Raw genomic sequence first — 72,089 nt, forward strand, 5'->3', positions numbered from 1 at the left:
AACCCCTGGTGCCAGGGCTTTTAGTTTTTGAACTCCTTCACTTTGGAACTCACTTCCAAATTATTCAGAGTGCTGAGCCTGTCAGTATTTTTAAATTTAAGCTCAAAGCGTATCTCTTTGATTTGGCCTGGTATGATGTGGTATGGTATGGTCAGTATTAATAACTCAGCAGCCGCTAGGAGGAGATACATTACACTTCGTATAATGTGCCTCTCGTAAAATGCGCTAATGTCTTAAAACATGCTCCCCTACACTATATTATCAATGAATTATAAACTGCACTCAGTGTACTGCACACCTTGAGCCTGATTTTCCAAAGTTGATATATTACTCAGAGTAAGGGTTAGTAGCCTATGTTGAAAGTTCTGTATGTTCTTTACGTTGCAATTTTCCATTGATAGTAGTGGCACTTTACTGTTGAGTATGTGTCTTCTAATTTAAAGTAAAATCTCCTGCCCCATCCCATAATGAATAATAATTTATGGGTGTGCAAAACAGTTCTGTTATATTTTTAGTACAATGGTCACTGAATTATGGGATTGATGTTTTCAAATACACAAATGCTATACGCGAATGAAAAAGATGGGCATTTCAATTGAATTAATTTGAGAAATGTTTTATGTAAGGCACCAATGCTGGTTAATTGGCAAAACACTGACCTATTGTAATTTAAAGAAACATGAGCAGTAAATGAAAAATGCTTTGTTTGTGTGAGTGTTTGTTTTGTTTGTGCACATCTGATGACAAGTGCTTTTTATGAAAATACATTCTCTATTATTCTCTGATTTGTGTGGCTTGCATGGGTGGATGATCTGTTAGGCTGAACATCTGGGTCCTCCAAAGCTGGTATTTGTTTTCTGTTCCTCTGTTGTGGGACAGTTCTAATTATTACTATGTTGTGCAACATAGCACACACCAGAATTATTTTCCAACATTTTGGCTTCTATTCTCTTTTTTTAGGAAATCAAAGTAGTTCTTAAGCTTACCAAAGGTATGTTATATTTTGCTTTGTATTTTTCTATGTGCCTCGTTGTATCTTTCCTCAGCTCTTGTTGTAGGTGCAGTCACTGCAGTCAGAAGCTACTTCTTTAAAGGACAGCCTGTCACCTGCAACAGAAAACATACAACATGTTGCAGAATTGTTAAGTTAGATACATAGTTATAAGTAATTAAATACAATAATCCACCACATATTCGCCCGAGCCGTTTATCCACCATGATCAATCTCTTCAGCAACGTTAGTTTATTATTGAACAGAGAAGATTAGTTCAGATATTGTAGATCCTACCAAAGTTTTCATACACTGTGTTGTATGTGCTCTGTGTGCTGCCAGTGCTGGTAGTGTCACGTGAACTGTTCAGTGTGTTGATATGTAAATAAATCCTGTTCGCCTGTGGGGCAAATCAACTTCAGTCCCCGTCTTGATTTCCTGCCAATCACTCAGAAGCAAATGCACTCACCAATACGGCAGAAGGCTACTCTGTCTAATACAAGGTATTTAGGGGAGCTCTCTAATAAAAGCTGAATCTCAGAACAATAATTATGTGATTATAGTAATTGTTACAGCTGTGTATAATGGTATTTTAAATGGGATTCATTCACCTGACTTTTTACTTACCCGCCTTTGCTGTTCCCACTGCAGTGGGATATGGATGGGTCACTGTATAACAATAATGCTAATAATGTCACTTACCAAGTAAATGCAAGCCATGATTTCTCCACTCTCAAACACTCTCCAAGTTTCACTCTGTTGTAAAATTAAATAATCATGACACGATCCAGGGAAATTAGCAAATACCTTTGTGATTCAGCAATGCTTATCACAGATGAACTGGACATTTAGGAGTGGAATTTTTTTTCTAAAAACAGCATCAGACTCTGCAGGAGGTTTTATTGCTACATATGTACAATAAATTCGTCCATTTATCTGAGGCATTACTGCATCTTGATAAAAATCACATTTAATTTGCTGTTGCTCAGCCACTCATAGTGGGAATCTAATAAAAGCTTTTTTTTTTTTTTATCATCAAGGCTTCAGTTAATGATCTTGCATACTGTACACTGGGATACTCCCTGCCTTGCAGCATTACACATCTGTGCTAGTCAATACCCATAGAAATGTAGGACTGATGGTGGAAGCTGCCTTAAGTAATTCACAACGATCATAAATTGTTTGCTTACAAACAGATAATGCCTCAAAACTTGTTAATTGGTGGCATCCATAAAGGTTACACTGGAACGAAACTTTGTTCAGTAGGGTACGGTCTTGTCCTCTGTTGTTCTCTCCTTCTCTGCAAAAAAAGGAACAAAGCTACCTTACCTTTCTCTGATCAAAAATCCCAGTTTCAGCATGGGTTTATATAATACACATACATTTACACCACTAATTTAGTAATCTTGAAAAAATCACTTTGTAAGTTTAGTCCAATGTAAATTTACTCAAAAACTTAAAGGATCCAAGTGATTCTGCCTCAGCAACATAAGTAGTCCATTCTATACCTTTACAACTCTCTATAAGAACAAAATAAAAACTTAATTCCATCAATGCCACATCTCCCCTTTTTTATGTTGATGCCAGCATGACTCGTGGTAGTCAACCCATAACTATAGCCAATCAAATCTAAGAAACAGGATGATTCATAAATAAAGCATCATTGAAAAAAAAAGGTATACATTATTACAGAACCTATTTTTTATTTTAAGTTGAAAAATATAGTCATCAATCACACATTAAAAGAAAGGCTACTACAGAGGCTGCTAAACAGAACGTAAAACGAATAAGAGCTTTCAGAAAACAAACAGGTATAATCTAGCACAGCCACCTCGCTTCAAACAACCTAGTGCTGCTTACTTTTTAAATGCAGTTAGAATTGTAGACCTGAAGAGGCACAATAAATTCCTGGACGGGACAAACAACATGACAATGAACATGCTGCATATATATATCCTTTATATATGTATGCCAGATGCCTTTGGGTAACTGAGTTTTGGGACTGTTTCTAATGGATTTCAACATCTGCATAACTTGTCAAAGCTTTGCCTTACACTTCCAATCAATTCAGTGAATGCAGAATGTGCAGTCTGAATGTATGGGCAAGTCTTCACACCACAGAGGCAGAATGCTGGCATTCTGCATGATTGCCTTAACAAATGACAGCACTCTGTTTTAGTAAGGAAGCAAGTACCACCATTTTTACGCTTTTATAGGGCTTTGAAATATTATCTACTTAGGTTTATTTAATGTTTAAACAGGTCTCCGAAATGCCCAAGAAATCCAAATTTTATTCCATAAGCTACCCGGGAAAAATATGTAAATTCACCGCAATTTAAGTAGACCCCAATTATAATGCTGTTTTTTCATGTGGTCCATTGTTTATGAATGACTGTTTAGTATTATAATGTGTCAAATGTTTTGCCAAGAATCCCATGGCACTGTCTTTTTTGTTATAAGAGTTTCTTAGCATTTTGGCAACTTTGATAAGGAACTTGACTTTCCACAACAGTTTAAAGCGCTTCCATGTGATAAAACTCAAATTTTCAACAACTGCACTTAAGGTCACGTTGTGTGAATGTAACTTGGACTAAACTGACATAGAACTGAAGTACCCGCATATTCCAAAATAAAGTATTAAAAAAGATACTCAATACAAGAAAAATAATACTGGTAATTGCAAATTCAAATAATAAAATGTTTTATTTTAAAATAAAATGTCATCAATGCCTGGCTAAAATGTGACCAGTTGTAAATCTCCAAACTCTTGTCAAATTCAGCATCCTGAACTAGCACCCAGTTCAGGCTGACTGGTAGTGTAACAAGGCTAATAGTTCTGAGAAGCTGTCCTTGAAAAGATAAAGCTCTTTTTGTACAAATGGACCGTGGACCTCATGTTCAATTCCAGAGACAAATCAAGTGGAACAACTCATGAATTCTGGCAAAAGGGGTGTTTTTTGCCCATAGACTCTTTATCTGGCTCTCTGTAGTCCCAAAAAAGCTTTGAAACTGAATTAATTTTGGCTTTAGACCACTCTGCAAAGACAACCTGTCTGGATCCAAGTCTAAATGGCACATACAGATCCTTGGTTTGGTACCATTTCAGAATACTGAAGTCTGGAGTCTGTTTAGTAACACCTGAATATATAATATAAATAAAAATGACCAGACCAGGTTTAGGCAGTGGTAATGCCATTGACTTTCTACTCAATTATATTAGGCATTTCCCTAAAGCAGTGGTTGAGTCACAATCTGTAACCCTGCTTTTACTGTGTTTTTTCAGTTTCAAAGTGTAGTGTAGAGCTCTTTAGGTTAATTAAAAAAATGCAAAAAGAAGTCGGATGAGGAAAGCCTTCTTTTCAGCTGGAATGGACTGATGTGTACGCCTTTGTGGAGAAGTTAGGAGTTCCACTTTGTCTCATACGCAGTAAACGACTGACTTCAAACAAAAAATCGAATTTACAACATCTCATGACAAAGCATCCTGCACTTGCAACGAAAGACCCAGGTGAGGCACAGAAAAAGGCCTACATCAGGATTAGATAATGACTGCAGGTGAAATACAACATACTACAGATTGGGTTGAGTGCAGGATTAAATACAGTAAAATAGGGAGCAGATAAGTGCAAGTTGAAGTGCATTAAAGGCAGAGTGCTGTATCGCATTGCAAACACAACTGTCAGAATGGTAGACACAATACCAAATAAAAGAGCATAACATAGAGAAAGGGGCTTCTTTTTGTGGACTTTGAGATGAGAGTGAGACTGTCTATACTTAATGAAAACCGGAACACTACCTGTGTCTTTTTTTTCCTGTGACCAAGATCGTTAAGGACAACCCGGGCAAACAGGACTGGAGAAACCCGTAGGTGCCAAAGCGAAACTGTCTGCTCCAGATGCAGCCAGCGCCGTAACAGTGGATCGTTTGTTGTTGTTGTTTTATTCTCATCCCGCTCTTTTGTTTGTTTATAGTTTGTAACCCTTGTAAACATTATAAATACAACCCCGTTTGAACTGTACTTGTGGACTTTGTTTATTATTTTATCCCTGCACCGCCTACAGTGTGTACTGATGGTGCACCCAGCATGATGGGGAATCACAAGAGATTTGTTGCTCTTTTGTCAGAACAACAGAAACGTCCCTGTGGCAGAGCAAAGCTCTGCCGTTTAGAAATTGGCAGGGATGGGGTTAATTTCCCCTACCTGTCTGGGTTTATTATGTTCAGGTGGCTGGGGTTGATTAGTTGATTAGATGGTTAGTTTAATTAACGATCAATCAACGCCCAGCCACCTGACATAAAAGGAGGCCTCTGCTTCTCATTTGGGAGGAGGGAGCTGAGGAAGCAGGTTGGTGGTTTTTGGTTTTTGGTTGTTTGTATTTTTGAAATTTTGAATCCAGTGAAGGCAATGCCCAGCCTGGAAACCTTATTTTTTTGTGTAAGTTTTGCTTTTTGGTCTTGCTTTATTTGTGTTTGAACCTTTTGGTTTTGCCCATATGCACTTTATTTTTGTGTTTATTTATAATAAAATTAGTATTTTTTTTTTTAACTGCAGTCTGTCTCTGGGCCTCTATGCACTCGCCAGTCTGCCACAGTCCCATTTTAAGATTTCGCTGTATTACACACCTGGAAGCTTTTATTATCTTGTAGACATTACAGATCATTTGAATCAACTTCATGTTAAACTTCAAGGGCAAGGAAGCACCACCCTGTCTCAAAAGCAGGCAGTTTTTGAATTTGAGTCAAAATTTAATCTATCAGAGATATCAAAACTGGCAAGCTGACTCACTTTGAGATGTTACAAATGTTTCGAGATTCATACATGGTAGAGGATCCTAGCAACAATCTATGTCTGCAGCAGCTTGTGGTGTTTACATCTGATCTGCTAATGTTGTTCAAGTCTTGTTTTGTGGACTTTCGTAGACACAGCACTTTGTTCAAGTTCATGATTTGTCCCTGTGATGGTGCGAGTGCTGTGGCTGTCCAAACAATAATTGTTTTCCCAAAATGTGCGTATTTATTTAAACAATAAATAATAATCCGCCCCCACTACCAACAATGGTATTGGAAGCTAATATGTTGGGTTACAGTTCCAAACAGAAAATAAACAGTTCAACAATTGTAATCCCCACAGTGCATCACATTGTGCTTTTCTGTGCTGTGCAGTGAGGGTACTGCTTAGGAGTTTGTGCTGGCTCTGTGGCTGCAACTCCCGTCTACTACTCCTCTGCAATACACCACAAACAAAACAAAACACAGCACTCCCATATTGGGTAACACTTTATATTAAGATGCTGTGTATTAATGTTTTATAAATGTTTTATAAATATATAATGTATTCTTAATAACTATGTTATAAAGAATTAATAAAGCATTATAGATGATTTATAACCATGCAATAGCCATAGACGGAATTACAGTTTTATAATGGGGGGGGGGGGGGGGGGGGGGGGGGGGGGGGGGGGTAGTTTTTAGCCACCTATTCTACTTTGGGATGTTTAACCATGCAATAGCCATGAACTGAATTACATTTTTATAACAGGGGGTGCAGTTTTTAGCCACCTATTGTACTTTGGAATGTTTAAATGTAATTAAGTCTATGGCTATTGCATGGTTATAAAACACATATAATGCTTTATTGACACTCTGTAACATAGTTATTACGCATGTATTATACATAAATAAAACATTAATAAGCAGCACCTTAACCCTTTGGGGTCCTGTGTCGAACCAGGTCCGACATTATAAGTTTCTCTTTTCAGTTCGAAAAGGTAAAGCCCAGGTCTCTACTCATTTTTTCTCCAGAAAAAGCCAAGAAAACCTTTCAATGGCCGAGTGAGTCCGATAGGAGCCAAATGAAACTGAAAAAAGGGTGTATCTCATAGCCTGATGCACTACAGAGATAACACAGACATAACAAAGGAGGTAGGTAGCTGCTTCTGCATCAAAGAATATCACAGACATTTGCAGAGCTTTCTGAGATGTTATAGAATAAAATAATGACTTGGATCGCATTATTGAGGAGTCTGGTGATAAAAACGAGTGATCAGGAGAGGATTTATCAGTATTCACGTCTATAAAGACGCATGTTAAAAAATACCGCGAATAAGGGGTGGGGTTTGGCTGGAGTTGCAGTAATGATGTCTTTTCTATGCAGTGCCTTTTAAACCTGTTTTACTCTTAAAAAAATATTTTGAACAGCGCATGTAAAATAAATTGGACCTGACGCACCTGACAAGCGCTGAATAAATGGACCGCAAAAAGTTAATATAAAGTGTTACCAAATAGTGTATTGATTTTCACAAATTGCTAATATGATTCATCGTGGAAGCAAGGGTCATGTATCGCTCTACATGAAAGTTGGCTTGGAAAGCCTAGGTGAAATGCCTTCCATGATGTTTACCCTGCCCCAACTGTAAAACCAAAAATTCTCCAAGAGGATAGAAAATGTTTTTCCACAGCAATCTCATTTCTATGATCCCTTCTTATTAGTAGAAGTTGGGTGAAGAGTACTTATTAAAGTTCTTAAATATAATGTATTTGCAACTGCATATACACTTCCCTTTACTGCACAATTCCAATGTAATTCACAATCATGTCATCTGATCAATATCCCTATGCAAATGTTCAGTTGTCAGACGCCCACTTTTCAAAACAAATTCCATTACTGTTACACAACAAAGCAACACTGCTGTCAGTCAACACTGCAATAAACAATAGAATTCCAGATTTCAAGTACACCTTAAATCAGTATTGGCTTTGCTGCAGTGAGAGGACCCTTAACTGGGGTAATATCCATTACAAAAAATAACAGTGTAAGTATGATATGTTGTCCTAAATGATCCATTGTTGAAAACCATCATATGTTTAATAATATACAATAGTATTTATGTTCAGTCCCTGCTGTGGTTAAAAGAGAAATGCAAATCCCTTTATATGTCTAGGTTAGTTCAATGGTCCCAGGACAGTAGGAGGTTATTCCAAAAACAGATCAAGTTTCCAGTGGCGTAGTCCAGGATTGCATTCTTCTAAAAGTTAAACAGATAATCATTTTGCTGTAAACAGTTCTAAAATGCCAAATGTGATTCTGTCTGAAGCAAGGTTCAGAAATTGAATCTCTACAGACCTCTTGTTCTTTTGTTTCCTTTCAGTTTGTTACACAATCCTGTTTACTCTCTGAAAAATAGGCATGTTTAATAAGATATCACGCAGGGCCGTGCTTAGTTGTGTTGCAACTCTTTTATCTGTTCATCAGTGGGGTTTCCTGTAGATTCATCCTCGTTTGGCCCTGCGTGTGTTTTCAATTAGAAAGATCATATTAGCATGCTCATAGTCGTACAGTCCAGGCTGTTCTGTTTTGAATATTTAGCTCAGGATGTCACCCCTAGCTGAACCTTCAAAACATGAGCCCCACCACCAAGCCTGCTCCCAAGTCCCTTACACAATAACTCTGGCACAGCACTATTCCTGTCATTTACCACTGTTTACAGCAGTTCATCTTTTAATCTTACTGGACATTTAGGAAATGGCGTCAAAGTGCATGGGTTTAAGAACACATGTCAGTATGCCATACATGTTATTAGACTTTGAAGTCTTAAGTACTTACAGAACACTCTGATTCAAACGTCTTGAAGAACAACTGAGTAAGCCTTGGGCCTGGTCAGTATGACTACTTTGGACAGAGCAGTTTCACTGGCACCCTTGTAAACAGTACAACCATGATCCAGAGATTCAGAAATTCAGGTGTTCCTTTTAAAGTACATCGATTCAGTACTGGGCAGACAGATGGCAAATGACATTTAATAAAGAAACATGTAAGGTACTGCATTCAGGCAATAAAAATGTGCATTATAAATATTATATGAGAGATAGTAAAATTGAAGAAGGAATCTATGAAAAAGACCTAGGAGTTTATGTTGACTCAGAAATGTCTTCATCTAGACAATGTGGGGAAGCTACAAAAAAAGGCCAACAAGATGCTTGGATATATTGTGAAAAGTGTTGAATTTAAATCAAGGCAAATTATGTTAAAACTGTACAATGCATTAGTAAGACCTCATCTTGAATACTGCGTTCAGTTCTGGTCATCTCTCAACAATGTAATATGTTTGCCCTTTATTTCCTTTAAAACAAGTCAAACCTTTTGAAGCTAGGTGCATTGGCTCACATTTGAGCACCTCTGACTCATTTCAATGTCGATCTTTGTTCCTTCATGCGACCTCATCCAGTCGACTGGTAGTAAGTGTAGCATTGATATATCAGCATGGAGCATTCAATAAGTATTCTTCACTTCACTTCACTTCAAAAATCCCCCTTTACCATAATTTGTGCACTTTTCATATATATATATATATATATATATATATATATATATATATATATATATATATATATATATATATATATATATATATATATGTGTGTGTGTGTGTGTGTGTGTGTGTGTGTGTGTGTGTGTCTGTCCTGGGGGTAAATTTACTGCCATTAATGACGGTAATAAAACCATGATAGGTATAGCATCAATGTGGACACATTTTTAATTATGACATACTTTTGGTACTCAAATCTGAAAATAAAACACATATTATCAGTTTAATGTATTTAGATTATATTATATAAATATTATATTTATATTTTTTCCTGATTGTTGTGGTAGGGATTTTGTTAATGGGCCTGATTTAAATGTTGTTATCAGAACTACAGATAATAAACCCTTTACTTTTTGAGCCAACTTAATCCTGACTGTAAAAATATATTTTGGTATGTTTATAACGGATGTAGAATCCACCTTTTTTTATCCTTGAGCATGAAATGTAATCCTGTTATGTGAAAACATTAGCTTTTCATTGCGTGATTTCATAATTAGATGAATGCCTGAATGCAAGTATCCAAAAATAGCACCAGCAATGTCTGAGATTTGGATTTATGTAATGCATGCTCAATATTTAATTTATAACAAGCTTTTCACAGTAGAATACAATTATTTTATTCTGTGTTAACTGACCCAGCAGCACTTGAAGGTTAGTGTTTAACTGAATAAAGGTATCTAGTTATCCCTGAGGATGGTAATATCATGAAAAGGACCATTTTTCTTCTAACACATTTCAGATTACTTTGATATTTTTATTTCCACATAATGGTAGAGAAAAAGTTTTCTCTTCTAAACATTACAGTGTATCCAGATCATACAACAATGCTAGTCTTCAGATTGAATGGTGTGTTGTAGGCAGGGCCGTTTCTAGCCTTCTGGGGGCCCTAAGCAGGATTTGATCCCCCCCCCCCCCCCCCCTCACTGTAGCCCACTCCACTTGGCAGGATATCAAACCAACATAGGCTTAAGCCTACTGTCTTGAAACGTTTGTAGGAGCACACATGTGTACGAGCAAACATACAATGTGCAAATAAGATTTTTACTGAGGCAAAAAAAAAAAAAAAAAAAAAAAAAAGGTTGAACAAACCTCCTGCAGACCCTGTTCATGTTACAAAGGTAAAAGTTACCATCTAGCCTGGAGACTGTTCATGCAAACTGCAAATCAATATTAAGTCCCTTGGATGATGATGTTAATGTTAAAATTTGATGAGCCATATTATTTCAAAGATTAAAACTAATTGTCTCCCAGCAAAACCACAGCAACCTAAAATGACCACATTCACACTGTCAGAAATATGTGATTTTAAAAGGACAAAAATATAACATCAATATTAATAGGTAGATGGGTTCATACCTTTGTTGACTTGCATTTGGTTCACTGCTACTTAAGTTTCCTTACACTGCTGGGAGTGGTAACTGCTGCTGACTGGTAAGACTGGTGCTGACACTGACTCATGCATTGATCGAGTTTAGCACACAGTTTCTCACTCAATTATAATATTCTTTTGTCAATATAAACTGACGATAGAAAGTAGTACAGTACTTCAGGCGGAGGAAACCGGTCACCGAGGTCCTGGTACTGCCTAGCGCACAGGCCGGTTCGCTATAGATGCAAATACACAGCCACTGCTATAATAAAACGCTATGCTATAGCAGGCAGGGGGATACTTGGATGAGCCGACTGCTAAAGTTGAAGTGACGAGGAAAAAAAAACACAAAAAACACACAGCCAGCTATCTCGGTTTAGCTACACATCAAAATATTCGTCACAGCATTCTACATGAAAAAAAAAAAAAAAAAATTATCAAAACGTAATGCAGCTAAACATCACATTGCGCAAGGCAAAAACTACAATATAAATGATAAATTCACTTAACATTAATTCTTACCAAGATTTGGCTTCTTCAGAAAGAAATGTGTAATTGGTTGGTTTTTTCTCTGTTTCATGTTAGTGCTGCACTGTAAACCAGGGTACAGAGTAACTTGGGAAAATGACTAATGAGAAATGTCTTTGTGACGCGAATTTGACATACCCCAGTGTCTGTACAGCCCGACATCACAGTGATGTGAAGAAATTAAAAATATATCAATTTTACAATCTTAAAAAATAACATGGGTACATTTTATTATTATTTTGCTCTTCACAATTAAGAATTGAGACGATTTTTACCGAGGGCCTCGGCTGCCTCAATCGACGCTACCCGCCTGGGCACAGCCAGTATGCAAGCAAGCTGCAGCAATAAAAACAAAGCAAAATCAAATAGTACAATACCTTTCTCTTGTTGTTTTCCTTCTTCAGGTTTTCTCTTTTTACACTTCTTCGCGTCAGATTGGTACGTTCTTGATCTTTTTTCAGACATAATTTGGTGGCAATCCTCAAAGAAGCGCTTTACCAGAGGCTGAATTTTTCCCCCACATCCAAACGTTAGCAGGCAAACCAAACGCAATGCAGCCACAGGTGTCAGGTGTCTAGCGCATGCATGAATGATGCATGATTCCTTGATGGCCCTGGGCATGACTCACTCACAAACCCAATCTGTAAATTCTTTGAAAACTGATCATTTATGAAAATCAATTTAAAAGAAAATATATTTAATTATTTATTTATTTTGCTAGGGAGCCCCCTAGCGGCCGGGGGTTCTAAGCGGCCGCTTATGTCGCTTATGCCTAGATACGGCACTGGTTATAGGAACTGATGCAGGAGGGACTGTGATCTGGACAAACTGTGATCCTTAGAAAAGATGTAAATGTTGAGGGATGTGTTGCCCATGATGTGTGATTTAAAAAATATTAACATTGTCGGCAATATGTTTAAAAATATAATGCTGTAATACATACAACATGGGGCACAGCAAAGGTAACGCAATGTGTTTCTTGTAAACTGCAGGATGATCTATAACAATATCACTTCTTTTAATGTCATACTCTGCTTATTATAATAACATTGAAAGGGGAGTTAGCAGTACCTGTTTTTAAATTTTATATGCATTATGACTAAAAAGAATAAAGGAAGGTTAATTGAAACTGCTCAGCCATGCACACTATACACAGGGTGTGCATTATATTTTGATAATTACAGGACTTTGCTGGACAGTATTTAAATGTGCTGACATATAAAGTAGCACATTATAACATACAGAACACTGCAATGTGTATGTTCACAGATTTCTTATGCTTTTAATAGAAATTTAACATTTCTACCATGTAAAGACTGAAGACTTCATAGTCTGAAAATACATTTTGTTAATGCACTCTAAACAATGCTTTACATGGTACTACTGTAAACAAACTTATTTTGGCTTTTTAATTTCTTTTTTGCCACAGTATTGATGAACTGTGATATTAAAAAGGTAATTAAAAATAAATATTACACAGATATATGTAAATATATCATGGTAAGGGAGTATTGCTATTGCTTATTACTCCTTTAAAACATGAAATTGTAAAATTGAAACAAAAATTATTATTCACCTGATGGCATTAATGAATGAAGAAAATAATGCCTTGCACAACCTCAGCACTGCACAATTAAAATAAAATAAAATAAAATGTATTACTTATAACCTCTGCTTTAACATGTGGTGTTCTGTTGTAAATATATGTTAACTCATTTAGGGTTATTCAATAGACTTACACTATATGTTTTTAAATGGGTAAATAATATTCATTGCCAGCTAAGAAAGTTTGCCTTACACCTGCTAGAACCAACAGATAAAAGCAGGAACAGAAATACAGTTCCTTATCTGTACAGAAGATGAAGTGCAGGAGCTGATGTCCTCTGGCCCGTATTTACAGATAAGCATGTCTATTCTTAGCTTCTGAAGTATGATATGTCCACAAAAAAATGCAGACACACAAGATGTTTCTAGGGTGATAAATTATATTATTTGTTCATATTTCTCAATAAATTCCACTGCATGATTCTTATGCTTTCCCTTGGTTGCAAAATCAGCTAGATCACCAAAGAACAAAGTGAGATTTTCAATTGTTACTTTAGCCAAATATGAGTCTTGTATCAATATGGATCCCAAGTCTTCATGAGTTAGTTTCCGGATACTGTTTACTTTCACAGTGTCTTGATGGATGTTAATCTATTTAGTCAATAATATTGAATACTTAATCAATGCATCTAATTATATTTCCCTGTTTGCAGCTACAACAGTCATGGTCACTGCTTTCCCTTTGTTTTGGCATTGTTGTTGCAATTCCATGACTCCTGGAGCAGCTCTTGCTATGATGGCACCTACTTGATATTATTTCCAATGCTTTTCGCAGTTTATGGTAGACTGTTTATAATTGTGCTGCTTCCACAGCTTTATGGTGCTGCAGGGTTCATATGTCACATCACATGATCAACCTAATTTGTATCTCTAATTCAGGGTGAAGTCAAATTCAGTCGGTTAGACAGGTCCTATAAAGTGGTCAGGCAGTTTATATAGGGATTGCATGATAAATCAGTCAGTCAAGCAACAGACAGCTCTTTTTTTTTGTGTGCTACTATACATGTCACAGATGTTTAAATTACATCTAAAGGTGACTCTGGGATTGTGATATTATAATCGAGGCACTAGACAGTGCATTTGTGAAGCTGAATCTGCAATAGCTTAGCGTAATGCTGTTCTATGTATTTTACTGCAAACAGTACCTTGTGGTTTCCTCTAGAAATTGCAATGGAATTGTAATGAAAGGCAAAAGTAACTACAGTAGCTCATTATCACTTTTAGGTAATATGTATTTTATGCAAACAGAAAAAGAGAACTCTATTACATTTTTTACATTTTCCCCTACTTACCACAAGTTAACTTTTTTTTAGCACAAATGCTTAACTGAAAACTGAAAACGATATATGTAATATATATATATATATATATATATATATATATATATATATATATATATATATATATATATATATATATATACTATAATTGCTGAAACATGTAAAATTACTCTAAAGTAGAACATAAACTTCACGCACTCTGGTTCTTTTTTTATCTGAATTCTTAAGCAATGTTCTTTATTATCGATTGCAGTTAACTCTGGAAGCAAACCTATTTGAGCTATTCTTGCCATGTCACACTTTGCCAGTGCTATAATAACCTATATTTATCTTTGAAAATGCAATGGTGTAGGAGCTGCCTTTAATGTGGCAGCTAAGTCAGAAGAATGTTTATTTTCCGTTGGATTAGGGTCGTTAAAATGACATGCTCGGTTCAATCAAGGCTTTTGGAAAACACATTTACTAAATGATGGTGGATTCTTTTTTTTGTGCTTTTTAGAATGATAATAAGACTATTGTTTTCTGCTCCCCTTTAATCTTGCCTACCCATGTGTAATTTTTTAAATGTAACCTAATGCAAGCCATATGATTCTCCGGAGTTCAGGAAAGGTCAGCTGTTTGTTTATAATGGGGGGAGATTACACAGGGTGGGACAGAGCAGAAGCCGGTGCTTGTTAACCATTCTCTTTATTTTTGTCTTTCCTGCTGCTCCAATTGTTCCTTTTTACTTCAGTTAACCTTAAATTTCAAAGTCTTTATGAGGCAATATTCTAAATTGAGGAGATGAAATAATGAATTTGATTCGATACTGAACAATTCTGTTGAACAGAATCCAACCTTCAAACAGGAATGCATTTGTTTAAAAAGCTAAAAATAAAGACCTTAATTCAGAATAAGTAGCATTGACCAGGTTTGTGAGCTGCAGACAGTGGATGCTGGGATACACAGCAGAACTGTAATTGTCAGTACAGTAGGATTACACTCTAGCTTTTTAAAAATATTTTCTATATTTATTTATTTATTTATTCATTGTTTTATATATTTACAGGAAAGCTTTTAAAGCAACGTTTTAGTTGGCTAAGTATTATGTCACAATCACATCGCTGGTCATTTCAATATCCTTTTTTTATTTAAAAACTGGCAGAATAACATGCCCAAATTCTTGCTTTTTAGACATGCTTTTAACACTAGAACTACCGGGCGTACATACATACCTAGAACTACCACAGTGGTCTTTTTTACATTCTATTAAAATGTGTATAAAACTATTGCAGCGTCGCTACGAAACTGGAAACTGTTCTGTGTTAAATGTAGTCAAAACAGTGTGTTTATTTTAACATACCAAACATAGTGCTTAACCTTAATTCCGATTTCCTCACTTGTATTTTCCCATAATGTCTTTGTAAATCAGACATTTTGATGTTATTGTTTGTTTTCCTTCAGGATATTGTCTGTGATACGGTTTTTGCAGCCTGCTTGTTACACGTGAGGGAAAAATGTTACAACACAAGCACTGACACGAAACTGTGGTGTTGGAAGGGGACCCATGATTGCAAATGCTGGGCTATAAAACAGAGTGGTTTTAGCAGCTCAGAGATAACTTTTGAAATGCAGCGAGAGCTTACGACACTGTGAAGCAATAGAGAATAGTGTCCAAGATCTGTTTGTTTGACTGTTTTATACAAGTGTTTTCTGTTTACCCGTTTATTTTGTGCCTGAATTCGACTCTGTTAGCTATTCAACAGTAATTTCCATCTCCAGTCTTGCAATAGCTGATTTGGTACACTATTATTCAATAACTTTTTTTTCAATATAATCACGCCTAAGACTTGCTGTGCAGTCCTGCGTTGTATTGGTCTATTAGTTCAGCAGCACTAAGCCAAACCAACTGTTTTTACTATGACAGTCAAAATGACAGCTGCGGTATAACATATTATATCTTCATAAGTTTCCGCAACCCTGGGTCTACTGATGGTTTGAGTTGTTTAAAATATATATATTTGGGAAAAGTCAAAGAAGCAAAGATGCCTAGCTGCCAAATCAGTGGAGAAAAATGCATTTAAAAAATGTGATGCACCAAAAACACCGCTCTGGTAGTTCTAGTGTTAATCAGGTAGCTTTTAGAAATCCCAATTAACAAAAGAAAACCAAAAAAGTCAAATAAAAAAAGCACCTCAAAAATAGCAACATAATATGATGCGTAGACCAAAAAAATATAGTGAAAAAATGAAAAAGGTCCACATTCAATATTTTTGCATTAAAAATAATTCATTTAATTTCTAAAACATATTGTGAAAATTTAACACAAAGAAAAACAGGAATGTTTTGCCCGTAGGCTTCATCAGTGTTTTCAATTGACAAAAGGCAGCAATCTATTTAAGCATCCATTAGCAATCATAATCTATTTGCTCAATTTGGAAAAACTAATCAAAAGATATAATTGACACATGTTAATACATCATACAATTTTCATTATAACAAATGGAGATTTAGCAGAAAAAAGGTTCAATATACTTAACACCCATTGTCACTTAATGATTATAACATTACAAGCAACTCTCTAGAAGAATCCATAACATCTGAAATATCTAAATACAGCATAATTATGCAAGTATTATTACAGCCATTAAAGAGTTCCAATAGAACATCAATTAATCAGCTGATCAAAATAATTACCGTTTGTAACTAAAGAAACGGGGACAACTCAAAGTCTTTATTGAGTCCCTTAGGCATTAAAGTATTTGATTTAAAAATCCAAAAAGTTTCACATTTGAGTAGTTTGACTGCGACATTCCCTCCCCTTCTACCATGGGTAACAGCTTCAATACCTATGCTTTTCAAAGAATTTACATTGTGTGAACAATCTTTAAAATGTCTCTGGCCATCGGGGATGTGGGATCATTATGTCTTATTGCACTTTTATGTTCACCAAGTCTAACTTTTAGAGGTCTAAGTGTTTTACCACATATCTATGGACACAAGGACACAACAGTAAATAAACAACATTTAATGTATTACAAGTAATCCTTTGTTTGATCCGAAAACGTTTACCAGTAAAAGGGTGTACAAAACTGGCTGTTTTACAAAGTATTGCAGTACCATGAACACAACCATGACACGGATAACAACCTGGGAGAGGAGTAAAGAAGGGTTGAGATGGAAAAAAGTGGTCAGATTTAACCAAGAGATCTCTGATATTATGGCCCCTTTTAAAATAAATCCACCATGGCTGACAGTCAAAAAGAAGAAAGAAACAGGTTTTAAAGATATAGCTTCAACGTGGTTATTGGGGTTTACCATTAATGAAAGAACATATGAACAGAGGAACCTGTTCATTTAGAAACAAAGGGACTTGGTTGAGTGATTCTGCCTCAACAAAATGATTAGGTAACTGTGACAGAGAAAGAATGAAATATAAATCTCCCTCCCGACCTGTGAGGGTGCTGTGTAAAGGCAACAGAGTCCCTGGACTGTTGGCCTGTGAGGGTGCTGTGTAAAGGCAACAGAGTGCCCTGGACTGTGTGGCCTGACAATTCATACCCAGGGTTTGGTGGAAGTCAGCCATCTAGAAAGGGGGCAGAGCTATGGTACACCAAGTCATCGACCTGGAAGGGAAGTGATGTGGCAACCGCAGATTGAAGAAATGGTTGCACTAACCAAGGGTGTGTGACTGACGGTATAAAAGGGGATGTAGCGAGGTGATCTGTTCCTTTGTATTTTATTTTTTTGTTGTGTCTAAAAATCTACTTGTTTTTTATTATTCCACGGCTAATACCATCCGGAGCTGTCACTATAAGCCAGCACTAAACCCGAACAACACTGCACCATTGTACGATGGCAATTCCTCCTCCCTCTCTGGTGGGATAAATTGTATTTCACCACAAGCACTATAACACTCACTTTGAACTTGTGAACATGTGTGTTTGTGTGTGCTTTACTGTGATTATTATTTACAAACTCTGTATTATTCTTTCGGGACTGTAACCCGTTGTTTTGGAACAGTGCTATGCACATTGCTGGATATTGCCTGGGACAGGTTGGCTTCATTCTTGTCTGTGGTGACGGCAGCTGCCTCACTCCTGGTCTGGCTTCTCAGGAGCAATTCCTCACCCCTAACTCTTGGGCTCTGGGGAGGACGAAACTCCTCCCAGTAATGTTGTTGAAGCTGGGACACCCTGTGATCCTTCAAGAAGCTGCTTGATGAGATTCTGGGATCAATAAGCTACTAACAACCAAACGAGCAAGATGGGCCGAATGGCCTCCTCTCGTTTGTAAACTTTCTTATGTTCACTTTAAGTCCAGTTTGCACTGGCAACTGGGCAAGATGGCCATGGGATTATACCAAAATAAAACCTGTTTGTTTTTTTTTTTTTTTTTTCTAAAATAAAACCCATTTGTATCGTGAACGTTGTTGTCTGTCTTCTGTTTCATAATCACATCACCACTACACCTGCACACTGCAAACCACTTTGCCACAGTCAAAAAACCCACAAAACAAATCTATTCCATCCCCTTAAATGAGAAGATGACTACTTTTCTTTGTGTGAAGAAGCATCTCCTTCCCTAATACCATCTGGACCAATTTAACATAAGTCTCCCCACAGTGCCTGCAGAGCTAAAAAATATTAATAGTGCTGTCTATTTTATTTTTTTGTTGTGTCTAAAAATCTCTATCTTCCAGTTAACTTCCAACTGTGTCCTCCTGTTCTGGTTTCTCTACTGTGCTTAAAGTATTGCTTAGGGTTAACTATGAAGATTACTGTGCTTAAAGTATTGCTTAGGGTTAACTATGAAACTCATAAAAGGATTTGATAACCATGTCCTCACCTAATTCTTCTTTATTCTAGGCTAAATAGGCTAAGTTCTTTCAGCCTATCTTTATAGTGCACTCCTTTAAGCCCTAGGATTAGTGTGGTAACTCTTTGTTGGAATCTCTTCAGGGCCAGAAGGTCTCTTTGGTACTACAGTGATCAGAATTGCACAGAAAAGGAAGCAAGAGATGTCACCATGTTTCTAAAATAGAACCTGCAAGCTTATCATTGTGTACAATCGCCTGATAAGTGAATTATCAGCCACGATATTTTCAGAAGTTTTCCTTAGAGAGTTTTGGCCACCCACTAATGTAAAACTGCTTTGACTATATTTAAATAGGGCTAAGATAAGGTAATGAAGATAAGGCATTGGAAATAAGATAACATACATTACTTTCAGTGTGTGCTTTTCTAAAGGAACAAGTTTTGCTACAGCTTTCCTGAACACCATTACACAAATATTGGCGAACACAGATGTGAAACTGCGTCTTGTGCAAGCAGGCAGTTTATTCCAAGTGTTTGAGTTGCCATTGCTGGTACTGTTGTGGTTTGCTAATGGCTCTGCTAAGGTTTCCTCAAGTTAATACTCTGCTATTATAATGGTATGTCACAGGCAACTTTATTTTATGCTTATGCATCAATCAACTCGTCAGTGAATATGTATATTTCATGTAAATGAACTCATCCACTGCATGCACCACGAGCCTGCTAAAGAAATAAACTTACTGATTTACCTTTATTTACTCTGACTAGCACACTAGGAAGTTCTTTTTTTTTTAAAGAGAAATGGCTAATATTGTGCTGTGATCTGGAAGAAGTACTGTGCTGGGCTGTCCTGTACCCTTGAGTTAGTCCAGGACTAAAAGCATGTAGATTATTTAATACCTATGGACCAAAACAGATAAGTCATTATCCCAAATTATGCCTGCAGAGCTAAAAAATATTAATAGTGGAGGGAAAATATAAAAAAATCTTAGCTACTGGTTAATGTGCCATTGGTACTGCAATGCAGTCAATGCACAAAAAACTGTTTAATGACAGTATGCGCTTAGTAAATTTTAACATGAATTTTCCATGTCAGGATTTGCAATTAAGTCTAATGAACTGCCTGAGATCTAGATGCCTGTGAAAATAAATTAGATCTGTGAAAATCATAACTGTTTGTAACATCTGTGATGACATAACGCTCCTAAATGTGAACTGTGACAGCTTAATTACCCATCTAAATAAGGCATACATTATTACAATCTGCCTTGAAGCTAATGTGCTTATGGTTCTGTAAACGCCATCCATATCTGTAATCCCTTACATTACCAGACCAAAAGTCAAGGGTTTCTTACCTACAAATGAAGACAGGTAGTGAAGCATATTAGTGTTGCACTGTGCATAGATACCCATAGGTGAAGTATTATACTCTGAAGTCTGTGCAACACTGATATGCTTCCCTGCCTAACAGATCATTATTTACCATGCTTAGTTAGTAGGCATGACAAGTAATGCTCTAACCAGAAATAGGGAATTATACAGAATAAACATTATAGGTAAGAAATTAAATCTTGTCTTTTGAGTCATATGTGGCTCTTTTGAAGTATTCCATTTAAGGCTTTTAATGGGGTTGAAAAGATAACAAGAACAATCTGTAGTTTTATGTAGACCCAGATACAGTAGAAATGCTGTACATTGCTGTGTTTTAAACGTGCAACCTGTTTAATGAGCAGATAATTACTTATTTTCATTAGTGATATTTTGTTTGTATGGCTGTATAAGAATTGCCTAGTAATCGGTATGGCCCATTTAGTCAAAAAGGTTGGTGTCTTGAGCCAGTCAATAGACTCCAGAGCTGCAGTGTTCAGCTTGGATAGACCTCCAGTGAGTTAGCATGGAAAGAGTACCCCTCCAGCATGTGTGCGGCATGCTCCAGCACATCACATTTGATAAAGGACTTTCTCTGAGGCCCCAGATGTAGCTGGTCTTGGCACAACTGACCATTCCACTTCAAACCTGTTAAGCTTGCACCAGAGATGGCGAGGGAGCCCAAGGCCAGGTAACAGCTTGTCTGGTCTGTTTATAATAGAGAAGTTTTTAGCAGTGGCAGACACTTTCTCCCATCTTGTCTGCCATAGTAAGCCCTGAGCAGGATGAAAAAAGTGCAGCATAGTCCAAACATATTTCCTACAACTTATTGGCTGCATTTTGGCACCAGTTATGCAAAGGAGTGATCTTGGCTAGAACTGGTATCCATGTTATTTTTGTCAGCTTCAGGGTGCCTGTAATTATCCTCATAGTTTGATACAGCTGTTTATCAACTTGTCTTGTGTAGGCAGTATTCGCCAGCTGAACAGCAGAAGTCAAGGCCCTCATTTGCTCTACAGGTTGACCCCACCAATTTATCTCTTGAGGCAACGCAGATATCGTCAGCATACATGGACTTCCTGTGTCAAAAGGAAGTTGGTGCCAGCACCAAGCCTTGAGGGAGTCTGTTCTTCTGGAATCTCCAGCTGCTAGTTTTGTGGCTAAGAACCATTTGAAAGCGCCTCCCTTTTATCATGCGCTCAGTAGACATCCCACCTAGGTAAAATTCGTGACATGTTGAACAGCAGGCCAGTACGTCAGATGGTATCATGAGCCGCTTTTAGGTCTATAAAGTTTTCTTCTCTTGAAAACCAGGTTCTTCAGTTTGGGCAAAAACCTGCCTGATAATTGCTCAGAAGCTGTTCAACCGATCTTTGCAAGATCATCCTCTCCAGCAGCTTATAGCTACAACAAGCTAGGATAATAGCTGGCCACCAAAGATGGGCCTTTACCCGGCTTTGTATAACCACTACCCTGGATTTTTACCACATCTTAGGCAGCATCTACTCCTGTATAACACAAGACATGAAGATACCAGTATTGGCTTCCTCTGACACGTTGGTCAAGCCATATGTTTTCCCAGTTAACATCGATGTTAATGTCTTTTCTGTTTTTTTCCCAGGAGAATAGTTAAAAGATTTCATCTTGTTTATGATGCAGAGGTTTATTTTTTATCGACTCCTCAATAGCTTTATCTGTATGCACTTTACCTATGTTGGGAAACTATGTGTCAATGTTATCTGTGGAGACTTTCTGTTGCTGTGTATTTGGAAGATTCTATGCTACACGAGCTTCCTGATGAGAATCTATGCCTTCCTATCAGACCCTGACATGCCCCTACACAAAGCTGCTTCTTCCAAACATGGTCTATAGGAGGCATTCAGACTGTCACTGTTGCCTTGATCATTTTTCATCAGAAGATTGTATATATGTTTTTTGGCAGCCACGTGGAATGGACTTGGAAGCTGCTTTGAAAATTGCTTTGGTAAACTTGGAGGCTTTGTTTATTGGCTTGTTGTGCTGGATGCAAGCTGTATATTTGTGAGTAAACTAGTGTAGGTGTCCCAGTCTGCTTTTCTATAGTTTTAACATAACCTTGAGCTAGTGGTCACTATAGGTAAGATGTTGATTTTCTGAGCAGGATGGAAAAAGTGCAGCATAGTCCAGACATGCTTCCTACAATTTATTGGCTGCATTTTGATGACGGATATGCAGAAGATGGATTTTGGCTAGCACTGGTAACCATGTTAGTTTTGTCAGCTTCAGGGTACCTGTAATTATCCTCATAGTTTGACTCAGCTCTTTATCCACTTGTCTTGTGTGGGCAGTATTATTCTTGGCTACTTTAGTTAGAGGGTGTTGATAATTAAGCATGCAATCTAGGGTAACTCCCAGGTTTTGGATCATGTGCTAGCCTCTGACCACTTAGGAAGCTGGTATCATAACAACTATAGGTACGGTAATCCCTACTTCAATGAGGATGGGACTATGCTGGCTGTGAGGGAAGTTTTCCAGGACCCTGCAAGGCTGCAAGTGGCTGGTAGAGAGTAGTTACCTGCAGAGGTGACCCAGCAGAGGAGTAGCCTCAGTTCCAGCGAGCAGAGTGAAAAGTTACAGGTTGCTTAGGCTCATGGAAGAGATGTAGCTCGTTGAGGGAGGCTCAGTTAACAAAGTCAATCCCACTATGATCAGATTTTCTGTAGGCTCAGATGATATGGTGACTATCAAAGTTTCCAATGTAGGTGGTAGGATGCTGGAGCAATGGAAGAGCTGGAACAGGCCATGGCTGATTGCAGACATTAGCCTACTGATCTATCCTTATGGTGTCACAGTAGCTAGATTTGATGGACGTTTTTCCACATAAGCTAAGCTGGATTTTACATATATTACAGTTACAAATTGTTACGCAGGCCCAGTTTACATTTTACACAGATATTTATCTTTTTGGTTTGGTCAGGATGCAGCTCAAAATAGTCTTTAAAGAATATTTCCAGCAAACTTTCCAGCAAACTAAGCCACTTGTTCACTCCTCTAATGCAATTTTCCAGAAAGATGTATGAAAAAACTTGCATTGTTGAAGCATTTCTGATTTCCACATTAAGCATTAGCTGCTGTCCTTTATAGTAACATGCTACATATAACGTGTTACTGTTAATAAGCCAACAACAAAATACACCACATAATTGTTGGCTTATTAATGTGTTGGGGAGTAAGTAACACATTATATGCAGCATGTTACTGTAAAGGACAGCGGCTAATGCCTAACATGACCAATGGAAGACAAAGGCTGACCCTGCAGATGTCTGCTAGAGCACATCGAGTGCCCGGCCGATAGGGGACCTGCAGCACTGGGAGGTGACGATTCAGCTTCCTGTCTGGCAGGATAACATATGTATCTGTATCTCAGCAGATAACATATTTGTTACATTACATATACCCCCAGAAGCTTTTCAACCATTTAAGTTCAGATATGACCCTTACAAATGTGTGTAGCATTTTGATTAAAGTACAGAAAAACTACCATTGCTACCCAAAAAAATTATAGAGGCATCAATTTGACGGTGGTCTTTGCTTACATTAAGCTTCTGTTTCCCAGGTTTTTAGTTTTATTTTTACAAATAAGGGAGGTCTAGGTCTAAATGGGAGACATTAGAAAAGGAATTACCCCCCCCCCCCCCATCCCTCTCACTTAATATGAGACAGGATCCCCTACAGACTTTACAATGCTATTAACTGCTAGGAAGTGCCAGAAACATAAGTTTACCCTTTTAAAACTGGTAGCAACTCACCCACCACAGTCAGAGGGCTGTCACACACAGATTGATTTGCTACAAAATTCAGCTTGTACTGTATACAATGCTTTAATGTATTTCTATATTAACTAATTTCTACTGCATTGTATTCTATCTTTTAATGATTTCTTTAACCCTTAGCGGTCCATTTATTCAGAGCTCGTCAGGCGCGTTAGGTCTAATTTATTTTCACATGCGCTGTATAAAATATATATTTTTTCAGAGTAAAACAGGTTAAAAGGCACTGAATCGCAAAAGGACACTCAGTACTGTATCTCCAGCCAAGCCCCACTACTTGTTTGCAGTACTTTTCACATACCTCTTTATAGATGTGCATACTGATAAATCCTGTCCTGATCACTCAGTTTTATCACCAAACTCCTCAATAATGCGATACAAGTCATTATTTTATTACTATAACATCTCATAAAGCTCTGCAAATGTCTGTGATATTCTTTAAGCACTGGATGGAGAAGCAGCTATCTTCTTTGTTTATCTCCGTCATGCATGGGGCTACAGATGCTTCCCCTTTTTTTTCAGCTTCATTCATCTCCTATCGGTCTCATTCGGCCATTGAAAGGTTTTCTCTGCTTTTTCCAGAGAAAAAACGAATAAAGACCTATGCTTTACGTCTTTTTTTGATGTCAGACACGACTTGTTTCTGTGTGGGCTATTTTAAAAGTAAATTTTCTCTGATGAGCAAAAACTGGCTTCAGGGAATGAGATGGATTAAAAATCATATATAACAGAATACCACCGCCTAGCTTAATACATTTAAGTAGTTGTTATCTACAGTTGTTTATTTTGTGAGAAAGTGATTTCCTATTCAGTCATTGGTTTTGGCTCATTGGTTGAAATAACTGCCGGCTAACGATGTCATAACCACATTTGACTGACAGGTGACTTTACCAAAGTTGTAAACAATGAGAGATGTGTAGCAAAAGTAAGAATGACCAGGAATTTAGTTACTGTCTTAAAAAGGAAAAAAAAAGTTTAGATAAAATCCATGTGCTTTTATTCAATAAGCTTGGCGGTGGCATTCTGAAATGATTTTTATCCATAGTAGCTCATACTAGTACACAGCCTTGCTTTGTTTACATTAGAAACCCTGCCTGATATGTAAGGAAGCAGCGTAACAGGATAATGACGACAATTAACTTTATGAAACAGTTTACAAAGGTGAATCACTTTGACAGTCATAGTCACTTTAGGTTGTATACAATAAATACATTTACTTTTAGACCTTAAATGATTTAATAATGCCAAGGGGTTAATGTAAACTGAACAGCTGTTTATGTGTAGGAAGACATTTTTTAAATGTGTTTTGGGGTTATATTTTGGACTGAATTGTGTAGGCTGCTTGCAATGTGTTTTGCTGTTAAAGTGAATTCCAAGACTCTAAAGTAATAATAGTTTAAAAGAGCATTTGCCATAGAATAATGACCTCTTGACAAGGAACCTGATCTATGAGACAATCCGTGAGGTTTAGAATTAAGCAATAGGACCTGAAGAAGAGAGCTTTGCGGTGTAGTAAGTCCGGTCTTGTGCAGTTCAATGTCAAGTCAAAGGAAATCCAGGAATAATCCCCACCTGAGAGGAAACCACTTGCCCAGGTCACCGGGTGAATTAGCAATTAGCAACTGGACAGCTCCACCGCAAGCTGTGTGGTGGGGATTTCCCCCTTTTTTGAGACACTTGCCTGTTGAATAGCATTGCATTTGCAGTTCAATGGGTATTTTTGTGAGTTATATTTTAAGATTTAATTGTAGTTGTCTAGAGAAAAAACACAGTTATACTTGTTCAAATGTATTATTGTATCTTAACAAAAGCGATATTGAAGGTTCCCAATTAGATGTAAAAAAAATTGAATTAACCCTTTGTGGTCCATTTAGTAAGCACCTATCAGGTGCGTCAGGTCCGGTTTATTTTACACACAATGTTAAAAGTAATTTTATTCATAGTAAAACAGGTTTAAAAGGCACTGCATATCAACAGGACACTCAGTACTGCATCTCCAGCCCTGCCCCCCTCCTTGTTCACTGTATTTATCACATACCTCTTCATAGTAGTGCATACTGATAAATCATCTCATGATCACTTGTTTTATCACCAAACTCCTCAATAATGCTATCCAAGTCATTATTTTATTACTATAATATCTCAGAAAGCTTGGCAAATGTTTGCAATATTCATTGAGCGCTGGATTTGGAAGCAGCTGTCTTCCAAATCGGCTGTTTATGTCCGTGTTATGTCTGTGGTGATGGGACTATGCGTATTGCTCAGATCCGCCTCCTTTATTTTCGGATTGTCTCAGTCTCATTCAGGACGACATTGAAAGCTTTTCTCTGCTTTGTCCAGAGAAAAAACAATTAGAGAACTGTGCTTGACGTTTTTTTTGATGATGTCAGACAGGGTCCAACATCAGAGCGGAAAGTCAAAAGTTACAAAAATTCAATTAAAATGTTTGACCATTATCAGAACTGGCATTCAAAGTATATGAAAAAATGTTTAATGATTTGTAAAGTACATTATATATATATATATATATATATATATATATATATATATATATATATATATATATAGTCCGTCCCGCTCCAGGAACTGGCTACACTACGTAACCCTTGCTAAACATTACATGGGATCACTATCCCCTAAACGAACCTACTGATGAGCTGGTATTCATACGATGACTCCTGCTGCTTCAAAAGGCCTTGGCTGGGCATTGCCTTCTCAAGCACCATTTGCAGTTTTAGAGTTGCGTAGCTGCCGTTCCTGCAGAGCGGACTCTTTCCACCCAAGTATACACAGCTCCCCTCTGGCATGGTGTTGCAATCGCCTCGAGCCATCTCCCGCAAATGTTTTTAAACTGAAGGACACTCAGTCAAGACCTGCCTACCTGCTGATTGAAGACCAGCAAAGCCAATCACTTGCTGCCCTTCCCCTCAACCAATCCTAGCAGGCAGCAAGTCTCAATTGACCGCCCGTCTGTAGACAATAGTTCAATCACACAAATCAAGTCCAAAACGATACACAATAAACCCATTCCCACATATAAATTATACCAACACTAATTTCCCATTGTGCAGGGTAATTGCCCTGCCACAGCACGGCTTAGCAGTTTTGAAGAATTTAATTCGGAGAGAGTTGGCCGAAGTATGTTGTCTTCAATTGTTGTTTCCAGCAATTAACAGTTTAGTAGTTTAATACCAGGTTACAACTACCAAAACTGTTACCTCAGAACTGCTATTAACCCATTGCAGTCCATTTATTCAGTGCATCAGGTTTATTTTCACACGTGCTGGTTAAAATAGATATTTCTTCAGAGTAAAACAGGTTTAAAAGGCATTGAATCGCAATAGAATACTCAGTGCTGTATCTACAGCCAAGCCCCTCCCCTTGTTATCTGTATTTTTCACATACCTCTTTATAGACGTGCATACTGATAAATCCTCTCCTGATCACTCGTTTTATCACCAAGCTCCTCAATAATGCGATCCAAGTCATTATTGTATTACTATAACATCTCAAAAAGCTCTGCAAATGTCTGTGATATTCTTTGAGTGCTGGATGTAGAAGCAGCTACCTCCTTTGCTATGTCCGTGTTATCGCTCTAATGCATGGGGCTGTAAGATGCACCCTTTTTCAGTTTCATTCGGCTCCTATCAGTCTCACTTGGCCATTGAAAGGTTTTCTCTGCAATTTTTCCAGAGAAAAAATGACTAGAGACCTGTGCTTTATGTCTTTTCGATGATGTCAGACAGGGTCCCATATCAGACTGGAAAGGGAAAATTGAAATGTCGGACCTAGTCTGACATAGGACCGCAAAGGGTTAAACACAACTAGCACAAGTTTCAATAAACCAGGTCATTGGTTTAGTTGTAGGAAAGTTCATTTTTTCTTGGAATGTTTCCATTAAAGTTGCTTTCAATTGTTTTCAAATACAGCGTTTTAGTGATCTTCAGCAATCTTCTAAGCATACAACATGGTGATCCTGAGGAGTCAATTCCGGTCTCTAGAGCATTTTCTTAGAGCAAAAATGCAGAATAGCACCCCTCTCTTGTCAAAACAATAGGTTATATTCAAAGACAAAAAATAGGACATAACTAGTTGATAGCCAATCGCATAAGTAACAATCAATATCCCATAAACAGCCACAGTTTTGTTTAAATGTTACCATGTTATTTTCACTGTATTACAGGGTGTGTTTTCTCAAGTTCTCATGGCTTGCTTATTACCATATTCTTAAATGATTGGTTAGTTTTAAACAAAGGCAAGCCCAGTAACTCAAAGACAGGATGACCTTTTAAAATAAAAATAAAATAAAATAAAAAAAACTTTCAAAAGGAACATAACCCTCGCCAGATATTGTATTATTTATTGAGAATGTTAGTTATGTTTTCCTGAAGAAATGTTTTATCTTCACAAACTAAATATGTGGCAATGCACTCTAGTCTTTAAACAATTGTCTTTAACACTTTTATTGAAGTTACGTTGCTTGACTTGTCGGTGAATATAAAAGAGTAAACATCTCATATTTTAAGTTCTTGAACATTTAAAATGTATGAGTTTACAAGAATATTCTTGATTTTAATACATTTAAAATCTCTGTATTCCTGGTTCAATAGTAACCCTTGTTCACTAACACATGTTCCAACTGGTTTCTTAGAACAAATGAATAACAAGGTTTAGCACTTAAGAACTTAATTAATGTTCTGTCTGGCTCCACGAAGTCTATCCACATACAACCATCTGTATTTATTACAAATCATTATCCCCCTTCTTCCCGGAAAGGTGTTATCTCCAGAATGTCTTTTAGAAGTCTTTGAAGTAGAATCTCTGGTCACCCAGATAGTCTGCAAATAATTAGTTTCATGTCCGGTTAGATAACAGACTTTTCAATCAGTTTGGTTGGAATAAAACATATTCTAACGTTATAGTCCTACTAGGAGGGACCTTTATATTTAAACATATTATAAAAAAAAATAAAATAAAATCTCACACATATTTATCATAAAACATCCATTTGTATATTTTATTAACTCTTTGCGGTCCTATGTTGGACCAGGTCCAGCATTACCATGTTCCCTTTCCATCGAAAAGATGTAAAGCACAGGTCTCTAGTCGTTTGTTCTCCAGAAAAAGCTAAGAAAACCTTTCAATAGCCAAGTGAGACCGATACGACTGTATCTAATAGCCCCATGCACCACAGAGATAACACTGACATAATTAAGGGAGATAGCTGCTTCTTCATCCAGCGCTCAAAGAATATCACAGACATTTGCAGAGATGTTATAATAATTAAACCTGATGATCTCAGAGAAGCACTGAATAAATGGACCGCTAAGGGTTAATCATGTATTTGATTATAATCTTCTATGGTAAAATTTTTACTTCTATGTCAAAATGTTCATATTTGTATGAGTTTTTATATTTTCATATTTTGATACATCTTAGCTAAGCAAGACTCTGCAATGTTCCTGTCTCTCAAAAAAAATAGACATTTTCAGTCTCTCGTATCTTGGCATCTGGGCAGAGAGACAAAGTTAGCAGGTGTCTAATCAAGATGTGTGGCGGAGTGGAGACACATTGTGAAAACAGAACACCACAAACAAAGAAGTAGTTTGACAGATTCGGTTAAGTTTTGGCAGTTTTTGGTTTTAAAATGGAATTTTCTCCAGTCATGTAACACATATGAGGCTGCACTGCGTTCATGTACTTTTCTGTCCATATGTATTAAATATTCTCACAAAGCATGAAATGCAGGAATGCAGAAATAAAGGAGATATATTACATTATACCTAAAAGCCCCGAGAGCAGTCACATTGACGGCCACACAGAAAACAATTGTATTTTGATTATACAGAATGGTATTCTACTTTATTATTTTTATTTCCCAGTCCGCAAAGCGTTTAGCTGTAATCATGTTAGTCTCTACTATCTGCCTGAGTGAATGACTGACTATTGTTTTTAATCAGCCTTTTGAAGGCTGGCGCCTGCTTGGCAGCTGCTCTGCTTTGGTCAGTCAATTAGCATCGGGACTAGTGAAAATAAATGCCAGAGACCATGGAGTTTTACTACGCAACAAAATATGGGGTTGATGTTTTGGATCAGTTGGCACAGAAGTATTCTGTGAAAGCTGGCTCTCGACGGTGGTCTGTTCAGGCATTTTCAATGTATTGGACCTAGCAGCCATCAACTCCTGAGTACTATACAAAGAATGCACAGAGAAGAATTTACAAAGGAGAGAATAGATTTTACAGTTAGCACAAGAACTTCACAAGAAGCATTTGGAAGAGAGGGAGACTGCCAAGCGTGTACCCACAGCTGAAGCTGGCAACCCCATTGAGAGCCACAAAAAACGTTAATGCCAGGTTGGTATGTGTAATAAAACTTCGGACAGCTGTGCCCTGTACAGAAAGGTGGCATGGAGAAGCTCATTATCTGTGTTAATTCTGAACAGCCTTAGACTCAAGATAAAGAATACCCTTTTGTTGCAAAAAAGAAAAATAAACTATTCATTTATTTATTTTTATATAACTGTAGCTGTGCGCTTCTGTAAAATGCTTTTTTTTTATGTTGTCATAGTTCACACATCAACAATAAGCTGGTCCCTACACAAAGCTGGCCTGGATGGACGGGTGGCAAGAAAGAAGCCATTACTCAAAAAACCTCATCTTAAAGCATGTAAGGAGTTTGCGAAAAAGCATGTAGATGATACAGCAGACATGTGGAAAAAGGTTTTGTGGTCAGACGAGACAGATATTTAACTTTTTGGTCTAAATTCCAAGCATTATGTCTGGTGAAGCCCAACACTGCACATCACCCCGTCAGCACCATCCCAGCTGTCAATTATGGTGGTGGCAGCATCATGTTATGGGGATGCTTCTCTTAAGCAGGGACTGGGAAGCTTGTCAGGATAGATTAAGTCTGTAAAATGCTTAACACTAGAAGCCCCGCGGCTGGTTTTAAAAGTACAGGCGAATCCTTAAGGAAAACCTGTTTGAGTTAGCCAAGACTCTGAAACTGGAAAAGAAATTCACATATCAGAGGGACAATGACCCAAAGCATAAAGCCACACTGGAGTAGTTGAACAAAGAGATTTAGTGTTCTTGAGTGGCCCAGTCAAAGTCCTGACTTGAATCCAATTGAGAATTTATGGCAAGACTTGAAAATCCCCAACAAACTTATCAAAACTGGAGAAATTTTCCTATGAAGAATCGACAAAAATTTCGCCATCCTGTAGAAACCTATCCAAAAAGACTTTTAAATGTGCTTCTACCTAGTACTGACTTAACCCTTAGTGGTCCATTTGTTCAGTGCTTGTCAGACACGTCACGTCCAATTTATTTTCATGCGCTCTGTTTAAAATATATATATTTTATATATATATAGTAAAACAGGTTTAAAAGGCATTGAATTGCAAAAGGACACACAGTACTGTATCTCCAGCCAAGCCCCACCCCTTGTTCTCTGTATTTTTCACACACCTCTTTACAGATGTACATATTGATAAATCTTTTCCTGATCACTTGTTTTATCACCAAACTCCTCAATAATGTGATCCAAGTCATTATTTTATCACTACAACATCTCAAAAAGCTCTGCAAATGTTTGTGATATGCTTTGAGCACTGGATGCAGAAGCAGCTATCTTCTTTGTTTATGTCCATGTTATCTCTGTGGTGCATGGGGCTATAAGATACGCCCCTTTTTTCTGCTTAATTTGGCTCCTGTCGGTCTCACTCGGTCATTGAAAGGTTTTCTCTGCTTTTTCCGGAGAAAAAACGACTAGAGACCTGTGCTTTATGTCTTTTTGAAAATGTCTGACAGGATCCGACATCGGACTGGAAAGGGAAAATTGTAATGTTGGACCTGGTCCGACAAAGGACCGCAAAGGGTTAATGCTTAATGGTGTCCAACTTTTTAGGAGCTTGGTCCTAACTTTTTAATCACGACGGACGGACCAGTCCATTTTGGTCCAAGCTTAGCCATGAATTTCTCTATGGCATCAGATTGAGGGTGCGACTTGATATAGACTAAGTTCCCCTCTTGAAGTTGAACATTGGTTCGATGTGAATTTAAATTTGGAAGTGGTAACTTGTAGTGAGCTTCTGTGTCACCCCCCATGACTTACAGATATATTTCAGTAATTGGCTAGTAAACTGGGGTCCTCTGTCAGAAAGACTGTACCATGGCGAACCCCAGCATGTAAATATTTTGTCAGTTAGAATCTGAATGAGTTTTGTTGTTTTGCTGTCACGAAGTGGGAACAATTCGACCCACTTGGTGTAATAATTGACTACAACCAATACAAATTGGTTTCATCTCTCGCACTGTGGAAATGGCCCCATGAAGTCGATTCCCAGCATCTCACCAGGTTCTGATATTTTGGTTGATTGTAGCAACCCAGCAGGCTTGATGTTTGTGGGTTTGTGTTGCTGACACAAAAGACATTGTTTGCAGTGTCTCCATGTGTCTTGGCATACTGTAGACAACCAGATTACCAACAATATCTTGATAAAGATAAAGAATTGTCCTGGCGAGGAAAGAATCAGTTATTTCAGTTGGTACCACCAGTTGTTGGAACTTAGATCCTTTATGTTTGATGGGAATCACCCTGTAAACCAACCCTTGGTGAAAAGAGAAGTTCATACGGTCAAGTTTAACAGGTGCAGAGGGTAAGCTATCATTTATCTCAGCGATATGTGGATCCTTAGACTGAGCAGCTGCTATCTGATCAAGAGTGGTAGGAAGATTTAAATTATACCTTTCAGGCTTTCTGACACACAGAGCAGTGGTGGGACTGATGAATATGGGAGCTCATGACAATGCATCGAATTATATGCCTTCTAAATAATGTCTCAATTTTTCAACAGCCCAGCCAGCAACCAAGCACTCCTTCTCTGAGGTGGAGTGCCTGCAAACCGGGGAACCCTAATCTGAGAAAACGGTGAAGTTCTGTCAGATTTGGGTGTTGGGAAGTCGCAAATGGCCTGAATCTTCTCAGGCTCAGCTTAAACACCCTCTGCTGACATAATAAGGCCAAGGAACTTTAAGCATTCTTTAAAGAACATGCACTTAGGTAAGTTGAAGGTTAAATTGGCCTTTTTGTGTTTGGAAAAAACACTTTGAAGGGCTACCACATGGCATTGTTTATTAGGGGAATAAACAATAATGGGCATGACTCGGAACTGGTTCAGTCCGAATAAGGTGGTAAATTGTAGCCTTATACTCTATGATGGCTGGGTCCATGGCAATCTGTCAATATGCAGACAGAAGGTCTCGAGAAGAGAACATACAGGCTCCATTTAAGGAATTTAAAATGTCATGGATGTGAGACATGGGATATGCGTCAAAGTAGGTTTTAAAATTCAGGAGTCTAAAATCAACACAAACTGTCCATTTTCCTTTTGTCATATTAACCAATACCACAGGAGATGCCCACGGTGAAGTAAATGGTGTAATAATCCAATCTTCCAACATCTGGTGAAGGTGTACTTGAATGATGTTACTTTTGAACAGAGAAGCTCAGTACTCTTTGCTTGTGACAGGTACCTCTTCAAAAGTATGGATGGTATGTTGCACCATGTTGGTTTGTCGTAACTCTTTAGAACATACTTGGGCCATTGTTTAAGAAGAAGGGTCAGTTTGGGTGTTTGATCCAAAGTGGAAACCACCTCAGGTTTCAGCAGGTTGTGAGGTGTGACTAGCCTGACTTACTGGGGCTGAAGGTGGAGTTGGAAATACCTGCTATATGGCATAGTAAAGATGCAATCCAACCTGGGATGTAGTAGCTTTTTTTTACTTGAGACCATGCTAACCTATACGACTTGTTTTTCAGGATGCCATATTTTCTGGAGAGGAGATTGATTCTGATCTGTGTTCTTTCCATAAAATCCAGTCCTAAGACAACAGGAAAGGAAAGGTTTTCATTAGCCATAATAAAAAGAGAACAAGCCCACAGAGTGCCATGGAAGTCAAAAGTCAGTTGAGCTTGTGCGATGAATCTGTCCATCAGCCAAGGAAAATTCAACGTTTGAAACCCTCTTAATGACGGTGACCTCAGCAGTCTTCTTTACTAGTTTCCGAAGGAGCTTCGTATCAGATTCAGTCTGTTTAATTTTATTCCAGTACCCCTTTTGTCCGATTTGATCCTTCTCCACCTGGGTTCCTATCGCCATAAGTTGAGCAACTGTTTTTATTGTTCCTCTCAAACAACCAGCTAGTCGAGGATTAAGGTGATCCGAATCCTCCTTACCATTTCTTTTTCCTCCATGTCAGGTTTCCATCGGACACATATTGCCATAAAAGATCATATTGCCAGTCGTAAACACATTTAGAACAAAAACGCAAATAAGACTGCAGCAATGGCAAAGCTCTGCATTTTTCTATGCTGAAAAACTTAGGTACTGTACTGTGCTCAGTCAGGGCTTTCCAGAAGTAAGCAAGTAAGCCAAATAAATTGCATGTTTAACTATTGCTTAGTTTATTTCTTTCCATGCTAATAACAAGGAAAAATTAGCAAAGAAACAATTGTGAGGATTAATTATGCGTTTACATTAAAAGGGTCGCTATTACAATCAGGTGATACACAGCACTGAACCTGTGTAGAATAACAAGTCAGTCAACAGTACACCTTTTTATCAGTGTTTCATATGTTATCCTGGTTATTGTAATCCTAGTAAAATGCTAAACTTAATTTGTGGAGTACTGTACATAGGATTATTCTCACATGACATTGCTGGACTGTTACTAAACTGTTTCATTTTTTTTTTTTATTGTTATTGTTATGCCAGCAATAAGATAAATTGGTCTTTTCAAAACACATTGATTTGTAGACTGAAGTACATTGTTAGTAGAAGACTGTAAATATGATTCTCACAACTGTGCTGGACATTTGTTTTCTGAATTGTTGTAATAGAATTCTCAGGTTTTTTATGCCAGCAATCATGGGGTTTCAATGCGGGTCAATTTACAGGTGAAATTGCAATGCGTGTACACGTTTGGGAGAATTACCCATGTAAATCAGTTTTGTGGCTGAAAAAAATGGCCAAAGAGAGGGATGGGGTAAATATTATTTACTCGTGTAAATGACGAAACACACGGGAAAATCCACGCCCAGTTTCACATGGAAACCTGCAATTCTCATGTAAATGTTAATGAGTGTTTATCCTTAACTATAAATATTGCAATCAAGTAGGTCAGTTGTTACTGTGGATTCCAAGATGGCAGAAAGTAGTGGCTGAACCTGATTTTATACAGTGGTGTAGTTCACTGTAATGATAATGCTGGTGGCTTTTTTTGTAATTGTTTTTTGCTGTGTCTGGACTGTCATACTGTATATCTCTTGTGGGTTTACAGTTCTGTATAAAACCACTTACCATGAATTGCATTATGCCGTATTTATAATATTAAAGCAGCTGTTTGAGAATACCTTTGCTGTAAAAACTATGCTAAAGTTAAACACAAAGTGCAAGTGAGTGGCTTAAATGTCTAACTGAATTAATTCCCGTCCATTTTTTGATCCCACCTGTCCAAAGACAACGCGTGTCTGCCGTCCATGTTAATAAATATAGTAGGAGAACTGGATGTCATGAGCCAGCTCGATCGCCCAAAACAGAGTAAATCCAACACAGCTTAAAAGAAAGGAGAATCTCTGACAGCACGATTCTCCTCAGATCACTGTTGTCCTATTGAAACTGGCGGCCGTGGTAATTTTGGGAACTAACTAATACTGCACTTCTGTCCATTTCGTCAGTATCCGTCACCTCCCTTTCAAGTGCCCACTACCCGGATTTATTACAGCAGCTTAGATTCACTCGTGTACAAGTTCTCTGCACATGGAAACCACATTTTCACAAAGTGTCTCAAGGTGCTTTACTTATTTAAAAAAAAGTCTTGGCTTTATAAAAAATACATTTATTTTAACTATCAACATTATATTTATGTTCAAATGCCATGTTTAATTATTAATACATTGATAAAAAGTAGGGGAAAAACAAATCAGTCATTTTTGAAAAACGGAATTTGCTATTCCCAAAAATGGAAAATCAGTAGCCCTAAAGATGGTTACAATTGAAGGCAGTGCAGATGTCAGTGTTTTATACAGTAGTATAAAGCAATAATATGCAGGCCACCAGTTAAGCATGCAGTATCTATGATTGCAACTGACAGCTGCATTTATGATAAAATCTCAGAGAGGCTTCATAAAGGTAAATATACGCTTCATTAAAATTCTCTATTTATTTTAGATATATAAATCAGAGGATGATTCAGAATCAGAATTGAAAGCAAATTGTATAATTGTTGAGATACTTGTGTTGGAATATTGTTTCAAAATTGTATAATGCAACAAAAATAAAAGGGTTATTGCATGGCTGAAGGTTTCTCACTGATAATTTACCCTTTCTCAGTCAAAACAGCAAGTTTCTCACTATCTAAAAGGCTTAGTGGGAATGCTGAACACATGTACTGTTGGCATTACTATCTCTAACTCAGAAAATGAAATCAGAATGTGCAAATCAGAGGAAGGCTTCAGTAATTCTAAACCCTTTGCCAGGTTTTTATCTGCACCACAGAAGGGATTAAAGTTAATGAAAGCACTTAGGGCCTCTCTGTTGTGCTCTTTTGATTGTATCCCATGTGTACATGGTTAAAGAAAGCTCTGTTATGCTTGCACTTCCTAAGACATTTCACATGAAGAGTGAAATTCTTTCCTCTTCAACACCATCTTTCTTGTCAGACAGTAACTAGGCAACCTAACATTCCAACCAAAAGCTTTTTTTATTAAAAAAAAAAATTGTTTAGTATATAAATATTTGTTACATAAAAATGCAGGCTTGATAACTTCTTCCAAATCTGCACATTTAAAAAGAAACTATCTTACTGTTGTGCAGTTACAGCTTTAGTTCAATATTGAGTGAAATAAATAGTATTTTATTTATTTTTATCTTGATTATAAGTTTTACAAATGTCTTACTAAACTTTGAGGCCCTCATCCTCATGTGTATATCTGTTTGAGAGACATAACTAGTTAGTTCGAAAGAGATTTAACACTAGAACCGCAGAAATTTTAGACTACATACAATGCAAAATGTGCGGCTCCAGTTTAAAATGGCTTCGATATGAAAATGAAAAACAATCAGATACAACTTAATATTTTTATTTATGAACATCATACATAACATTTTCAGAGCAGAAACACTATTTTTCTTCTATTTTTCAAAAAGAGCACATATACATAAACATGAAAAACTGTAATAAAATAAACTTAACCCAATAAGCTTCTGTGTAAACAAGTGTAGAAAGCTGTTTGCACATATAACATTATAAAACATAAATAACTAGTTACAAAAATAGCATAAAAATATATAACATAATTTATGCAGTGTGAAATTGCTTTGAATGAAACAGAGTTTGAAGGCTCTGTCTGTCTGTCAGAGTTCTATTACAGCTTTAAAAGTATAATCTACGCAGAAAACACACTTTTCAACAGTACCAGTGTATTTGCCACAGACTGCCTTTTCACAACGGGCGCCGACATCAAAAGTTCTGTTTTTATTGCATTTAGCAACCTGGCATTGTCTTTTATTCTGTGTGACAGTGGGCGCAGCGCTGGCTGAAAGTTGAGGGGCATTTGCCAGACGGCTTTCATGTCTCTCATCAAAATGTTTCTGCCGTAGCTCCAGGGCTCGCTGCAAAATTAAGTCCTTCCGAGTGGTTGTGTTGCTGGTGCATCCTTGTACAAAACCAATGCGTTGATGGCTGCCAGGTCCAAAACATTATAAAAAAGAGCCACAGGCCACCTGCGAGTACACGTTTTTTTTTTTTTTTTTTTTTTTTGCACCGTCACACTCAGGGTGGCACAGTCGTTCTGCCTGAGAAATGTAGTAAATAATAATAATAATATATTATGTGCAGAATGACTTTAATCAGTGTTTCAAACAAGGATTATAATACGTTATTTCACAATAACTTTGATTTTCTTACGAAGCCCAGACTAAATTGTCAACTCTATTGTATTGATTTCAATATGCCGCATAAACTGCGGGTCTGGCGGTTGAAGAGGCTTATAACGTATTCATTTTTACGATTCTGCCGCTGAAAACACCGTATGGGTATTTAATTCAAATATTTAGTATCGTTTACTAATGGGCATGCATGAGATATTCACATACGTGGAAATATTTAAATTTGAATTGCAAAAGACGTTCAAAAAGTGCCTATGGCGGTGCTAGTGTTTAAGCAATATAAAGCCTTTTTTTTTGACGCTGTAATGAATTGGCATCTCATCCCAGTGAACTCAATGGAAAGATGAATGTCTTACCATTCAACTAACTAGCAAGCTCAGTAGTTGAGAGGTAAGTATATGTCTTATGCTGATGTCAGTATTTTTAACTGGAGATTCATGAAAACTGTTGCATAGAGATAAAGCCTGAGCTGTGTTTATGATGGACAGCTATTACATTACACTTTACTGGAAATGTGCTGACGTAGAATACTACATTAAACTACCCTGTGTCAGACGCTAAAGGAAGTGTGTGTTTGCTGATTGAAAATCCCATTACTGCACTATTTCTTTTTTCTTCAGTTCAAAGTTACCTCCCTCATCCCCAAACAAATTTCTCCATCAGAGCAAGTTGGAGAGATTCTGCTATACCCATAAAAAAAAAAAAAACTATTACGAGTGCACAAAATCCTTTAGGAAATATATGAAAGATCAAAGACAACTAAGCTATGGAATATTCTTTATAAGCCTAGGGCGGGGTAAACTTGATAAACCACAACGAAACCCATGAATTAACCAATTTCCCATTCGAAAGAAATACTGACTTTATATCACTTCAGCCTTTAAAGATGACCTCATTTTATTTCAGTGGTTTAGAGGTTTTCATATTTATGAATGAGTATTCCGATCTACTTTAGAGCAAAGTTACACATTTTAGGGCATTTGGAATTTTTCTATAATTAAAAGTTATAGAAGGAAAATAAACAAGTATGTCAGTGACATTCATTCTGCACTATGAAAGTAAATACTGCATTATTACAGGTGTAATCAGCTACTAGTTTCCTAATGAGGTAAAATTCAAGCAATAATCAATGTATTGAGAACACTGTTATTTTAAATACATAATACAGTTGTAGACTTCAAAAAAGCTTTCAAAAACTGAAAACATGCCTATATATATTATGTACTGTAATATACTATATACATCAAAGCAAAAAGCAAAAAAAAAAAAACCTGAACATATAAATGTGCTTGTATATAATATATACTGTAAGGAGATGAATTGACCGAAGAATGTTTAATTGAGGCCCGTAAAATAAAATAAACACTGCTATTCTTACCCAACTAATCAATTTGATTGTTGTATCTCTAAAAACGATACGTAAGAGTAACTAGATCCGTGTGGCTTACAAGCACTGTATGCACCAAGTTTGACATACAGACAAACAGACCATACCTTTCATAGTCTGACTTTCAATAAGCCTAATAATAAGAATGTTCTTTGGAAGTTTCATTATACAGTAATTATATATATACACGAATGTGACTGAGTAGTTCTAGACAGTATCCCAGATGTTATGCTCAATAAAGGTAAAGAAGTCTGTTTCTTTGGTTTTAATAATGAATAAAACAACATGTGATATAAACAGAAGTGTGCAAAAGTTTGGGACCACAACTTAAGTATTTTTCTCATAATAAAACATGACTGTTCCTTTCAAAACTAAGGTACAAGCAAGCAGTTATAGTGACACTAGAACAACTGCCTGTAAAGACAGTCTGCAACATAACACCAGTCCTAAAAAAATTCTGCTGTCGTTCACGGCTTCCCTGTTTTCTACAGAATCAATTTGCTCAAGTTTCTTTGATAACCTGCTGACATCCCCTGGTGAAATTTAAAATGTTCTTTCAGTCTCTCTAACTTTACAGCTTTTACTTATTTTTTAACAACACCATCACAACTTGCTTTAACTTAATTTTGAAAGAAACAATTATTTTTATAATAAGCCATACTACTGAAATTCATAGGTGGTCCCAAACTTTTGCACACGGCTGTATATCTCAATAATTCTTGAGTTTAAACTTTGTAAATATTTATTTCATTTAGATATTCCAAACAGTTTTAAAACAAACCCAATGAAATGTAACACATCAGTCATGACTTCCCTCAACAGTCTTAAAGCCCCACTTAGACAAATTTCCTCTGAAAAACAGATTTTTAAAACAGGTTTTTAACACTTCCTTAATCTGTCTGCAAACCAATCCCACCCAATTTTTTAGCACAATTACTAATTCTGTCCTCTTTCTTGTTTATGGTTAGTACCTTTGAATTCATATTTTATCTAAATAAAACAAGCAACACAATCTTGAAACTTCAAGATATCACTGCAGACATTCTAATCACTAGAGAATAGGAAAGTCACAAAAACAAACAACATTGACATAATATTTAGCGCTATGCATAGTCCTTTTATTAATCTTACCCTAGATGAAAAAGCTACTTAGTAAAATGTCTTGCAGCACCTTCCATCAGTATTAAACAGTTCTGATTGCAAAGATTTCAATGATGTCATACATGTTTTTTGAATAAGCTCAGCAGGGAAGGACACTTGGTTCAAGGCAATTTCATAAATTTTGGTCAGACTTGGTCAGGTGGCAAGTAAAATATGTACATTAGAAGACATTATTTAACATAAGATATTGAGTGTATTATAATCTGGCCGTATATGGTAACTGCCTCTGATCGCCTGTCTCATACTGTTCCTGCCAACTGTATAGGGTTAGGCATTAAACATTACATCCCCTCCAGTTAGGCTACCTAAGTGACTTTGAGTTAAGAAACCCTAAGATACTTTCACACACAAATGCCTGTTACTGAGCCTTCTCAGAGATTTCTCAGTTTTTTTTTTAAAAAGACCCATTCACAAAGCACAAAATTGCATCGGTATAATAACATCATAACCCTTTCACACAACCAAAGGGATCTGTCAGTCAACAGATCGTTCTCATGGCAAGAGAAACTACTTTCAGCAGAAGAAATGGATTTGGCTTTGTTTTGTTTGCTTTTAGTTTTCAATTATATTGTATAATATAGCAACCTAAGTGCCAAATTGCATTTTATTGCAAAGAAAGTGATACAGTATCATTAAAAGACACACTCCAGCTGTTCAGGCAACGGCAGAGAGCAAAAGTATGGTTGATATTTGCTTTATATAAAGGATGCTCGTGAACGCTCAACTTGGGTGAGGGAAAGCCAACACAGTGATGTATTTTTATATGTACGTCTGCTATACAGTCATGTAGGACGTTGCCTTTTAATCCACGCCCACAATAACACTTCAGTGCCAGCATAGCTCTTCACACAGGCCTGTGCCATCTCTGAACTACCTCGTGAGGGGCTTCAGATCCATCATAAAAAATGTTGTCTCTGTGCTGGTAATAGGCAATTCACACAGCCCACCATGCTGCTTCAGTGCAGGCTTTGAGATGTAATAAGTCCTCTGTGTGAAAGGGGCAATAGGTATCTAACTATTTGTAAATAAACCTTTTTAATTGTAAATTTAGTTGTAGACATTTTTGTATTGTATCCCACACTACAGCATAGCATGTATAACACATTTATTTTGATGAAACATCATTACTGTGTTTCAATGTACTACAGAAAATGAATATTTTTATATCCTGTCAGATTCTGAAGATATACAGGGGTATCTGTCTGTCCATACATCCATTCACCTGTATGTCACACTTTGAGTTTTGTATATATCCGGAAGATTTCAATTGTCATGAAACTTGATTTTGTTTTGTTTTTGTTTTTTTTGCATAAAGTAGTGAGAATATCAGATTCTGGAGCTATAGGGGAATGTCTGTTAATACAGTACATCCACCCATCTGGTATTAACATTATCCAGCCATAAAGGTCTTAAATATATTTAGTTTAAGTTATCAGATTCTAGACATATATTCAATCTCTATTTATTGCTCCATTTGTTACGCTTACATGTTTGCATATAACTGGAAAATAGTGTATCAAATTGTGATTAGATACTTGCTTATTCTTATTCTACACTATTCTGTGCGTACTGTTGATATATTATGAACAACTTTTCATCTTGCCATTTACTCAGCTGTGGCAAAGGCTGTATGGTCCTGACATACTTGTTATGTTATGATGAGCTTCTCGTTGTGTCTGTCTGTGTATATATTTGTTTTCCTTTTTTGTTATTGTATTATTAGATATCTTGGTTGCAGTTATTTGGCTATTGTATACAACTCTACCATTATAATAATATCCCAAGGACTTGGAATGCGTCTACTCAGCCCTTACGCATTCCTGTATCATGTAGCAATCTCAAGATGTATGGTTTTCGGCTATAGAATTGTGACCACTATATGAGGCTCTTTAGCTTTAATGAGGAAAAAAAAAACAGGTTGAACTGCAGTGTACAAAAATGAACGTTGATAAATAATAAAATATATAAAACATAAAAATAAAAATAACATTGATGTACACAAAGAGTTTAAATGATTAGAAAAACATTTATTTCAGGACCTTTCATATATATACTGGACTGGTTACACAGGGACATGTCTGTAAACCAGAAAAAACAAACAAAACAAAAAAAAAACATCAGGTGTTTAACATTAATCTTCAGTTTAACTTACACAAGCTTTGTTTCTTTTGGGAACTGCCTTTCACACAGATTTCTTTTTTTATCAAGGAATTCTCAGTACAGCGATTGCCTTGTGATAAGATACTGTGCAAGTAGCGGACAGCATCAAAAGCTGGACACATAAATGGCAGTAACCTGGCACTGGTACTGTGATACTAATTGATATGTCAAAAATATAAAAACGTTACCACTGTGCTGCTGCCTGGATTGAGCCTGCCACAAAGCCAATTGTCTATTAACACCCAGTAGCTTGACGGCAGTTTTTGGCAAGCTACCGGTTCCCGCAGATGTCTGATATGAGTTCACCGGGCGCTTGGCCAGTAGGGTCCACTGTAGGGTGGTCAGGAGAAACTCCCTAAGCCATGTGAACCTTTTCGACACTCGCTGTGAAATCTCAAGCAACTTTACACAATCAAGCCACAAACTTGCACTTTCCTGACTGTAGACTCACACCACAAGATGGGGCTTTTACCGGTCGAGTCTCTCAAGGACTCTGTGATGCTTTTCTGACTATGGCTCAAGTCAATATATCTGCCCTTGTGCTCCAATGTACAAAATCATTTTTTGCCACTGATGTTTATTTGGCAACACTCTTTTTAAAACAAACTAATATTGACAACATGGCAATTGTTACTCTATTAATCCCTGTAGCTTTCTCTTAGGGAGTGAAGAGGAATACAATAATGCATTATTTTAATTAAGAAGGCCTTTCTTCATTCACATGCATCTTTAATTGATTCAATAAGGCACACTCAAAGGTAAGGTATTCAAATGTAATATCACACGCCTTCCAATACGAGAAATTGCTCAAAGAGGGGGTATAATGATGGTTAACATTTTCTTATTTATCACCAATAAAATATGAAGTAATTTGGTGGCTTTGTTTAATGAGCAAAAAAGACTTATTTCATTTTTCTTTAACCATTTTCATGTTTCACAAGCAACTGTCAACATAATGGCATGCTGTGGGTTTGTTGTGTGGATGATGCCCAGTAGATTCAACAGTCAGGGATACTCATTCCTGTAAAAGGTGCAGTGAGAGAACTGTACTTTTATCATTTATTTTACTTCTATTTTCCTTTTATTGGTACACTGAAAAATAATGGCCACCAATTCCTCTGAACTCTAATGCATTAGCTTCTATTCATGTGGTCTTCCATTTGAATTCATTGTGAATTTCTGGTCATTTTTATGACATGATCTTTGGGAAAAAACATTACAATATAACAACAAAACATGTGTTAGTCAGATGTTACTCCTATACAAGCCTATTTAACTCTGTTGAAATCACTATGAATTTTCAGACCATTTCAATTATCGAGCTGGAATGACCGCTGCACCGCTTTGGTCATGTAAAATGAATAAAATATAGTTTAGAAAAAGTATTTTTTTAGATTTTTGTTCAGTGTTTTTATATATGTACTTGGTATCATTTTGTGGTATTTAAGGAGGGCCTATGCTGATATTTTGGATGTCATACATCATAAGAGCTGTGATGAAAAGGGTGATTACAGCAACATTTCAAGATTTTAGAATTAGATGATGAAAATGTTACCAATTGTACGTACCTAATTGAAATATTACACAGCACAAGAGTTGGTACTACTAGGTATTAACAAAATGCCCTTAAATCTAAAATACATAATGTGTGCATCTTTCATACCATATGTTTAAACTTTTACTTGACAGTGTCTTTCATTAAAAAACATATAAGGTGTCAGCTAAAGTTAACTATCATCTGGGCTATCATACTCTAGGACAATGTTTCTCTAATGTGGCCACTGTGGCCACATGCTAGCATAATCACTGTTGATTGTCCAAGCTTTTATTCTGATGAGTTTTCAATGAGAGAAAATGAAAAGACATGTCTGCTATAACATGTGTTTCTTGCAAAACTGCACACTTGAGACCCATGTAGCTAATGGAAGTACAAAAGAGGCAGGATTTGATTAATTATCTTGTTACTAGTGTTGAGATTTTCTTTAGTGCTGAGAAACTATCTGAATATTCATGCAAACACTGCTGCACATGAATTTGAAGGTAAACATCCATGTCTAAACCCACCATAAGTTACATACTTGTTAGATATTAGAAATACGTGTCACAACATGTTTTGCCTTACACCAATTTACCAAATGTCAAGTGATGTGTTTTTATTAAAATAAAAAAAAAGGATGGACAAAATGCTCCCTCGGATTTGCCAAGTGAGTCAGAATTGGGGGATACAGATGCAGGTACGGACCCAGCTTGCAAGGTAGGAGAGTAATCCAAAAATGAGCAGTCCTTTTTTTCTTCTTTGTTCAGTGCCCCATGTTCCGCATTAAATTTTTAAAAATAATTTATATGAGCTATATTTCAGTTTGCACTTGCGTGTACAGCTAGTTCAGTTGGCCAAAGTAAAGCCTTCACAAACTATTATTCTGGAATATTACATTTTTACATATTATTTTATGATAGCACAGCATTGCAAATCGTTATACATTTGTTAGCTTTACCTGGGAATTGTGCAGCTTCTGATTAGAGCTGGAAAGTGAAAGTATTTGTTTGTATTTATTTAACTGAAATATGTTAATAATGTACTTTAGCTTAGTGAGTGTATTAATTTATATCGATGTATATGACTGATTAACCTATTCAGTTTGACCAGTTGTCGGAGCAATAACAATGAACAATGAAACTGGCGATCAGCCTAGTCAGGTTGTAGCGGCCACCTTGATGAGGGCAGCTACACACGTTCTCTAGATTCCACTCTACCAATACCCTGATTAAGAAATAGACCAAGCGGCTATTGTGTTAGAGGGAGGAGGTTGATGGTGGGGAGGACAGAGAACAGGGGAGAACAGGGGAGAACAGGGAACTGCTGGTGTTGTAAAATAGAAGTGTCTCTGAATACTATTTGTTTCTGTGGCCAGGACAAGTATTGGAGCACGGATCCTGTGACCAGGGCTGACGGGCGCAACGACCAAGAACTTTCTTCACGGATCCAACTGGAATCCTGTTCATGGAAATATAAATGTCCTTGTAGATTTTGATTGTAAATACAAAATACAAAATGTGAATTGCATCTAAAAACTCTGGTCTGGACTGTTTTGCCTTCACTGGTTTATCCACCCCTACCACTTACAGTTTTATTACAGAAATAAATGAAAAACTTTATAAGTGCACATGTCTATATTTTATTTATTTTTCATGATATACCTAGTAAAAAAAACATTTGCAGTCTGAGGCCACCATAAAAATGTGTTTGAAAACCACCTCTCTAGGAAACAAAATAAACAAACATGAGTTAAGATAAGTTAAGACTCTTAAGCCAATGGCTATTTATCATGTAAACATCCATACCTTTGTATCCATAAAATAAACAAATGGACTGTAACGCTTTTGTTCCCCATACTCTGCACTGTATGAACATTTGGCAAATAAACCCGTTGTTGAGACAAGGTTTTTAGGGTCTCTGAAATACAAAGGAATCTATTCAACATCTTAAAGTACACTCACACCCATTAGTTATACATATACATAGGAGGCAGTGTGATCCAATGGTTAAAGTCCAGGTCTTGTATCAAGAAGGTCGTCAGTTGATATCCCACCCTGCCACTGACTGACTCACTGTGTGACCCTGAGCAAGTCCTTAACCTCCTTGTGCTCCATCCTGCGGATGAGATGTTAAGTCAGTGTCCTTTTGTAAGTGACTCTGCATATAATGCACAGTTCACAGCCTACCTCTGTAAAGCGCTTATGATGGTGGTGCACCATGAAAGGCGTGATAGAAAAATAAAGATATTATTATTATACAATTCCCGCTCTATTTGCCACTTCAAATATAGAATGATTTCCCTAGTTGGCCACTTTCTTTAGAAATCAACCAGGGTTATTGATTCTGCTGATGTGCTATAATAGTAGATGTATGATATGTGTTGTAAATTGTGTTGTCATCACTATCGAATCAGAGTGTGATATATGATAAGTTCATAATTGAAAACACATATTTACTGTGCTTTTGGAAAAAACGTATTGAATGACTATTTTACAAGACTAACTGGGGGGAAGCTGGGTGTATACCGACACCCCACACGCCACAAACATATGGGGTGCCATGTGTAAAAAAAAAGTGTTAATCTTTTTTTCCAAATTAAACTTAAATCTTGTATTTTTTTCCCAGATTTAACTAAAATCTTGTATTTTTTTCCCAGATTTATAAATGTTGTGAAAAAAAAAAAAAAAAAAAAAAAAAAAAAAAAATATATATATATATATATATATATATATATATATATATATATACATATATATATATATTTATAATGTGTACATTCAGATATAGTTTATAAATCTAATTACAAGATTTAACATTTAGCTAAATATTTAACTAAATCTTAAATCTCTTAACAAGATTTAACATTTAGCTAAATAATTAACTGGCCTGCTAAATCTGGAGTTTGTATGCAAATATACTCAACCCGCTTTGTGCTTTCATGTGATTGGATTGGCTCTTGTAATGCTAATAGGAAAATTGCAGCATTATAGAGCCAATCAAATCAGAATGTGTCATGGCAGTGCATCACACAACAATTCCCGTTGCAAAATTATTTTATCTTTAATATTTTGAATGCCCCCCCTTTTGTTATGTTGTGGGTAATTGCTTGTGTTTTAACTTTCATTTGGGATTTGCATTACATTTACATTATGAAAAGCTGCTGCTTACTTGGCACACACCTTTTCACAACAGCATTTTGAAACTAATTTGTAAGTGCATATGTATAAGTACATGTAGAAAGTAAAGTATTTATATAACTTACCTAACAATGATATTTCTGGGCTTGAATCTTTGCTACCAGTTCATCAAGGAATGTTGCCATTCTGCCATTGAAAGTTGCGGATGGCAAAGTTCAATTTTCTTATAGTTTTTTATTTTTTTTAACATTCTGAATGCTTTGTAGATAAATGGTGTCTGCGTTTTACAGGTTTAAGAGTTTTGTTTGACACAACCTCCTGATAAATAATTGGGGTTTTGGGTCATCCTCGGATCCAGTAAATGCAAATACCAGTGCTGGATCCCGCAACCGTTACCCTATGTAGCAAATTAATCTATCCATTTCTAACACAACTTATTGCACTCACTAAGTCCCCACTTCACACGATGTACATATAAAAAAAAAAAACATGGGAGTACTGAGATGAGGTGGGTGGGAACAATTTGAAAAATGAAAAAATGAATGGAGAGTGTACAGGAGGTACACTAGTGGGTTGTGATGTGTAAATTAAACAGGATTGGTGATGCACAGTTGATAGGATTTTTAGCATTTTGGTTAAATATGACAGCATCAGAACAGACTGTACACATTATTTCCATAAGTAGTGTTAAGAGAATTTTCTTTTGGAATATAGTCAAGGTTTCAAGTAACTGGTCCACTGGTCTGCATGAAGACCAAAATGTAAAAATGCGGACTCACAGTTGTCAGCAGCTTTAGTGCAACTCGTTATAATATTTGAAAGCCCTAACTTGCACTTGCCGCCCCCTTTTTGCGAATTTCACACCCATAGTTACATATTCATCCAAGGCTGAACCGCAAAGAAAAAATGTTGCCGCAAAACATTCCCTAAAAAGTCACTAACAGCATTGCGCTTGTTTAGCACATATCACCCTAGACTTCGGACTTCGGTTTGCGACTATTGCGACAGGCACAGCACTAGTACAAGTACATCTAGCCTCTCAGTCGTGAGGATTTTTTTCAGTCACCTCCAGGCTTACAGAAGAAAGAACAAACACAAGAAGAACAAATGACTATATTTACAGCCCTTTTTTAAAGGCCTGTGATCAGAGTTAATTGATAATCAATCAGTGAATTAACACCTGGCCACCTGCTGCACATTACATTTCAGTTAGGCAGGGTCAGAAGTCTAACCTCCCAGCTCTGCCATATCTCGCACAAACTTATTCTTAGACACATTTTCAACTATACAAATTAAACTCATTTTATTTCTAAGCCAAACAAAATATATTATTTACAGGGGCTCAGCCCTGCCACAGTGAAGCTTTTTATTAAACAAAACTTTTTTTTTTCTTTTTGGAAAATGGATCGCTTATAGCTATATATATATATATATATAGATATACTATATATATATAATATAGATATATAATATATAATATATATATATAGGGATCTAAACCTAATAACTCCCTGGCATCAATTTGGCGCTTATAGCCAAAAAAGGTTAGTAAAAAATAATCCCTGCACATGGAAGCACTTCAACATCTTATGCAAAATTTTTAAATCACAGGAAACAATGTGTCAATACTTGGAAGACTGGATGTCTGCCCAATCGTACTGTTAACAGCAAAACTCATCAATAGAAAGTACAGTTGTACAAGTTCTACATTCCTATGATTAATACATTGGCTGCTTTTCCATGCTGAGCTCTGCTTTAATTAAAACCACTGTACTTGATCTTTATATTATTTCTCAACATCTTCCACTTGAAACAAGGCAATAATGTGTAGCAACGCTGCCAATGGTGTCACACATCAGCAAGTCATTTTAAATCCACATGAATCTGACTGATGGAAAAGCACAGCTATCAAAGATATCTATTGGTTATGTGATATAAGATGGCACTGTGTTGTGCATAATCTGTCATCGAGACCTCTCTCTGCGGGCCATTTAATGTTTTAGAAAAAAATAAATCCTCAACATGTGTACTACATTAAACTTCTCTGGCTCTCGATCAGTCAAGCTATGAGTTTCTGGGCAACTTCTTCAGTTGGACCACACTGCCTAAACAACGCTCATCTGATAACAGAAAACAGAAACAGTAGACAGTGTCAGATTTATCATGTGCCAGCAAAGCCATATGCTCAATTGTTGCTGTCAAATAAAGAATAGGTATCATAGCAGTTCAGGAGGAATATGGTATTCTATAGTACATTTTTTCTAAGTTCTACCAAGTTGCACAGCATCAGCAGTATTACAGTATGTTCTATTTCATCATTCAATCGAATGTGTTTTCAATTGATCTTAATAACGCATACGATTAGGTATATATATATATTATATATATATATATATATATATATATATATATATACACACACACACACACACACACATATATATATATATATATATATATATATATATATATATATATATATATATATATATATATATTCAGTTGACATTTATTTGAGCATTGTCATACATTTTGTACGGGTATTTTTTTATTAATAACTATTGGTTCTAATGCTAATTATAGAAATGTTGTTGACTATGGTGATACGTTGCTTGTCATTTTTTGATTCTTAATTAGTTTCATTATTTGACTATGCTTTAATCTATACAGGCTCCTCACTAGTCATTCCTTTGATATTTTCTAATAGTCAGTAGCTTCAAATGTCATATTAATTTCTTTTTTTATATTTGCTATACTGGTACTGTGTTATGGCTTTGCAGTCATTTTTTTTATTGCTTTTACATTTTTACAAAAACATATACACAAATACAAACAACAAGTAAATCAAACAGAGTAAAGAACCTAATGTGGTTTTCCATTGACAGCCACCCTGCCGATTCACCCACACAATATCTTTTCTACACCCTTGTCATTCTCCCAGCATGAACAGTACTTGATTTTTTAACAGGGGATCCGCTGTACAAGATGAATGACCCCAGGCAGTAAGAGAACGATAAAGAAGATATGATAGAGAGAAGAGCTGAAGGTGAGTAGAAAGAGGAAAGAGAGAAAAAAGAGAACATTTTGTGACTGATCCACAAACTGTAAATTATTTTTCTTAAAAATTTAAGTAATTGCATAATGTCCCTAATTCAATAAACACAAGAGGGTGGAACAGCTTTTCCCAGTTGGCTAAGATTAGGCATCTGGATAGTAGAGATGGGGATGTCATTGGGCAGAGCTCCAAACAGTGCAGCAAGTGGTGAAGGGTTAAGAAGGACTTGTAGGATCTGGGGGAAGATCTTGAAATTGAAAACCTGGGACAAGACCAAACATATGCATGAGGGAGGCCGGAGCCATCTTACATCTTTCACAAGTTGGGTCCATATCTGGATAAATCTTAGACAATTTGACTTTAGACTGGTGAATACAGTGGATAATTTAAAATTGGAATAGCCCATACCTGACACAGACTGAAGAGGAGTGTACCCAAGAGAAGGATCAAATTAATCATTATTAATATATCTGGCTATCGACCATGCATCTATATATATATAATTTATATATATCTTATATATTATATAAAGAATATATATATATTAACATCACTTTTAGACCGTGGAACACAGTAATTAAGATACCTAAGAGAGGATCAAATTAATTATTAATATATCTGGCATACGACCATGCATTATATATATATATATATATATATATATATATATATATATATATATATATATATATATATATTATATAGTGTGTTGTAAATATATAAACTATAAATACTAATTGGGTATGGTGAAATCTGGCCACTTATGTCACCCTATTAAATTTACAAATCGGGTATAGACTGAGTTTGACTTCTCCTCAATGGGTTCTCTCCTAGTTTAATTAATAATTATATATATACTGGTACTGGCTATCGACCATGCTAGCTATATTATATATATATATATATATATATATATATATATATATATATATATATATATATATATATATATATATATATATATATATGTATATATATACACACACACTTTAGACCGGTGAATACAGTGGATAATTTAAAATTGGATTAGCCCATGCCTGACACAGACTGAAGAGGAGTGTACCCAAGAGAAGGATACGTGTTATGCATGAATTATATATACTTGCTATATAATAGATATATATATATATTTATATATATTAATATATTATATTATATATATATATAATATATATACCAATTATATATATATACACACACACTTTAGACCGGTGAATACAGTGGATAATTTAAAATTGGATTAGCCCATGCCTGACACAGACTGAAGAGGAGTGTACCTAAGAGAGGATCGAATTAATTATTAATATATCTGGCCACGCAGCTGTATACATATACATAAATTGACTGTTTCTCCTTTCATTATACAGTTTACAGTGTTTTCAATACAGCTGTCAGAAAAACTGCTGCGGGGCTTCTAGGTATGCGTATAACTCCGGTTCTTCTAGTGTTAATTGATTTGGCTGATCCTTTTATCAAGAGCAACTGACATTTGTATACCTATACAAAAGTATATTTCATGTTTAAAAAATAAAAAAAGAACTTATGCAATGAGACATTAGTGCTTATTTACTTGTAGAGTAATGGTTAGAGCACTGTGCTCTTGACTGGAAGGTTGTGAGTTTCATCCCAGACAGGGGGACACACTGCTGCTTTACTTAGACCGATGCAGCAAAAAAAAAAAAAAATCAAATTGTAAGCTGGCCTGGATAAGGGTGTCTGCTATAAAATAATAATTGTCAGGCCTGGTTGGTATAGGATGGGAGTCTGCCTGGCAATATCAGGTACGTTAAACTTTTCTTTGGAGTTTTACTCAGTGGTGTAGTCGAGGGTATACACAGCTATATGGTGTTTACTCACTTTGAATTTGGGCAATATATTGTTTACCCACTTCTCATATAAGGGATTGTCACAGAGACGGCTGAAGTAGGAGGTGTCAGAACCAGGAAGGGGAATGAAATACACAAAGACAGAACAGATGAAATGATGATGGCGCCAGTTTATTGAAAAATAAAACAAACACGAAAACACAGGACACGGCACTCTGCCAAAATAAAGACAAACAAAAACGGACTAATACTAAACAAAAATACGGTGAGCAGATACTTTAAGTTGTTATTATACTTATTTCTTCCGTCTCCAATCCCGTTCTCCACTCACCGAACACCCAACCGCGAGTATGTGAAAACGTGCATCTATATATACTGTTGTACTGAGATTCAATTACTAATTAATTATTCACTTGAATCCCAGCACGTGAATTAATAAAGTGCAATTCCCCGTGCTCTCATATTATTACATTTTACTTGCACGTGAAGTGCTGTGCAATCCTCGTGCCTAAATACACATATACATTTTAAACACTCGTGTTACACAGACCCGTTTATATCCCGTGTACCAATATATATATATATACACCAACATTTAAACACACCACACGCAACACATAACAGATAATATATACAGGGGCGGGCACTTTGTCACAGGGATACAGAGTTTACTCACTTCTACTCTCCTGTGATGTGCAAATCCTGTGTTAAATACAATATAGTTTCGCGACAAGCGTCTCTGTTGTGTTCAGAGAATGTGTGCGGAGTGAAGCGGTGACAATTCTGCTCACCACTCATAATATCCTTCCAGCTTTCTTTGCTCTGCTCGGCTCTTTCTTTCATTCCACTCCACTCCTTGTGATTCTCGCTCTCCTCCCCTGCACCAGACAAAATTATATATATATATATATATATATATATATATATATATATATATATATATATATATATATATATATATAGTAAATAAATTATCTGTTTTTCCCCCATCGTGTTGCCGATTGCAGATGAAAAGATGTAATGTACAGTACATTCAGAAAGGAATACCATTTAATTGTACTTATTAATCGCATACCTTGACCCAAGCAAAAAAACAAACAAATGAACAAAAAAAAAAAAACATGCTATGCAAACAAGCAGACATAAAGTGCTCAGAGAAGTTATCTAATTGAATTCAAACATGCTTTCTCATTTTTATTGTTTGGTGCTGAACACATGCACACATTTCAAACTTTGCATATGATTTGTGTCAAATTAGCTTCATACAGGGCTTATTTGTATCCGAATATCTCATAGGGAGCTCAGAGCAACCCATGAACACATATAAGCGAGTCGATGGGGCTGACGGACCACCCTGGCTGTAGTGGTGTATGAACTATCCTTAATTTAAGAGTACAGAGAATATAAACCGTGTTCACAGCACTGTAGAACTGTATAAGAACAGTAACCGCAGACAAATGGACACACACACACACAGATGATGTTTCTCACATTTTTATATGGCACAAATGCAGCTCCACAATCAGGAATATATATATATATATATATATATATATATATATATATATATATATATATATATATATATATATATATAGTACCAGTCAAAAGTGTGATTATTTTCCATAATTGACAATGTTTAACGTAATATACGTTTCTGTAAATACTTGAAAATGAAAACACATTTTACAATATACAAAACAAAACATAAAGAGTATCAAAGCAACGTTCACGAAAATTGAAAATTGTCTCGAAATCTTGGATTCCTCAAAATAGCCACCCTTTGCCTTAATAGCAGCCTCACAAACACGAGGCATTCGGTTAACAAGTTTCAGCAGGAAATCACCCGACATGTCTTCCCAGCTGTTCTGCAGCAATTCCCAGAGATGTAGGGCACTTGTGGTTAGCTTTTTCTTGACTCTTCTGTCTAGTCATCCCATACAAGTTCTATGGGATAGACCTCTGGAGACTGGGCAAGCCAGGTCATTAGATTGAGTTGTCCTTCACTTTCCTTCTTCGACAGAGAGTTCTTGCACAACTTTGAGGTGTGTTTCGGGTCATTATCTTGCTGAAGAATGAAGGACTGCCCAACTAGCCTTAATTCTAATGGAATGGCATACCTCTGAAGTATGCTATGATAGCCATGCTGGTTGAGCTTGCCATGGACTTGGTAAAGATCACCAACTGTCACCAGCAAAGCAACCCCAGACCATGACACTGCCTCCTCCATGCTTGACAGTGGGAACCACACATGCAAAACTCATGCGCTCACCCTCTCTGCGTCTTACGAAAAAAATTTTGACTCATCGGTCCCTAAGACCGACTTCCACTCCTCAAACGTCCAGTTTCTGTGTTTTTTGGCCCATGCAAGTCTCTTACTCTTATTCTGCACTCTTAACAATGTTTTCTTTGCAGCAATTCTTCCAGTTAGACCAGCTTCACGCAATCTCCTCCGGACAGTTGATGTTGAAACACCTGTACTTCTAGTAGCATTTAGCTGAGCTTAAATGTCAGGGGCAGTTAATCGCCAGTTTGGCAGACTTGTCACTCTAATGAACTGCCTGACCTTGTTCGGTCCTCATGAGTGCCAGTTTCTTCAAATCGTTTGATGGTCTTGGCCACAGCAGTTACAGACACTTGCAAAGTTCTTGCGATTTGTCTTAAAGATTGACCTTCACTTCTTAAAGTAATTACAGTAATGTTTCTTTGCTTAACTGAGCGTATTTTGTCATTTTCTGCTCCCTTACATTCAGGAATGACAAACTTGTACCTATGCTACCTATATTTATAGTAATCATGGACCTTCACCTGTTAACAATACTTGGTGACAAAAGGTTAATTAGGTAACATGCTAGTTAATTCAGATAACATCTAACAAAGACACTTTTATACTTAGGCCAGTGTTTTAACACCGTGTTATACACATTTCAGACTTTTAACTGACTTGGGCTTCAGACTAAAATCCCCTTGCTTTGGGTGACCATTTCATTGAAATTGACAAGATTTACATTTTCTTTTAAAAATTAAATTTTTGAATGCAATTCACTTATGATTACCAGCTTATATAAGTACACGTATCATAAAAATAAATATTAAGTGTTTATAAAGTTATCAAGTTTATACAATTAAAAGCATAGCTGATCATGAAAAACCTGGTTTCAAGCAGGTGTACTCAAACTTTTGACTGGTTCTGTATATTTGAAGAGTTTAGATGCAAAACGCGATATATGCAATTTTTTCCAAAACTGAGATAAAAGCAGGATCATTCATCTCACAGTGTCTACTTTCTGATATTCAGTGTCCTTTGTCCTCAAAACACTATATACGTCACGTTAAATACAACTCAAACGATTGTTTTTTTGCATAACTCACTGTACGACAGGCATCTAATTTAGCAAAATCCAACATATCCACTGAGGCAATCACCGTGTAGTATCACAGTCGTGTGACCCTATTACGGTAGCGTCAAGGAGGAGTATACTAGCATATTTAATCTTATAAATTGTGATTTTATGATTAAATGATGAATAAGTAAAAAAAATGCAGGGAAGTCAATTTTCTAACAGGGTGTAGCACTGGTGAATAAGCATTCAGAAATAATGCTTAGAAAACAGTTACTTGATCGGAACTGTGAAACCTCCCATCATCTCCCTTGCAATGCCAACCCCACTTGTTTTACGTTTGTATTCTCCTCTGCACGGGATGTGAAGTTTATCGTTTGAATTTACTGAAATGCGTTGCATCTTTAGAAGTAAGTGTAAAGTCATTTTACAGAAATGTGGAGATTTATACTTGGTTACGACCCTGACTGAAGATGTCATTAGCAAAGGGGGCCGGTTGTACTAACGAGGTCAAACAATAGGTCAAGTTTTACTAAACATTTTAAAACTAATAAACAAACAATTACCATAATGAACACAATTATAGTATGTTGCTTAAAACATAATAACACAATATTCATAATAAAGTTGAGTTATTATTTATAAACAGTAACACGTTTAAATCTTGGGACTCCCTGTCTGTAGCTTGGTGTTGCTTATATTATCTTCAACATATTTTAAATGCAATGGTTTAAAACCATAACCATCTATGGTAGGGCAAGGTCCTGTCTGTAAATAATAATATTGTTATGTGGGGATTTGGTGGTGGTTGGCAGGGATGGGGTTAATTTCCTATCCCTGCCAAAATACATGTGAGAATGTGGCTGGAGCTAATTGAGTAATTGATAATTAGGCTCCAGCCACATACTATAAAAAAGGGGGAAATTCCTTTGTTTGGTGGAGGTGTTTTGGGTTGAGTGTTACTTTGTTTGGTGTTACAAAGTTCAGTGAAGGCTCTGCCCAGCCTGAACAGTTTTGGTTAAACTTTTGTTTTGGCCCTTGTGCCAGTTATTGTGTAAGTGTTTATTGTGTGTGAGATTTGCTTTTGTTTGACCTTTTATTTTTGTTGATTAAAACAGCGCAGCAGCGCTTTCACTGCAGCTTCCTTGTCTCTGAGTCTCCTTGCCCACCGATACCACCTGGGCCCGCAACGCTATCCTGTCACACCATCTAATTTAACAATGGAGTCACCCATACTTTTGAACATTTACGCTCAAAGTTTGAAATCATGGACAGAGTCTACATTGTTCGAGAGCAGTTCCCAGTTATTGGTGCTCATTCAATCACCATTCACAAATGCCAGGGTAAGACTCTAAAAACAGTTAGGATGGATCTTGGTAACTTCATTTCCTCCTATGGACAAAGTTTCAATGCACCTTCCAGAGTTACATCCTTAAGCGGTGTCCACCTTGTCAACTTTTTGACCCCATCTGCATTAAGGCACTTCAAACTGCAGTTGCAGAGTAGAATAGGCTCAGAGGGATTTATTGCCCTAAGTTGATAAGTTTGAAGGAGACAGTTACACATCCATTCAGAGGCTTGAGCAACCCCAATTTCACCTCATGCTATGCAAATGCAACATTGCAGTGCCTGCTTCACTTGCAACCTCTGAAGGATTCATTAAAACACAGTCAACAAGAGGCTATCAGGAGCTTTGTTTACCACTATGCCATCACTTGCCATCCACTTCATCTCTAACTACTGTGGATATTTGTCACTTCTTAGGAAAAACCTTCAATAGAGGTGAGCAGCAAGATGTTGCAGAGTTTCTCACCAAATTGTCTGAAATTTGTGCTGAAGAATCTCACATGGTTTCAGTCACAATAAGGCATGACATTCTATGTGCTAGATGTAACTACTGCTCATCAAACCGACAGGTGTTGCATGTTTACCCTCTACATGTACCTGCTGGTACAGATTCCATGTGTTTGGAAGAACTTATTTATAGAAATGACAAATGGGCTACGATTCTTGGTAGCAAAGGTAGGTAATGCAAAACTTCTTCAATCATGGGAATCGTGAACTTATTCAGTCAGCAGGAAGAATGATTGCAGTCCAAACCAGACAGGACCGTTACAAAGAGATACAATGCCAAGTTTACTGCTGTGCAGAAGAGCAAAATTACTGCGGACAACAGGAATGACTACAAAAGATTTAGAAGTGAGAAGTTTTTCAAGATTTACGATTATACTGTAAATACAGTATAATCGTAAATCTCAAAAAACTACTCACTTCTAAATCTTTTGCAGTCATTTTTGTATTACTTTAGTATAAATACATGTTAATTTGGATTCATATGTTGTTTTTTTCTGACTTTATGTGAACGAAAAGCCACACATTTGCCCGTTTTCCCATTGGAAATAGTGATATTTTGAAATATCACTGTCCTGGTCACAAAAGCAAAGTTTATGGGGAATAATAGCCATTTTTTATACTTTTGAGGCATAAGCAATTAGGAAATAACATTTACTACCCAGGAACAAAAATTGTGTTACATAGTGTTATCATACACCAAGGACAGGGTGTTACATCAGGACACTAGGTGTCTCTTCTTGCTGTGGGTGCTACAGGAAAATGGGTGCAAGCAAATGATGCACTCATTGAAGTCAAACCATGGCCAACAAATGCAAAAGGCATTTGAACATTGTTGTTTTGTACCTACGTAAATATCAATATATCAATACCTACCAAAATAGATATATTGTTTTCACCACTCATGGATGTAAATTTGTAATTAAAACAATACCATTTTACACTTTCAGTACTGTCCAAAAGTCCCTTCTGCCATTATTTTAATTTAAAATATTTTCTCATTTCTCCTATATTACTCTACTTATTACTCTCTTGTCTTGTCTGTCTGTCTATTTACCATACACATTCTCAAATAGCTTTCCCTCACTGTATTCATTATTTGATCAAGTAAAAAAAGAAATGATATCTATAACAAAAACACTGTCAATGTAAAAAAAAACAAGTTAGAAAAATGCAACAGCCATTTAAAGTGGTGATATTAAACACAAAAGCCCAAGTTAGGAGAAGCAATTGGGGCAACAGTGTCAAACATCAAGCAAATAAGCACAATTGAAATGGTGCTGGCGCCCAACATTCACACAATTGTTGCTTCTAACTTGGCTTCTTTTTTTCATCACTCCACTTTAGCTGTCTCTACAATCTGCAGTTGCTAAGTCGTTTCCCTTTCGGGTCAATACATTCTTGCAACGGAGTCTCACCTTCTTCCAGACTGACAGACTTCCCGACCCTAGGAAAAAACTGTCAGGCCAGCCAGTCCAAAGGACTCTACTTTCGCTGCTTAGCATCCTCACAGATCAGGAGGGAGATTTACAACCAAGATTCATTATATTTCTGTCACAATCGTGTATTGTGTATTTTCCACCACTGTGTCATTTAAAGTAGTTTTATATAAATGTAACTGCACTTCAGTCGAATGGATTATTAAAAGCATGATAACAACTTTCCTGACATTTAAATTTCTGCAGTGTACCTGATTGTTGCCAGTGCCACAGTTGGAAACCTTTCCTGCACTCACATTTCACACCAAAATGGATACATAATCAAATAGATACCTACTGTTACACTGCATTTGAAAAGCATTAACAAGAATGAAAGAAAGAAAGAATATTGTTCAATGATTATACTAATGTGCGTTGGTAGACATGCCTAGAGTGCTGGTTGAGAAAATGAAATCAAATTAAAACAATCCCAAACTGGAGTACTACTAATGAGGCAGCTGACAATTAGATTGGGAGTGTAAAGGGAACAGGCTAGCTTGTGGGTGATGTCACACCAGAAAGGAGACACATAGGACTGGGGCCACTTATTGCAACTTACTTTGGGCCACTTATTGCAAAGTTGATTCTCAATTACCTTTTAAAAATATTTCAATCTCATCTCTGTCTACATCATGTCTACATCTCTTTAGAGGTGCCTCACTGACTGATATTTGTACTGCGGTTAACTGGGCTACCCCACATACATTCATGTTTTTAACAATAAATAAAAGGCTTGAACAAAACTAAAACACTTTTACAAAATAAAACGGTATGTTAGTCAAAATAGACAGACAAAAGCACACACTGAACAAACACTAAATACAACAAGTATCGCACTGGTATTAAGCCAGCACGACAACTGTCTTGTCTCTGAGTCTCTCTTCCTGCCGGTAACAGCTGGGTCATGACGTACACACAAAGTTACGGTGTGTTATACAAATATTAATGTTATATTTTGTGGATTAGGATAGAATTGTTTCTGGAGCATGACTGTAGCATTTGAAGTCAAGCTAAAGAAAATTCTACCCCCTTTTCACATAATACATATTTCAGTAGATAAAGCAAGTAAATATACCTGCTAATGTGATCAGGAAAGACCTAGCAATCATCAAGATGTCTGGTTTAAAGTTGTCAGAGTCTTTTTAAAGTACTTACTTAATAATGGACAACAAAGGTCATCTGTTCATTTTTACCTGGCTACTTGTGTTCTTAAATTGTTCACGTGGATTGCTAACATTATAGAGTAATTAACTTGGAGATGAAGAAGCAAGCAGGTATCGTAATGATGGAAACTTATTGTCGAATCCCTACCAATACTGACTAGGAACTGGCGTTTGTGCATCCAAGGACGAGAGAGAGTTCACCACTCAAAGATCTGCAAATGTCAGAAAAAGTTAAAGGGGCAGTAAAAATAATAATTTCACTTGTTCTTGAAAAACACAGAGATAAGTTATGAGTGTCAAACAGATTCATACAAACAGAATTAAATAGCTCACCAGCCAAAATGAATCAAAAAGAAAAGGAAAAAAAAAAGATTTTAACTAATGTATGTGAACAGATTTATCCTAGTCCCAGGTTTAGGAGGACTCACCAGCAATAGCCTGCTGTTTTCATCTGATAGTTGAACCATGACTACTCAGGCATGGTAAAATAACTCAGAATTGACCTCAGTGTTAAAGTTGGGTCAGCCACAAGCAACATTCTTTGTGATATACTTGTGGTTAGTTTACTGGTGCCTTAACATGTCTGAATAGTTTTCCTGTGACATTAGAAGCTTGTTAACAGGTCATGTGTCTCCTTGGCATCTGTCTTGTCTTTTCTTAGAACATGGTCTCACAAAGTCCTTGTTGCCCAACGGGACATGGGTTAGGCCGACAAGCCAAGCCGGCTCCATCCCGACAGGTGCTGCATTTCGGAAAAGCAAGCCTGCACTCAGGAATTTACTGCTGAATAATTCATTGCTATTTCTGTTCACGGGTATCAACAAAAACAAATGCTCACAGCGTCGTTAATCCATTCATCAGATGAAATTTTGGTTTACGACTGCTGCCCATATTTGTCAATTCGATTGTAAAGAAGTATTAATTTATCATCAGGAGAGGTAACATGTTATGCCGTAGATGTAATCTTTCTTCTCTGTGATCTGCTTTTGCTCTTTGAATTTACAGAGCTTTAATATTTCTAAAGAGAAAGGGATTTGTCATTGAAAGGGATTTGATGGAGAACATGATACAGAACTACTTGGATCACAATGTTGCTTTGCTCAGATCAATCTGGATAGCTAATCTTCCACTTTGTTATTTTGTCTTCAATAAATATTACATCTGTTGAACCTGTAAAAATTATATATATATATATATATATATATATATATATATATATATATATATATATATATATATATATATATATATATGAAAAGGTTTTAAAAAATATACACAAAAAGTTTAAAAGATTAATATCTCACGGTTGGCTTTTGCTTGCAGCAGTTTGGCAAGACTGAGGCTACCTCCCTTATCAGTTGCCATAATATGACTGGTTGTAGACAGACACACATTAGACTGTCTAACATATGTGTCTGGAAACCTTGGACTACATTCTCAAAGCCTCTAATTTAAACGCCTGAGTGGTTTATTTCTGGCTTGGCAACTTCATTGTATGCAGTTTCCCTTTATGAGAAAATTGCGACGATTAGAGTAAATAACACTGAGAATGAAGCCCATTGTACTCTGGTGAACTATTGGAATCCAATATACATTGAAGTAGTAATTTTGCTAGCATTCTTGTAGGAGTTTGTTTTGTAGATTGTTTTCACAGCCTTCATATTTTCAGGTCCAAAGGTATACTGAAAAAGAAAAATACTGAAAAGGTATTCGTAGAGGGGGAACCCCTCTACTTCCCCCATGTGTATTTATCCAGGCCCAAAATGGATTTTGATACAAAAAAAAACTGGCACAGATGACACAGATAGCGCAGTCCCGCTTCTTATTTGCATAGAAATGTAGCGCAAATTGAATAAGTAACTGGGGTATTTGAGGGGTTAAATCGCTTAAGGCCACTTATTTCAAAGTTGATTGTGACAGAGGGGGAACTCCTCTACATCCCCCATATGTATTTATCCCAGCCCAAAACTGTTTTTGATAGAAAAACAGCAGACAGACATTGCAAAGATAGCGCGGTCCAGCTTCTTATTCGCATAGAAATGTAATGCAAATTGAAGTAACTGGGGTATTTCAGGGGTAAAATTACTTTGGGCCACTTATTGCAAAGTTGATTCTCAATTACCTTTTAAAAATATTTCAATCTCATCTCTGTCTACATCATGTCTACATCTCTTTAGAGGTGCCTCACTGACTGATATTTGTACTGCGGTTAACTGGGCTACCCCACATACATTCATCAGGTTCTACCGACTTAAGGTGGTAGATCCCTCTATGCCTTTATTAGGCACAAGAGTCCTTGAGGTTACACGCTCACTTCACCAACACTAGTCCCTCATATGCTGTCCGCTCATACTCCCACACGACGGCTTTCGTATACTTTCCCAAAAGTATTGGATGTAACCCCGGTTCCCTAAAAGAGAAGACGACCACCAAACCTTGCAAGGTCGCATCATTCACATTCGTGGGTTTGATGCAAAAGAGAACAAGCTCTCTGTGTAGTGATTATTAATTACCTCGATGAAGCGGGACCGAGGACGTCACTCCACGGAGGGGCCTATCGGCAGCTTTAATATAAACTGCTCAGTGAATACCTGACCTGTGGCAGGCATGTTCCAAAAGTATTGGTTGGTGGTCGTCTTCTCTTTCAGGGAATCGGGGTTACATCCGTAACCTATTGTTTGCTCTAGGAGCATATGCCATATATGAAATATTGTATTGATTTTCACAAATTATTTATAGGATTCAGAGTGGAAGCAAAGGTCGTGTATATATTTCCAACTGTCCAGCTTTACAATAATTTGGTTTGGAAAGCCTAGGTGATGCAGTTTCGAATATCAAATGAATATCGAACGTCAAACCAACTTTACCATGGTAGGCTTTTTTTGGTTGTTTGATAACCAAATCAATACACTTATCATATACAATCATCAACACAGGCAATTTTGCTTTACATTTAGTCAACATACCAGTACTTGTTCAATAAAACTGCTTATGGTGTACAGAGGTCAAGGTTGAATGAGGCGCAATGTCAGTGTCACATTCATGCTGAAACGTAGCTGTAGTTTACTTCAGTATCCAGTGCATTGTTACTACTGAACAAGTTGTTTAAAAATGCTGAAAACTATCAAAATCCCCCCTAAAGATCTGGTCAATGAGTTTGGCAATAGCCATTCAGGTGACAAAGACTAACTCGACATAAACGGATATGAATATTTAGTTTTTTATTATTACTACACAGACATATTTGTAATGTTTAAAGTACAATGGCATGTTTGTTTATTATTTATTGATGGAACTGTGGTGAGCTTTTAACTTCCTTCAAATTTGAAAGTGTACCAATAAATACAATAGATGGTGCTTATTAGCAACCCTGATAAAGACAACTTTCGGTTATTAACAACATTTTCCCAGGAGCCGCTTATTGACAACTTTATTACTAGTTGCCAGTGGTATAGAGTGTACTTGCATGATTTATGCACATACTTCATGCAGCTTTTATAACACACTGACTTTGCAACTGCTTATTTCTGGCGGACTGAGGCAGAATCGTGGCTTTGAAACTGACTACGAAGCTGCACGCAATACTGAGATGGATTTACAGCGGGAAGTGGTATATTGTAAAAAGCAGTCAATGTTTGACAATTTTTTATTTTAAAATTGTGTTCTTTGGAATTGATTGGAAGTACAATACATATTTGTTATGTTTGTTTTGCTCATTGTAAGGTCTATTGTAGCACATCGTTGTGTAGTACTATTTAAGCCTACTCTTTTTTTTTTTAAGTAAACAGTTCTATGTTCTATGTTTGGGTATTTTGTATTTCTCATGTTAATATTTTAACACTGTAACATTTAAAACACATGTATTTCAGTGCCATGTTTGTACAACTACAGTATATATCGTTGTTCCATATAAATACACTTGAAAACTTAATGACAGCTTCGGTCAATGACAACTTTTTACTGGGAACCGAGAGGTTGTTAATAACTGTCATCTACTGTACTTCCTGTGTTAACTAGTATTCAATAGTACTGTTTGTGCATCTTATAATGTGACGATGTAAACTCCTGTAGTTTATACAAATGTAACAGTCTAGTGTACTAGGTAAACATGATACATGTTGTATTAAGTTATCTTTGTTAACATAGCTTATTGTTCTCCAGAAACAGAAAAAAAAAAACCTCATCCCACTAAGTCTCAAAGCATGTGGACTGCAGTACATTTGCTGCACAGTGCATAAGAAGCAGACGGATACGTCTTCCAGAGATTTATGCTTGGAACGTCTATTATTATTCATGTGTAAAACACCATTATTCCTTTATTTTTAACAGGTTTTTGTTCAAAGCCTCAGCGCCTTATCTGGCGTGCACTTTCTTTCTGATTTCATGGTGACTGAAACCCTGGTATTTCTTTGGCAACGGTGCTGAATGCTCCCTTTCTAGTATTTCTTATTGAAATTCACAATGTGACAGTTTCAAGACTGGCAACCAAAGAAAAGTCCCCCCCCCCACAGCATTGTAAGTGTGTACTACTTATCTAAGTGTACACTAGGACTTGGACTGAAAGCAAATGGACAAAAGTTCGTTTAAGGTCACTGTGACCAAGTTTGCTGACACCACAGTTTTCATTTTTTAATGAGGATTTCTAGAAAATTACACTGACTAGAACTATAGGAGTTGGCAGCCTTTGACACAGAGGTCCCCTCCTAAATTTCCATGTTTTCACTGTTGATTGTATAAACTACCGGAATGGTCCTCAAGTCGCACTCTCTCAGAATGCCTTATTAATTTAATCCTTTTGATTTTCAGTGTAACAAACCTGTTAGAATGGATGGTGGGGTTGAGCAGTGTGAGTGTGAAAATATAGAGCATACAATAGCTGAATCCATTCCTATCACAATATGTGCTCTCTCACACTATGATCTTCTAAGCCAGATTTGGATGGCCCTGCTTAAACAGAATCTTTTATGTCAGTCCAATCTCTAAAGCTCAATAAAATGCTGACTCAAGAATGGTTATTCTCGTTTGACCTGTGTACAGATCTTCGGTGGCAATCAGCACGATTTACCATTTGAATATATAGTTCACTGTAGTGGCAGAATTCCGAGACAGGACTATCTAATCAACTGATCTAAATGACTCCAAATCGGAATACCGTAATTTTTCTTTTTTACCTTTTCCAGTGCCTATGACAATAGTTAATTTTACTGTCCATATAGATGTGCTAATTCCGAGATATCTCATCATATATTTTTTGTTAATATGAAAGATGTAAAACTGTGCAACCTACAAAAACAAAATAAGGGTTGTCTTTGTAAAAAGACACTGCCTCAACTTAGAGACTTGGGGTCCTGTTTTGGTCTCATAGAACATAAGAAAATTTATAAACGACAGGGAGGCCATTGGCCCATCTAAGCTCCTCTGGTTCCAAGTAGCTAACGGATCTCAAAACATTATCAAGCTGGTTTTTAAAAGATTCAAGTGATTCTGACTCAACTACATGACAAGGTAACCCATTCCATACCTTTACCACTTGCTGTGTATCTATTAGTATGTTGACTGCTACATATGTCTAACAATAAAAAAGTTGTTACCAAGCAATAATAAAAATAATTAGCTAATATTTACATTACTTGCTGTGTCAAATACTTATTTAGTAATTTAGCATGTGTAAAGTTTTTCTTTATTTAATTTCTATTGATGTACTTTTATTTCACATATCTTAATATTAGCAGGCAGGGTACATGCATATTTAATACAAGCATTGACTTTACTCTCTTTATCCTCCTGGAAGTAAATCTTTGTGGTGCTTAATTGCAGCCAAAAAAACATTGGAAAAACAAAGCTTGGAGTGACCCAGCAGAAAACAGATAGTGTCAGCTGCTGAGAGCTCAGCTGTTTTTCCTCCCTTTAGCAACAAGCCCAGAGGAGGAGGGGCTGGAGAAGAATAAACGGTGGCTAGATTTGTTTACAGAGCAAAAACAAGGCCACACTTGAAGTCCAGTCTCTTCCAGAATAGGAAGACCTAATGAAGTTTCATGGCCAGTGGAAGTCAGGGCCTGCGGTGTTCTGCATCAGTTGCTTGGTGACACTGGAATTCTGCAAGCTCTTGCTAGGACAGTTATCTACACCTTGGGTAAATCAGATATTCTGATGCCTGACCAAGGGGTTAGAAAATAACTTGACTTTGACAAAATGGGTATTTTCTAATTGTTTTTTCTTGGAAATGTGTTGTGTTGTTACTGTAAGTGATTATCCTTTACCCTTTAAATATCAAGTATGGCTATTCAATAGGCAAACTCAGAATGCGCCACAGCTGCCCCACATTTCTTAAAATTAATATTAATACACTGTAATAAAGTGTAGTATCGCAGCATACATTTAAACATTATCCAGATTGCTTTGGTATTCTTATTCACAGATCACTTGAAAATACATTTCTCAAGCTCTCTTATGCGAATCATATGAAGACCATATTGCATGCAAAAACTTTATGCAAAGTTCTTGTTTAATATTCTGTTTTATTAGAGCGTGTTACTATGATTCTGTATATTTTACTACAACTCAAAAAAATTGTATGAATAATACTGACCTGCGATAGTGATATACAGTGTACAGTGTATACAGTGTATAGTTAAAGTCTAATCAATCAATAAACCCCCTCAATGGCATTTTGTGTTACTACAGTTTGGATGCAGTGTTAAAATAATTGAAGCGCTCATTTGTTTGTTGGGATAGGCAACAGTTCAGAGATTTTTTTATTTTAATTTTTTAATTTTTGTTTTTGCTATGGTAAGCATGCAGTCTAAAATGCCTTTTTCAATGGGGAGGAGCGACAGTTGGGGGGTGGGGGTGTGCCCTTGTTTGGAAAGCGTGTATGCAGTCAGGAGTGAACGATCAAGTCAAGTTCAAATGTTCGCTAGAGGCTAAAGCATGGCTGACCTCCAATATAAGTGTGATGGTTGCAATAACATTTAAAACGCTTAAAACAACCTTTTCAATACAAGTCTTAAAGGAACTTTTGCATAAATGGTTTCATTTTTTTTCTTCTCATACAACGCCTCATAGTGAACAATGTTTCAAGGCTCGAAGTTAGCTAACGTATATTTGGTATCATTTTGCTCATTTGCTACATTTTCTACTAGTTTTTCATGCAGTAACATTTTTGCAATTTTGAAGAAATATATAGACGCAGTTTTTTGCAATGTGGAATAAAGACAACTAAAAAGTATTACTAGAATAAGGGAAATCAACCAAGCAAGGGGAGACAGGTTAAAGAAGGATTTTTAAGCCTTGACACAATTGAGACATGGATTGTGTATGTGTGCCATTTAGAAGGTAAATGGGCAAGACAAAAGATTTAAGTGCTTTTGGACGGGGTATGGTAGTAGGTGCCAGGCGCCTGTCCAGGAATGGTTCCACGAACATGACAGTGAATTTAGCTTACTGCAATGGCCTGCCCAGTCACCAGATCTCAATCCAATTGAGCATCTGTGGGATGAGATGGAACAAGCTATTCAGAGGAGAGATCCACTACTAGCCAACTTGACACAACTGTGAGAAGCATTGGAGTCAACATGGGCCAGCTTCCCTGTAGAACGCTTTCGACACCTTGCAGAGTCCATGCCCCGAGGAGTTGAGGCTCTTCTGAGGGCAAAAGGGGGTGCAATTCAATATTAGGAAGGTGTTCCTAATGTTTTTGTACAATCAGTGTGTGTGTGTGTGTGTGTGTGTGTGTGATATATATATATATATATATATATATATATATATATATATATATATATATATATATATATATACACACACACACACACACACACACACACACACACACACACACACACACAGTACTGTGCAAAAGTTTTAGGCATGTGTGAAAAAATGCTGCAAAATAATAATGCTTTCAAAAATAGACATGTTAATAGATTATATTTATCAGTTAACTAAATGCAAAGTGAGTGAACAGAAGAAAAATCTAAATCAAATCCATATTTGGTGTGACCACCCTTTACCTTCAAAACAACATAAATTCTTCTAGGCACACTTGCACAAAGGCAGGAATTTTGTAGGCATATAGTCAGGTGTATGATTAAACAATTATACCAAACAGGTGCTAATGATCATCAATTCAATATGTAGGCTGAAACACAATCATTAACTGAAACAGAAACAGCTGTGTAGGAGGAATAAAACTGGGTGAGGAACAGCCAAACTCAGCTAACAAGGTGAGGTTGCTGAAGACAGTTTACTGTTAAAAGTCATACACCATGGCAAGACAAAAGGTAGTTATACTGCACCAGCAAGGTCTCTCCCATGCAGAAATTTCAAGGCAGACAGGGGTTTCCAGATGTGCTGTCCAAGTTCTTTTGAATAAGCACAAAGAAACGGGCAACGTTGAGGACCATAGACACAGTGGTCAGCCAAGGAAACTTACTGCAGCAGATGAAAGACACATCATGCTTACTTCCTTTCACAATCGGAAGATGTCCAGCAGTGCCATCAGCTCAGAATTGGCAGAAAACAGTGGGACCCTGGAACACCCATCTACTGTCAGGAGAAGTCTGGTCAGAAGTGGCCTTCATGGAAGACTTGCGGCCAAAAAGCCATACCTCCGACGTGGAAACAAGGCCAAGCGACTCAACTATGAACAAAAACACAGGAACTGGGGTGCAGAAAAATGGCAGCAGGTGCTCTGGACTGATGAGTCAAAATTTGAAATATTTGGCTGTAGCAGAAGACAGTTTGTTCGCCGAAGGGCTGGAGAGCGGTACACCAATGAGTGTCTGCAGGCAACAGTGAATTATGGTGGAGGTTTCTTGCAAGTTTGGGGCTGCATTTCTGCAAATGGAGTGGGGGATTTGGTCAGAATTAATGGTCTCTTCAATGCTGAGAAGTACAGGCAGATACTTATCCATCATGCAATACCATCAGGGAGGCATCTGATTGGCCCCAAATTTATTCTGCAGCATGACAATGACCCCAAACGTACAGCGAAAGTCATTAAGAACTATCTTCAGTGTAAAGAAGAACAAGGAGTCCTGGAAGTGATGGTATGGCCCCCACGGAGCCCTGATCTCAACATCATCGAGTCTGTCTGGGATTACATGAAGAGAGAGAAGCAACTGAGGCTGCCTAAATCCACAGAACAACTGTGGTTAGTTCTCCAAGATGTTTGGACCAACCTACCTGCTGAGTTCCTTCAAAAACTGTGTGCAAGTGTACCTAGAAGAATTGATGCTGTTTTGAAGGCAAAGGGTGGTCACACCAAATACTGATTTGATGTAGATTTTTCTTCTGTTCACTCACTTTGCATTTTGTTAATTGATCATTATAAACTATTAACATGTCTATTTTTGAAAGCATTCTTACTTTACAGCATTTTTTCACACCTGCCTAAAACTTTTGCACAGTACTGCATATATATATATATATAAACAAGTCTCAAATGTAGATCCAAATACTTTTATTGCTGTTGGCAAAGGCTTGTAACTTGTTGGTACACCTTGTAGAGATGTCTTGGTTGCACACGTCAGATAGGCAGGTCAGATAGGCAGTTTTTTTTCCATCCTCAAATCTCGATCAGACAAATCAAAATATGGAGTATAGTCATTCAGAGGTGGAGACACTGGTTAATCATTACATTAGAATAGTATTGGACAGATTAATATATACCACTTGTTTTCAAGAGATTCCATGTGTAAGGTGAATTGGCAATTATTATGAAGTGGATGGACACCTCTGCCTATCTTTTAGTTATTTACACACACACTGACTTGCACATGCATACATAATCCAATTCCTGTAAAAACCTTTGTATACGTTTATTTTCTAGGTATTTTAGGGGTCCTAAAAAGGGGGTAGTGACTTATACACCAGTGCGGCTAATACACTATTTTTACGGTAATAAATACAAACGGCATATGTCTTAGTTTAAAATCTCAATGTGGCAGTTGATTTATATACTATTAACCTCTCATGATTGTGTATAATAGTATGATATCCTGTGTCAATCCAAGGATTCATCTCAGATTCTGTTGCTTTAACAAAACAAATCGATCGTAGATCAGATGATTAATCGGTCAATAATAACAATCCTTATATTTTTATAGCACCTTTCATAGTGGATTACCGACACAAAGCGCTTTACAAGATACAAGACTAGGGTGTGTGAACTATGCATCAGATGCAGAGTCACTTATAACAACGTCTCACCCGAAAGACTGAGCACAAGGAGATTAAGGGTCACACAATGAGTCAGTGGCTGAGCTGGGATTTGAACCGGGGACCTGTTGATTACAAGCCTGTTTCTTTAACCACACAAACTCTCGATAGAAGTCGTCACGATTAAAACTATATAGTATTAAACCATGTACAGTACAGTGCCTATAGAAAGTCTACGCCCCTTTGAACTTTTTTTAGTTAATACTTGGTGGAAGTACCTTTGGCAGCAATTACAGCTGTGAGTCTGTTGGGATAGGTCTCTACCAACTTTGCACACCTAGATTTGGCAATATTTGACCATTCTTCTTTATAAAACTGTTCAATCTCTGTCAAGTTCCTTGGGGAGCATTGATGGACAGCAATCTTCAAGTCATGCCACAAATGTTTGATTAGATTTAGGTCGGGGCTCTGACTGGGCCACTCAAGAATATTTACCTCTGTGTTCCTTACCCACTCCAGTGTAGCTTTGGCTGTGTGCTTTGGGTCGTTGTCATGCTGAAAAGTGAACTGCCTTCCCAGCTTCAGCCTTCTTGCAGTGGGTAGCAAGTTTTCCTCAAGGACTTCTTTATACTTTGCTCCATTCATTTTCCCTTCTATCCTGACAAGTCCCTGCAGAAGAGAAACATCCCCATAATATGATGCTACCAGCACCATGCTTCACAGTAGGGACGGTGTTCTTTGGTTGATGCGCTGTGTTGGGTTTGCGCCAAACATAACGCTTTGCATTTAGGCCAAAAAGTTCCATTTAAGTTTCGTCAGACCACAAAACTTTTTGCCACGTGGCTACAGAATCTCATGAGTGTTTTTTTTTTTGCATACTTCAAAGTAATTCAAGGTGGGCTTTCTTGAGTAATGGTTTCCTTCTAACCACCCTACCATACAGGCCAGATTTGTGGAGTGCTTGGAATATTGTTGTCACACGCACGCTTTGACCAGTCTTGGCCATAAAAGCCTGTAGCTCTTGCAAAGTTGCCACTGGCCTCTTCGTATCCTCTCTGATCAGTCTCCTCCTTGCTCGGTCATCCAGTTTGGAGGGACAGCCTGATCTAGGCAGGGTCTTGAAGGTGCCATACACCTTCCACATCTTAATAATTGTCTTGACCATGCTCCAAGGGATTTTCAAGGCATTTGATTTTGTTTTATACCCATCCCGATCTGTGCTTTTCAACAGCTTTCGCCCGGAATTCTTTTGAAAGCGCATTGGTGCTCATGGTTGAGTCTTTGCTTTGAAATGCACTACCCAGCAGAGGGAACCTATAGGAACTGATGAATTTATCCTGAAATCACAATTTAACACAGGTGGAGGCCACTTAACTTAGTGTGTGATTTTGAAGACTATTGGTTACACCTGAGCTCATTTAGGATTGCTATTACAAGGGGGTGGAGACTTATCCAACCAAGCTATTTCAGTTTTTATTTTTTAATTTTCATTCATTACTTTTACTCTCTGTATTTCTTTTGTAGGTTTACTTACAGGACACCCACCATAGGCAGAACTAGTGTACAATATGTGCTCCTCCACAAATGCAACATTTAGTCACTGCATTTTATATTTAACACATCTTAACCTTCCTTTACACACAAGAGCTACAAGCCCATGTTTATGACATTTATAGCATTTCAAGGGAGGAGATATGTAAGGCTTGGCAGTAAACACAGACTATCTATAGCCCACTGATAAAAGGTGGCTACAAGTTACCAGAGAC

Source organism: Polyodon spathula, chromosome 17 (assembly GCF_017654505.1).
Source record: "Polyodon spathula isolate WHYD16114869_AA chromosome 17, ASM1765450v1, whole genome shotgun sequence".
NCBI classification, from domain to species: domain Eukaryota; kingdom Metazoa; phylum Chordata; class Actinopteri; order Acipenseriformes; family Polyodontidae; genus Polyodon; species Polyodon spathula.